The sequence below is a fragment of the Metopolophium dirhodum genome, chromosome 7, assembly GCF_019925205.1.
Source record: "Metopolophium dirhodum isolate CAU chromosome 7, ASM1992520v1, whole genome shotgun sequence".
Classification (NCBI taxonomy): Eukaryota; Metazoa; Arthropoda; class Insecta; order Hemiptera; family Aphididae; genus Metopolophium; species Metopolophium dirhodum.
Window position 1 is genome coordinate 10,208,020 of NC_083566.1, and position 50,676 is coordinate 10,258,695.

Below are 50,676 nucleotides of genomic sequence, written 5' to 3' on the forward strand. Positions count from 1 at the left end.
ATAGAATAATATTAATCGATATATAACACTAAATTTGAAATTCTACAACTATTAGCTAACTTTTGCTCCTTAAAAATAAATAGGTGCACTTATTAAGATTATACATGTACGTTGCATTGAAATTTCATAAAATTATTTATTGCTATCTAAGATAACTCAAACACACACATGTATATAAGTTATTACTTATGAGTTATGACAGTAAGTATTGCAAACAATTTTGTAATTTAACAATATTATTCGTGGGTACATTTAACGTATTTTATTATATTTTAATATTTTATACACACGATAACGTTTTTAAATGCAATGTTTTCGACAAAAATTAATTCAACTTACTGTACTACTACCTAATACTTTTTGAGATACTTTCACTAGCTGACTACTGAGACGTTGAGACGCTGATGGTCGCTGACTTAAATAATTACTATTTGGCATTCGCCCTATACACGGGTAGGTATGAAAAGATTGAATTGGCATTTATTTAGTAATAATATTTTGTTTATTTCCATCAACTTAATTGTTATGTAAGTTTTTGATAATTTAAATACACTGTTGGCATTTAGTAAGTACTCGAAACTATAATGATTCATTTATACAATTTACTTTACTTCAGACGACCGTCCAATTCGTAGGCCCATTTTCACAAAGTCTGATAATGACAATAATTGACAATAGTCGTTTACGCAGTACCAAAGACAAAAAAAAAACAACAAAGATTTACTCGTATGTAAATTGAAACATTAGTGTGATTAAATCATTTACCGGAAGGACTTTCAATCACTCTCCGCGTATGGCAAGCTAGATCTGCTAGACGGGCCGATGCTTCGGAGCTCCACTGAAATTGGGCATACGTAAACTGCGCCCAAATGACCTTTTTTTTTGTAAACTGCGCCCGAATTTTTATCTATGTTAAAAAGGTATAATGTAAACTGCGCCCAAATTTTTATCCATGTTAAAAGGTACTTACAACTTAAGCTGTGCGCCGCTTGTAAAATATATAAAACTTTTGAATTATTAAAGTCACTATGATTGTGTACTTTTGCAATTATATCACAGAAATTATATTGTTGTCTATAAATACCAACACGTTATCGAATAGTTATTGCAGTAATACGGCATCTACTGATGGCTTATCAATCACTACATCCGGCATGGGGCTACTTAGTACATGTCGTATTCAGTTTAATCAGTGAAGTCACGATGGCCGAACAATTTGTTTCGCAGCGCAAAAAAAGCTTGAAAATAATTGAAAAAATTAAATTTTGGAAAACTAATCGGCCTCTGAGTTACATATATTAAACTAAATAGTATAAATGTACCCTTTAAATACCAAAATTCTAAGACAAAAAATAAACGCAAAACGTTACAACATTTTGTACTTTTTAAGATTATATATTTTTTTTAATTTTTAATTTTATTCTATTAATTATTTATGCTATAATATTATGGATGTAACGAATTAAATATATTAAAGATTGTAATTTTAGATAAGTAATTCTGTAATTTTGTTTAATTTGGCAAAAATATAGCTATCTATTCAATTTTTAAAAGTTTAGCCGGGCGCAGTTTACATATTATGTAACATATGTCACCTTTTTACATTTGATAAAACTCGAGCGCAGTTTACATATCACCTTTTTACTCACGATAAGAACTCGGGCGCAGTTTACATGTATGATTTCGTGTTTACCTGTACGTTGGGCGCAGTTTACAATCGCCGCTGAAATTTATTGAAATAAAATTTAAAAAAAAAAATTACAAGATATAAGCATAATGTGTCAACACATTGTCGTTTACAAATCTTGTACCGGAAGTAATTCGGGCTTCCATTTTCCACGCATCAATAATGCATAGGTACATATTATATTCCACTTGCGACTTTACCAAGTGCATAATATATTGTGATTTGTGGACTGTGGTAGTGTGGTTACATGTAGAACCACGTATAGGTACGTGAGACCTATTAAACATATGTACAGGGCGTCCAGTAAAGAGCAAAGCAAACGTTAACCAAATATTTGAAAATTTACAATTTGAAAGAAAAGTTTAAATGAAAGTTATATATTTGTTTAAAGTTTGGCCATCTCTTTATTGAGCGTTCTGTACAAATATATATTATTATATAAACTTAAAAATGTAAGTCTTGGCTAAATCGTGCTCTGGACCACATAGGTACCAAGTGCAGGATACTGAATAAACTATACGACCTGACAAATAGTGGTGCGTTGACTTGAAGAACCACGTACACAATTTAACCTACAAAAGATATATGTCCATTAAAAAGCAAACACTAACAAAATATTTCAAATTAAAAACTTAAAGTCGTTATTTTTAAATTATAAGTATTTCTGTATATTTGTTTAGCGTTTGATAATTTTTTTATTGGGCGTCCTGTACATATATATATTTACATAAAAAAGAAAGTCACCAACTCCTAGAAAAACTGAGCACAGGACAGGGTACTAAAAAACTATACGACCTAACCAATAGTGCATATAGTGCGTTGACTTGAAGAACTGTGTACATAGGTAATAGTTGAACGATGAACCTGCAGAAAATATATACAGGGCATCCAGTAAAGAGTAAACATTAACCTAATATTTATATAGATTAGTTTATTTATTAATCTATTTACTATTAATATAAATAATTTAGTTTATGCATGAAGATATAAATTTCTTCAGATTTTTCATCTTTACCCATTTTGAGGACTTCCCGCGTCCTCGCTCGGATACCTTATTCGCGTTCCCCGCTAAATTTACAGGCCGCGCGCGGCCGTACTTTGTTCCCGGCGGGCCCGCCGCGGCGGAGATAACGTGCAAACCGAGTGCCACCGTCGCGCGTGTTTATCGATAATTTTTTAGAAAAGTCGAGTTTTACTATATATACAGGCATAAATACATGCGTCGAAAAGTTCAATTTTTTTATTGATAAATTTACATGTTTTTCTTTTGATTCAATAAACTGCGTTATTATTATATTATCGTATTTGACTGCCTTTTGTCCTTTTGCCTACTCGGTCTGTAAATGTATAAATATTAATTATATAATAAAATATCCTAGCTCGAGTCGAGTCGACTATACTATAGGTATGTTTAATCATGAGCATAAAATCAAATTAATAACTAACCTATACATGTATATTGTATACTATATGACTTAATGAGGATCTATTTATTTATTAATATATATTACATAGTAACTGTAGCAGTATTTGTATGTTACATTAAATTATGAATTACCAAAATAAGAAAGTGGCTATTTGATTACCTCAATCAGTTAACTCACCTGACAACTGTAATATTATATTGATAACTATGTATTTATTAGTTCATATATCATAGGTATATACAATATGTTTTTTTGGGTTGTGTTGTATATCGTTTGCATTGTGTGTAGTACTGTAGTTATATACTACGTCGAACGTCATTCGAGGTGACTGACCTGATAGACACCCAAAAAAATCCGTTGGCTATATGATTTGCACGGACGCCCGAAATTTTTTTAATTTTTTTTCACGTAATTTGTTACTTATTTTTGCTTTTTTGGTGACAGTAATGTACGCAGTCGGATTGCATACCTGATGACGTGACCCGGCCGTCGCAAATTGTCCGCTATCCGACGAAGTCGGATAGCCTACCCTTATTACTACGGCGAAAGTCATTCGAGGTGACTAACCTGCTAGACACCCAAAACAAATACTGCGGCTATATATGATTTGCATGGACGCCCAAATCTTTTTAAATTTTTTTCCACGTTATGTCGCGTTTTCGGCGGCAGTAAAGAACGTTGTCAGCGATCCGACGAAGTAAGATTGCCTAACCGGATAACTGAGATGACTGACATGCTAGACACCAAAAAAATCGCGGCGGCTATATTTTTTTTTTACGAATTTCCGGCGGCATAACCCGGGCTACCACGTCGAACCTAAGGTGGTGGTCCTAACCTTATCACAGTTCTTTATCACCAGACCTCCTTATCACACACCAACCGGATCGAGACCGACGACCAGACCAAAAGACCACTGCAGCTTCAGACATCGGTTAAAACTCTTCGCCAACTCAGTAGACAACCACTGGATTAAGTAGAATGTTACATACAATATTTTAATGATATAATTATTTAAGTACTTAAAAGTATATTAAAATACTATTTCATCATCGTTGACACTTGACTTTATATAGGTATGATTACAGACTTGCAATAGAAATATGAATAACAATAATTATGCGTGTTTAAAACCACATTGGCGCATATAATATAATAGGTAATACCTTTATAGTACACATGCGAGTTAAGAATTTTATACTAAACAGACATATTACACGATTTTATATACCTGCAGCTATTATAATATTATATTGGTAACGAATATAGTATATTATTACTTATATAGTGGGTTGGTAACAAAGTGAGCTCCCTAGCCCCTCCCCTGGCTACGCCACTGCAAAACACAATATTTTAAACAACTCGTTGAAACATGTTTAAAACATGAATTTAAAATATTTGTTTCAAACGTTTTGTTCATTGATTAATTTTATTGCCATTCATAGAAAAAAAAACTAAAAAAATTTGAAACTGAAAATACCCGTAAACAGTTCAAAACAAATCAATATTTTTTGAAAATTATATCGTCGTGTATATAAAACCCAAATATAAAAAATTTGAAAATGAAAAAAAATATTCGATTTTTATTTCTGTCCAATCTAGTTTTTCATAAATTATACCGAGAGAACCATTTATAATTATCCATGGACCACCATGAGGAGACGGTTTTCGTTGACACCCAAACGTTTTTTCACTTATTTTATCTAATCATATTTTTTTCGTGCATCTATGCATCCATATTTGTCTAGTCTTAATAATTTTAATTTTATAATTATAATATAAGCACAATAGTTTTTACATAGGCGGACAAGGTGATGTTTTAAATATTTCCATTTGGATATGGGTATAATAGTTTTAGTTGTACAGTATACTCTTTTTTATTTTAGCTGGCGTGTTAATTATTCTGTTTTTAATATTATTTTATTTTGTGTTTTGGGTGTTTTTTATATTTAATTTAAAACTGATTTTTTTATATATGTGAGAACATTGAATATAATTAAATTCTTGGAATTTAAAAATATATTAATATTATTATGCGATTTGTAGAACTTTTCGTTCAAATGTGTTCAGAATGATTCGCAATTATTTGTTATTCTGTCTAACCTATCGCTAAAAAAATAATATGGTCCAACCACACTGTGGGTGGAAACGTGTAATTTACGGAATTATATAGGTTATGTTCATATTTTCAAAATACCATTAAATATTAATGACATATTAACATAAAATTATAATTTATGGCTATAGTGGCATAAATTTTAAATATCAAATTATAATTTTGGCAGAAAATTGATCTGGCAAAAACAAAAACATAAGTTTTAAATAACTAACTAACAATAAGTTATATTGTTATAAGGTTACAAAAATGCTCAAATTATAATTAAATACCTTTTAACACAATATTATAGTTAAATTGTATAGTAGGAACTAGGAAGTGTCATCAAAATAATGTTATCTGTCATATTTGTTACTTTTAGCCAATATTCATATTGTATATTGATTGTAAAAAAAATTTTTAAAAAAGATGTATAGTAAATCAATTTGTTTAGGTAAAAAAAAATGTCAGGTAAACTTCATAAGCATTTTATTCTCGTAGTTCAATCTCCAGGTTATTTATCTATTCAATGACTGAGTGCCTGAGTAACTGCTGTAGCTTTATAGAAATCGTCCATAGTCGATACTCCATTGTATCTGCATGAACGGTGAACCTGTATAATAATATAATATTTACCTAGTTAATTGAATTATATGATATATATTTATATAAATATATTGTATATAGTTCATTGAATTACCTATATGATTTTAGATTTATATAATTATAATATGTTAGATATATGGTAGGTATAATAACATATTTAATCTATAAGTAGGTACCTAACTCAAATTTCAAGCGGCGCTTTAAATTTTTTTTCGCTCAACATCTCAAAAAAATAATTCGAAATAATGGCCACCTAAAAATGTCCACCGTAACACACCAATACACTTATACACTGTGTAATATTATGTAGGTAGACGTAGAACTGTAGATGTACTCGAAAAAGTAGTCAACACTAGACAGAAGTAGATTGATTATATTATGATAGGTATTTTATACCTACTTACAGACTAGTGACTACAATAATATATTAGTAGGTATACGATATAGGTATTTTAGTGCTGACTGCTGTTGTACTGCAATGTCGGAGTGACAACAATAAGTATATGGTGACGGTGGGGATTCTCTTTAAGGCTGCAGCCGTCCGTCGTAGTCGTAGCCGGTCGCACTGCCGCCGAGAATCGTGTCTGTTACCTCCACCCCGGCGTTGGGTCGTGCACGGTTTCTGAGTTACGTTCAGTTTTTCACTTTTTTAGTCGCTCCGCAGTTCGCAATTGCGCGCGCAACAGTTGTCACGACGACGTTTTCACCGATAGTTCGTTATCACTAGCCGTCCGCGTTTTTTATCAATCTCACGGTTAGTGGTTACAAAAACGAAAAAATTTCCATTGCCCAGCGATTCAAGAATTTAAATAATCAAAAACGGTTTTCAAACGGCTTGGCCGCAGTAAATTTACAGACGATTTTCCTGTTCGTCGCCGCGTTTGTTTACGCGATCGGTTTCTGCACAACCAATAAGCGGTTTTTTTTTTGTCAGGTGAAATTTTGTGCAATAAATGCGTTTTTTTCCCGAAGTAGGTCGCAGCTTTTTTTTTTGTTCTTGGCATACTAATATAGTGTTCAATATTCTGCGTAGGCCAATAAATAACATCAAACGGCCTATTACTGTTGACGCGTCACCCGCGTCTTCGTTGGGGAACATTGAACAGTGGACTTATCTATTTCGGTGAGTAGGTAGTCTACACATTATAATTTGTTGGTAATCACTAATCACTAATCATTATACATTCATGTATTTTATTATGATTGGCTGTGTACAATTGTCGAGTTAAATATTATGTTATTTAGGACCTGTTTTACAATCATAGTTAAAACCTCGGTTACGCCTAACTGATTTTACCGGTTGAATTCGGTGGTTTAACCTTAGTTGAACGATTGCAATACGGGCCCTTAGACATTTAGTAAGCACCTATACCTACCTACCAATATTTATTTATTGGCTACCTAACAAATATGGGTTTCTGAGTCTTGTGCTGAGCAAATGATTTGATCCACTTATTCTTCTAATTGTAACAACTTTTTATAATTTCATAACTTAGAACCTCGCTTAGAACCATGTACTGATGTATTGATTTGTAATGGAAAGACACTAAAAATTGATCTATACCTATCTTTTAAGTACCTACATTAATTTTATATGTTTAAACATAGCTTGTTTACAATATTTGTTCTACAATATTGTTTTAATCGGGGTTCCAATCCACTAATTATTGTCATACAGCGCCAGAGCTTAAATATAACTCAATATATATTTTTATGTGTGTATGTAGAACATTTACTTAGGTAATTATAATCAATTAACAGTGCATTTGTTAATAAAAATTATTACTATTCTTAGCTATTTCTGTTTGATCAAATGAATCATAAAATGATGAAGCTAAATATTAGCACTATAATATTCTGTATTCCTATCTATCAAAGTACCTACCTAACTGTACAAATACAATGTATACTTTATTGACAGCAGTTAATGATACTGTAATATGTACTCTATGGACACGTTTAAAATAAAACAAATTAGTAACTCACATTTATTTTTGAAACGGTAAATTAGTTTCTTATAATATTAATTAATTAAATCTTCTAATATTCATTTCATAATTTAAATTTTCAAATTCTAAATTGTACTCTTTAAATTATTCCAAAAATTATTTTCATTGTTGCATTGCAATTATTATGTTTGTATATACAACATGTCTTATATACCAACTGTACATTCAAGATAGGTAATATATTTTATGATTCATTATCTTTTTTTATCTTCATAATTTTTAAAACAAATCTAAATCATAAATACAAAATCATCATCAAAAAATATATTTACAGTTCAAAAGTTTACCTGATACTTATATATTATTATACAACTATAGGTACAATATTTTATTCCCTTCTGATGTGATAGTCGATAGAATATTGGAAAAATTTAGTTTTAACTATTATACAATTTACCAATGATTATGCCATATAATGCATTAAATCAAAATGTTTTGTGATACACCTTTGAATTGAAAAAAAACCTAAATAGGTAATAAAATGTAACTTAACTTTGATAATTTTTTTGTACTACAGAACTAATAATTTTATACATATTGTAGGCACCTATTTTCAAAATGCATATTTTTTTTATTATTGTTATATTTTATCTTGTTAATATATTTTATAATATTTATATATTCTTGGGATAGTAACATATTATTCTGTACCTAGCTATCTACTTGCATATATTTTTTTAAAACTTCTTATATTTATCTACATTTAGGTACTATTGATACTATTATTAGTAACTTATTACACCTCTGCGCTCTGTTTATAGAAAATCCTCGAGGAAATCTTATATTAAATTTTTTTTTATTTAAACAGATTATAACTAACGGTTTTTAATAAAATTAGGCATACTTATTTTTAAAATATAATATTATGTTTATTAATACCTATTAATCAAAGTTAAAGATTACCGAAAGATAATATATTACCTAATCAATTTTAATTGTACACAAAAATAATATAATTTGCTAAAAAGTGAAATAATCACTGAAAACTAATATATGTAAGTTCTACCTTAAATTATTATAAAAGTACAAATAATTTTTAATTATTTAAAATAATAACTTTATATTATATGAATGTAATAAAAGTTCTAGAAAAAATTAACATTCACTTATCTACGTAAACAATAAAAGTGATGTACGAAGAGCATTGACTATATTTTATAATTAATCTATACATAATAGGTAGGTATTGTTGAAATGTTATGCTTACGACTTATAAGTTATGACTATGACCCTGATGTTGATGCACTAAAAAACCTATAAAAATGACCAAAAAATTTTTTTATAATATTATGTTATTTTGTTAATGACCTAAATATCTACTTATGACGCTCTTAAAATTTTTAAAGTTAATAAAATAATTTATTGATTTTAAATTAAAAATTATAATTTATAAACATATGTGATTCTGATTTAAATTTGAATTTCATAACTAGTTTTAATCTATAAAACAATTAAAACATTTTTATATTAAGTATTTTTTGTACCTATTAGGTACCTACCTATGTAAAATTAATTTAAGTTTAATGGTAATTTTCAAACCTGTACATTTTAGAAAATATGAACAAATAATTGACTTGTATTTTTTCTCATAATTTACTGTTCAAAAATTTAAGTTAGTTATGTAGATTTGTATGTTATTGAAACAAATTTTAAGCTTGGAAACTGGAAAGCATCGTCTATGATTATTCAAAAAAATAATGAAAAAGTTATCAACATCCTTAGTTATGAGTCTACAATACTTGATAGTTAAAAAAAATAAAATTAGATATCTATAACTTCACTGATTTTGCTCTGTATAAAACATAAGAGATACCTACTTAATTAAAGTAGGTAATTAAGATTTTATCTGAGATGTATTCATGATTTTCTTTTGTATACCTTGGTAGTGTAGATAGTGTAGGTTTATTAAAAATTCAAATTGTGTCAATTTTTCAGTCTATAAAATCTTTAAGTATAGAATACCCTACAGAATAAAAATATGTTTTGTAAAATCATTATCTTACAATTAAAAATGAATGAATTATAATTAACGTCGTAATTAACCTTTCATATTATTGTTTTATAATAAGTTGAAATATTTGGATAATCTTATATGGGAATAATGTGTGCAATTTAATTGATATGCCTAGAGTTGTACACTTGTACCTATGTAATATAAATTATTCACTAGAATCTTGACCTCGAAGGTCCAGGGAATAAAAATAAATTAAAGTTATCGGATACAAAATAAAATATAATTAACAATTATTAACATATTAAATTATTAGGTAAATGTAAAAATATTTCAACGATGTCTATTTTTTCGACTTATCAAAATTCTATTATCAACTATATTTATATTTTATATATAAAAATGATAAAATCATCGGTTAATAATACCTAACCCCATAGGTATGTAGTACCTACCTATTGTCATTGTATATAATCAATGAAAATATAATAATATAGTTATAACATCATAATATTACCTATAATGAAATTAAATAAATATCTACACTACAGATAAGAAAAACCTATTTGTGTAAAACAAATTAGTTACTTACCAAATAATATTAAATTATTATTATGTCATATCAGTTATGAATTTTAAATTAGATTTATTATTTTTATAAATTTTGTTATTATATAATTTACTTCCGTGTATTCTTATAATGTTTTTTTTATTGCAGGCTCTAAATCATATATGTTTATTTAATTTAATTAAAGTAAAATGTATTGTAATACAAATTGATTTGGCAAATAGGAAAATTTTACGACCATAAGTTATTTAAATTTAATTAAATTTGCAATTTTAAATCCATTTTGTAGGTATGATTGAAAAAATCCATTAAGATGAACCATCGCTATGTTGGTATGACGTGGCGAGAAAGTGGCCAACATAGCTGTATGTTATTTACAAAATGTACAATAGTATTCCATATAATTATGAAATCCGTCATAATTAGTCACATTTTTAATTTTGATTTATTTCTTTTTAATACCTACTTAATATTATGTATATAGGTAGGTATATTAAATAATTTCCACTATTAACATTACATTTTTGTTAAATACTTTTGTTGTTGTGTACATATTTTATTCATCTTTTGTGTGTGTTCGTAGAAGATCTGTGTACTATGCGTGTCCTTTGGAGGTGAACACTGACTGAACAACTTTCACAGTAGCACACCCTTCTCTCGCGAACACGTGATGCAACTATATGCCATCAACATACACATTATATGTACATATAATTCTTTAATAATATATCGATAGTATACTAATTATTATCACTTTATCAACTTTAAAAGATCGATTGACTTATGTGGTTATGTCCATTGCATATGATAATACAATAATATGTTCAATATTTTACGAAAATTATGCTTCGACAAAAAAACACTTGCATCAATGAATAAGAAATGCGTAAATATTATCATTTTAAATACCTATTTATATTTTTATACCCTAGTATCCAAAACACGAATGTTGTAATATAATTTAGTATTATACATTTTTTTTTGCAAACAAAATTAAATGTTCAGATCCAAGGTCAACTTGTTTTTACTTGCTATTTTGTATTATTCGGTACTTACACAAACATTCACAAATAAAATATTAAATATACCTACTGAGTACTGTTGTTCTACCATTTCAAATTACGTGTAATTTGGAAGGACCTCGTGTATCTGGAACTAGGTCCTAAAATATAGTTGATATCTGTATATAATATAAGGCATAACATATAGGTTATATACAAAGATGGACATTAACATGTTAAAAAGTTAAAGTTAAGTTTAAAAGGTGGGTGGGTAAGTGGATGTCGCTCTGCTGTACAGTAGGTTACAAGCTGGTCACTATAAACTATTTACGTGGAACCTTATTTAAAATTTTCAATCCTTAGCTATAAAAAATGTTTAACTACAAAATAATTTTAAATTTGATACATTTTGTCAAAAATCGAACTTTAAATGCTTATAAAAAAAAACTTAATATTTTTCAACTCCTATTGTAATGATATTTCAGGATTAAATATTAAATATCTTGAATTAAATGTTCACGCTTTTTGGCCAAACAAATACAATTTTATTGATATTTATAGTAAAAAAAAAACTAAAAAAATTGAAATTTTAAATTGTCTGTAAACAGCTCAAAAGGAATCAAAATATTTTCAAAATTGTACGGTGTATAGAAAATAAAAATATTCAGTTAAATGTTCATGCATCTGTAGTTATTCGTTTTTGAATTACAACAAAATAGCAAAATCGCTACACGAGAAATCGAGTGAATATCCAATGTTGTAAAAATATGAATTTCAAATGCTCAATACAATTTAATTTGACTTTCTTGTAGACATTTTTTTCGTTAATAAAGTTAGACATACTTATGAGAAATCTTGTATTACATTTTAACATCTTAGATGGGCATCTCATAGGTTTTTATTGATATTTAAATGTAAAAAGACGTTTCACCCGCATTTGTTGTCTCCGTCTAACTGTTTTGCGCGGGAAAAAACCGATTTTAAACTTTAATAACTTTTTTTAAAGTTCCGATAGTGAAAAAATAAAAACGATATTGCACAGCCAAAGCTCTCCTTTTTATGTGGTGAAAATGTCGTTTCTTAGTTGTGACTGTAGCCTTCTCGGTTCTTTCCCACGTAAAACAGTTTTTGCTATGCCGTACGTGGTAAGACGGAGGCAACAAATGCGGGTGAAACGTCCCTTTAAAAGCCAGTTATGATAATTTAAAATTGTAATATTTTACATAGTTATAAACTATAGCTCATTTTAAAATTTATATATTAATAAGCCTTTATGGTTGATAATATTCTTACCTTAAGTTTGACAATAGGTCAATTCGCTCTAATATTATAACTTACAACACAAAATTGGTTCTGCCTATACACACTCATTCCACCGAAATACACCGAGTGGCGAGAGGCCGATTGTCGATTGATCATTTTTTCCCGGGTGAAGTCGGATAATAACTAATAAGTATACTTTATAGCTAGGTAAATGATACAAATACACCTATGTATATGTTTATATAATTATAAGTAATAACTAAATAAATAATATATGGGATTATTTTATTTCAAATTAATTCAAGATTTATTATACCTATACTAATATAATAATAAATTACATGATATAGTAAATACTTGATATAAATATTGTATAAAATATCCTTAAAAATAGCTGCTGACCGCGGTCATCATCATAACCGTTTTTCGTTTACAATGATTTATAATCGATTTCAAATTTAACACATCCATTCTCAATAAGACGAGGTACACTCAAAACCTACTATATATACAGTAGAGCGTGTTTTTTATCTAATTATTATTAATTTTGTCTCGGACGGAGGTGGATAATACCATTGGACATTTGGTTATAAATACTTATAGTACTTATAATCAATAATAATATATAGCTACATACATTATAAAATTGTCTTCTTCTTCGCCCTTCTCTCTAAATTGTATGGGTCGGCCACCCTTATCCTATGTCTCCAAAAAGCTCCGTCCCCTACCTCTCTTTTATTCACACCCAGAATTTCCATATAGTACTCTAGTACTGTCTACTCTCATTTGTTCTTCCTTTCAGCATTTATCTCTATAGCTACCCCTCACCACCTTTGATCGTGATTGTCACCTCTCCTCATAATAACATGACCTGATTTTGTTTACAAAAGGTGCCTCTCTTACAATACCCCAATGAATTAATTTATTATTCTATCCTCCCTAGTCCTCAACTCGTTCATCATAGCATTCTCATCTTCACTATAACCACTCTATGTCGGGTTTTATTGGCTACTGTAGTACTGTCCAACATTCTAATCCATAGAACATTTGCCTCATAATTGTTTTATAAAATCTAACATTTAACCTCAAAGGCATCAAAACATAAAAAACCTTTTATCACACAAAATACCTGACGTTTATTTCCACTTTATACATCTACAGATAATCCGATTTCTATCGTCATCCTCAAAACTACAATTATTTTATGCTACTGTGACCATTGACCTATCATATTATGTACTTGGACTTATTAACTTCACACACCACATCATCCTACATTCTAATCCACATGCATTGATCTATCAATTAAAAAAATATAGGTTGACAGACCATCTCCACTCAGAATCGTTTTTCGTACCTATACAATGATTTAGCATTGAATTCAAATTTAACACATCCATTATAGTGACCTACTCGCTCTGTACACTTGAAACATACTCAATAATAAGTTATAGTCGCACAAAACTTACTAGATATATGCTGTATATGCAGGTTGCTACCGAGTTCTCCGGTTTTGTTTTTATTTATTACCTTATGTCAATATTATATTATCGTATATAGTTTTTATTTTTGATTATAGTAATACCTAAAATAAGTATAGAGTTGTTTACTTATTAATAATATACAATATATGTACTGTAATTTATTACTAATTTTCAAAGGTAATTTATAATTATTATTTCCTAAGACCCAACTCATCATATAACAGACTTATCCATATAGCATTAAGGGGATTCCATACCGTGATTTTCTGTTTTTGACTAACACACGCGTGACATAGGATTTTTGACGGCTACTTTGCCAAATATATCAATTGATCTAATGAAGTGATGAGAATTCTGAAAACAGATTTGAATTCGTCGTCAAGTCTATTTGAAATTGACTTTCCCACAATTTGGATTTTTTGATTTTAGCTTCTCCAAAAATTTAAATACAAAAATGTTTAAATACTCTTTTTTAATATGACGTTTTCTGGAATTTGGGGGATAATATCAAAAATGTGGGAAAGTCGTTTTCAAGTAGACTTGACGACGAATTCAAATCTGTTTTCAGAATTCTTATCGCTTCAATAGATCATTTGGAATGTTTGGCAAAAAACACGTATAAAATACTATGTCGCGCGTGTGTTGGAAAAAAACAGAAAATCACGGTATCGAATTCCCTTAAATACTCTTTGAGCTATGTTAACTGTTAAGCTAATCTTATTAGATATTTCAATGTTATTTCAGTTAAAAGACATATACTAAAATGCATCAAATACTCAATTATAAATTTTAATGCAATAGTTATCCTCAAAGTCATGGTATACCACACAGTTAATAATATTCAATTTATTTAATCAGTTTTTACACTGACTAATATAAGTTAATATTCTTCACGCTAATCAAACAAATGTAGTAAAAATAATTAAGTATTGTTATTGATTGTATTATTAGTCATTAGATATAATTTAATACATTTCTATGAACATATAATATAATATATTTTTGATGCAGCTTAATTTATATTTTAAGTAAATCAATATATTTGTAAGATACTTTAATTTTACAATATTATGAGATAAAAATATTTGATATAATATTATAAACGTCTCATCAAAATATGTACGTGAAAAACCTGGGAACTATTGCTTTAACTGTATCTATATAATAGGTTTCAAATGTACCTTGTCATTGAGTAGGCACTGTGAAATGGATATGATAAAATTGTATTCAAGAATAAATCATTGTATACGAAAGACGATTCTAAGTGATAAAGAAAAAATCAGAATCAGTTTTTAAGGATAGGTACCTAGTTAATATTATATTATATTTATGTTATTATGTAAAGAACAACTAAATCAAATTTTCTCAAATCTTCATACATTTTGAAGATTGAAGCAAATTATTTGCTAATGTGGTTACAGCGACATGTAAACAAAACAACAAACTCACATTATTATAATTTATAATACCAATAATCAATATTGCTCAGCACATACTTCAAAATAAAATAATTTTTGGCTCAATATAGGTATTTTGTGTATTTCCTGCAGCTAAATTCCACTCACGGTATTATGATAGTATAATTTTAATGATTGGATGTGTTAATTATATAAGTGGTATTATTTGCAAATGTCGCGGTAATGACTTATTAGATATTACTTATTAGTCAAGTATGCCCAATGCCCATTGCTCACTGCAGGGTATAGTGAAGCAATGGTAATGCAGCAAGTGATTCTAACTTCAATAATGAATATTACATTGACTACAGATATTTTTAAATTAATATCTTCAAATAGGCAATGTTAAACCTCCGAATTTCATACACGATGTTAATTTATTGTATTCTGTTACTTCCGGTTTGGGAATAATTTACTACAAAAATATACAACCAAACATCAACCTTCTATATATTATCGAAATTATTAATATAATATATAAGTATCTTTCTGATTCCACTTCCACTATTAAACCCCACCAAAGCCTCGATACAGTCTTCATTAAATGTGCTTATCCTGTATAATTATCATAATATATTATTATTTCGGTCTACATTAAACGATTGCAGTATTAAAATAAACACAATTCGATAACTATTTAATCGTAGTATCGTACTTACAACATTGAAAATACTATAAAATTATAATACCACTGTGGCACCGTGCTACATTTAAAATGTTTATTTTGTAACTGAAAATTAGGAACAATTGAAGAATCAGAATGATTTTAAAAATAACAAAAACGGATAGGACGCATGTCGTGTTTTGCTTACTTTTACGCTGAATACTGGATGTTAAAATATTAATTTGAACGGTGATTATTCGTCGTTATAGAACAACTATAATTTTCAGATTATTAATTTAATTGGTCATTATATTTTTTCATACACTGGGATAAGTTTTAATGTTTATTCTAATCAAAAATTGTAAAAATATTTAGTGTTTTCTCTTATTTCTGATGAATATAAATTTACACTTAAATACAGCCTTCAAAAAACATAATTCATCATTATTTATCATATAAATAAAAACCAATAGTTACATTAAAACACATATTATATAATATATAGGTAGGTATCAGTACCGTGAATATTAATTACTCGTAAATGAATATTATAAGTAATTACTTGTACATTTTGAGTTGAATGTGATAAGCTATAATAATGATATATTGATTATTCTAAAATAATAAACTATTTCCTTAATACGATTTACATAATATCGATTAGCATATAATTTAAATTCGTTACGATTTTATTGTATTATTTCTATGACATAGTAATAACTAACAAATTATTACTTCTATAATATTAAATCGATCATTTTGTTAAAAATTTGTTTCTAATTTGTTAAAAGTATTATTGATTGAAACAAAAGTATTGCAAAAATACAGAATTTAATATTTTATTTTATGATTACACTGGTAATAATATATAGAGTTAAAAGCAGTTAATTTGTAATCCTGAAATATGTAATAATTATGGTACTTTAATTTGTTGACCTAATAACCTAAGAATTATACAATAAATTAGAACACGCATATCAGCATAGTATGTACTAGAACCATGGACTAATTTTATTACTTTATTTTTAATTTTTATTACTCTACGATAAGAATAGTCATAATAGAAATTACCACAGACTATAAATATGCACTAGTATAGTATAGAAATCTGTGCAAATTACACGGATGAGAGATAAAAGAAATCGCCCAATGATGACACTTTTTGAGTTATTAACAATTATTAATATTTGTTAACATAATTTATGAGTTTAATTTGAATTACATTAATTTTTTTAACTTTTATCTTAGGATTTTTATACTTGTCAAATTTATCATACTTATTGATTTATATATACTGGTTAATAATTACAATTAAATTAACTTGTAATCTTTAGATGTTATATAAATTATATATATATTGTATAATACCGATTACCGTGTGATCCATTTAACGCAAAACACTTATAAAAATTATTTTATAATCTTTTTTAATGATATTTTTAATTTCTTATTCCAAAGCAGAATATTTTTTTAAAATACATTGATACATATAAATCAAATTTTGGACAAATATTTTGTGAGGTATATTATTATATATTAGTTATAGACAGTTATTTGAGTGAGGTAGAGTGGTACAGTGTGAGGTAACACACAGTTGCTCCGCTTAACCGAACTTTAAATACTTATAACTAATAAACTACTTGTCCGAAATTTGATTTAATTTTTTTTTATAGATCTAAGTATTTTAAATATTATTCTGCTTCGGAATATGATATCCAAAAATGTTGTTTTGTAACGACTTAAAACTATGCATAAGAAATATTTTGAAATACGTTAGTGTTTTCTGTAATAATAAGTGTTGTAGGTTAAATGGATCACCGCGTTTATATATATCATCGCATATCTATCTGAAATAGCACTAAATATGTCGGAAATTATATCAAAAAACAATTTTCACACCTTGGTAGAAAGTAAACATAGTTCAAGGAAGATTAGTTACGGAATTAATAATTTCCCTTTTATTGTACGTGCTTGAAAAATTATAGAAGTGCATTTTTTATGTATTATTTACCCATATAGTAATTGTATATATATAATTGTAAAAAATAACATTTCTAATTTCGGTAATTCAAGTGTAAAAAAATGTAAATCAATTATGGTATGGATCTAATCATTCTATTATTATTATATTTTGTTAATAAATGCAAAATTAAAAAAATATAAATTTTAAAAATTGCTCTTAATTTTAACTTGTTTCTAGATGCGGCCATTTCAAAGGAGATAAATCTGATAAAACCTCACAATATGTATTATGACACTCCAAGCTAAAGTTCAACAACTAGAGGTAAACAATTATTATTAGTGCAACATTTATGTACATAATATGTAAACATAAACAAAATACTGTTTCATTAAAAATAATTCATCAGTAATTCAGATAATTATTATTAAATTAAAATAATTATTAATTATTTCCAGCTTTAAGAATACATTGCTTTGTTGTATGATTAAAATTTAGATAATTTATGATAAATTACATTGTTAGTTTTAATTAATTTATTTGTTTTTGCCGATTTTTTGAAACCAAAATAATATGATACATAATCATAATTATTATTTATTACTAAAAAGTGATTTTTTAAAACTAGTTATATTTAATAGTTTTTAGTTTTTGTAGTACTAAAATTTAATTCTGCCAATTAAATATTTAGTTATTTTATTTTCTCATACATAGTTTATTAATACAATAATTACTAACATATTATTATACTTGTTCAAATTTATCGTTAAATTCTAATTCTATTATATTTTGTAGTAGAATGTATATGTATTTACAACGTTTAATTATATAATACTATAGTTAATATTAATTATTGACCATTGAGGCCTTAGATAATACATGATACTGGATAGAGGTACCTATGATTTAAAATCTTGAAGCCGATTTACTGGCCTGGTCCCTATGTCACCACTGCGCATGCTCTCGACCACAGCAGAATGCACATAGCCAAAACATTACTGCAATTATGTTACCACATCCCTCGCTATCTTTTTAATGTCTGACGCATGCTTAATAAATTCATCGGAGCTTAACGGGCCGACCCTATCGGCTCCAAGCGCAGACTACGCGTGATATACCATACACATAGCTCTATCAAATATGTATATTATCTAAGATTTATACATTAAACTTATCATATGAACAGAGATTAATTTGATACATTTTGTTAACATTTGAACTAAAAGTGCTTATAAAGAAAAATCGTGCCTATGAATTTTTAATATTTTTAAACTGTTATTGTAAAAATATATGAGGAAACTTGTATTCAATTTTCAAATTTTTGACCGAGCAATATTTTTTTTCGACATAAATTTTTAAAAAACCAACATGAATCGAAAATGTCTTATGCCTATAAATAGTTTAAAATAAGGCAAATTATTTTGGAAGATTTATAGTGTATATAAAATACTAATATAAATATTCATTGAAAATTTCTTGTACCTATCTACGGTAATTTATAGAATTATACTAAAAACCAAAATCGATTAAATCAAAAACCGTTTTTCCTGTTTTACCGTTATTTTTTTTTGTGTTTTAAAACACCTTTAAAAATTACTAGGAATTTAAAATTTAAAATATTTTTGACTTCCCCTGAAGCACCAGTTCAGAATCTATAAACGAAGAAATTAAATTGTAAATATATTTCTATTGTTAAAAATTAAGATAACTAATTTTTAATTATACACACTTGCCATTTAAAGCTAATATAAAAATTAGGTAGGTATAGTGACACAGTGTTCCATAACAATACATGTTTAATAACTTGTGTAATTCGTTATTACTATAATTTATCGGAGTTGGGAATTTATCTTTTTTCGATTAATTCTGCGCGAGATAGCAAATTTTTGGCGTGTGATATTTAATTTGAAAGCAATGGTAAATATCGTCGAATATTTAAACAACATATTATATGAGCGGAGCTCAATTAAAACAGCACTTTTAAGTTCCTTATATTTTTATGTTTTTTGGTGGTTTTTCTTTATGTTTATAGAAAAAATAGTGATAAAATAGAAAAATTACATGTACAAATAACTAGGTACATATAAAATACATGAATTTCGATTTATAAAGGTGTTACATGAAACTTTTTGAACACTATTTTTTCCGAAAAATTTGATACATTGTTTCGCTTTAAGGTATTGTACCAATAATATTTTTAAATTTAAAGACGTTTTTATGACAAATAAATGGAAGTTTAAATTAAAGTCATAGAATTCATTATCTATAAAATGTATTGTTTACATTAAACCTATTTGTAATATCTTATAATATAAAAACATAAATAATTAGGTACGCAATTCATAAAAACGAATAATGGTTCATTGTCCAACAACTTAAACGTCATTGAATATTTCCGTAAAATAAATAATGATTAATGACTAATCGTAAAATATATAACTCTATTTTTTGTTTAAACACACTCATTTGTGGGTATCTCCGGTGACTCCGAAGACATGAGTCAAGGCCTTCCAAGATATCTTCAGTCTCAAAACCTAACCTAACTTGAACTTTAGTTGTTCTAATGTTATATAGATATAAATGTAAACACATTTTTTTCCTCTATTGAACATAAAAACATTTAATATAATGTATAATATTATTTTAACTTTTAACTAAGTATACATAACTAAAATAAAAAAAGCGGGTAAGTGGATGTCGCTCTGCTGTACATTAGGTTACAAGTTGGTCGCTGTATAATGGATTGTATTAAATTTGAATTCAATGATATCATATCATTGTATACTAAGAACGATTCTGAGCGGTGACGGTTTGTCAGTCTGGATATTTTATATTGTTATTATATATTTTTTTTTTATTATTATTAATTTACCCACGGCAACTTAGGCCATTAGGTGGTTTTTAATTGTGGGGAAGGGCACTTATAAGAGTTAAACGCGTGTGTTTGTTAGTTTGGCAGATTTTTTAGTGGGCACCTGTAGGTATCTGCCATGCCCGGGTGGGGGATGGCGGCACTTCTCTCCGGACACCGTGACTTGCCCGAAGAAAATTGCCGCCCACAGCCGAGGTTTTGAACCGGCGTCGTCCGCTCGGCCACTCCGTCCCCCTATTATATTTTATTGTAGCCTGTAATTTGAATTAATATTATAAATTACAACAAAATAACTAATTACGTTATTTTTATTTTTATTCGTTTTATATGGTGATAAACAAAGCGTTAGAAATTAAAATCCCATTTTTAGCGGTTTTTTGTAATTTGTCTGTGGTTTTTCCCGTGTTATTAAATAAATATTCAGAAAATCGAAAAATGACCTTTTTACCATCTTGATCCAATTTGCTAAAATATAAGATACTATATGTTGAAATCGAAGAACTCCTTCTGGTAGAAATTTTGTATACAGGATAAAAAAAAAAAAAATTATAAACACTGTTATTAAACCACTAGGTCTCTCGCTCCGCTCTGAATCTAAAATATATAAACCATAAGAATTTATAGATTATAGGGGCCATGTATGAATTCAGCTTTTTAAATCACATATAAGTCTAGTCACTTACGTAGGTAACTGCCGAATATATTATGTGCACTAGGGTAACAATCGAAAACATGGAAAAAAATAAAATAAAAATTTTCTCTTGTCCCCCCCGCCTAAAAGGTTCCGTATGATATAAAATATATTTTGTGAAAGTTATATCTCATTTAGTTGATATTTAGAGGTCGCGCTTCACACTTATTTTTCTAAAGTTATTAATAGCTTTAATATCACACTTGTACTTGTAAACACGCCGATTACACATCATTCATAGTACACCGGTTCACAAGTAAACTTTGCTATCGTAATGACTATCTTTGTCCGCCAGTTTCAGAGCGTCCACGCTTTTTAGACTGACAGTAGCTCTTTGAGTCCCCATGAAGGATTGTCGGATGCTTTTAACTTTGACGGACTGGTCTTCCGAGGGTAAGGCAAGCGCCTTTTGGATGCATATTTTCTGCCTCAGTGTCTGTTGTTACCTAGTGCAGTGTCTGTTGTTACCTAGTCCAGATCCTGCATTTCCATGTCCTGAACTTCACAAGCCCACGTAGAGCAAGGCCGAAGGTTAGATCTCAGCACCTCTTCTAGAGCTGCTTTGTGTCTTTGGAATTTAATTTAATTAGGATTTCTCCATTTCGGCTTTCGGCAATAGCGGACACCTGGGCTACAATCGTCTCTATGTATACGTCTTTTTTTAATGTCGTGAGTATGTTGGTAAAGGATTCGCCGTTCTACAGCTTCACTGCGATTGCATCTGAGAGTGGAGCTATTGCAGCCTGTTGGTACGTGTTATTGTCTTGTCTGTTGCGCGTAGTTGGGTTCGGTTTGGGTAGGTAAACTTTTGTCAGTTAGCTGCTGTAATACACGGATGCTACATATTGTGCTTTCGATATTTAAATTGTTATCTCAGTTTTTCTGACGTATTTTATATAAATGACCTTGGTTTGCATTCCTATCACAGCCTTATGCTAAAATTATAATTTATATATATGTATTTTTTTTTCTCATTAGGTTAAAAAAACAATTAAAAACCCGAATATTTACATTTTTCTAGTCATTTTGATCGTACAAATCAATAAAATTAACTACTTTGAATTGCTCATTGTGGAGACTACCCCAAATTTATTCTCCAGCTTAATCGAATATTATACTAAAAAATCGAATTAAGACAAACCAATTTTTTTTTTTTGTTAGTTTGATATTTGATATATCTTAAATAGTCTACTGTATAAAAAAAAATGAAATAACCACCATAATTCAGACTACAAAGCGATTTCGCCTGCAATAAATTGTCATCACACACATGTATATGAATACGAAATCGATTAATGGAGGTATGCTGTATGAAGTTTTTAAAGAAACTTGAAACATGTATGCCCAGCAGGCAGTAAATACGTACCTATTTTGGTTTACCTATTGGTACTATTGTACTAACTTAAATTGTGTACCTAGTATCCACTACATTCATATAAGTTGTAACAAAATAAAAATAATAATTTTTTTTTTTTAGGGCGTCGAATTACCACGATGCCGTCTATGCAAATGTTTGGACGTAGATGGCTTGCCGGTACAGACGACTTGGTGTTCCCGGGATTATTGGAACTTTTAATGCGGGGAATATGGTGAGTTATTATATCTATGTTTTTATCTGAATAGAAAATAACAGTTAATTATAATAAACTTTTTATCAATTTTTTAAGTTTAATATTTAAATACTATTAATCATTAAAAAAACTTTTTTGGAGTTTTCGTAATAAATACACAATGTAACATTATTGGAGTTGTTAACTAAAAAAAGGATTGATTTTTGAAATAATTGACACTTGATTCTGTCATATCTAATAAAGGTATGTAAGATTTAAAAATGAATATTTATCTGGTGAGAAAACCCCAATTAAAAATGGTATCATTATTTGAACTATTGCCACTCACCCAATCATTAATGACGTCGCTTCGCTTCGATAATTATTGTCGGTATCAGAAACTAAGCGAATAACCACGTATACAATTTGACAGATTCTAAACATACATTATTTGAACTTAAAAAAACCGTCGGTCACTCGTGTGGAAATGCGTTACCTCGGAACCTTCTATACTTTATATGGAATAAATACGAAATATATGATTTATGAGTTATTATAAAATATTTAAGTAGTACCTACCTATGTGGTGCTGAAGTAATTAAAAACTACCATAGTATATAATATGACATAATATATATGACAATCGAAATAAATATATACGAATCGGTCTATAATGATATGATGGGTATTTCAATACGGTCTACGATCATATAAAAAATGAATTTTTACGCAAGCATATAGCCACAAATGCCTACCAATGACTCTTATTTCAACATTATAATTTATAAGTAATAACTAATAAGTACTATTAAACAATTATCTACTCACGTAATCAGATAAAAAAGTAGGTAAGTGGATATCACTCTGCTGTACAGTAGGTTACAATGAGTCACTGTAATGAGGGTATTATATTTTTATTCAATGATATAATATTATTGTATACGAAAAACGATTCTGAGCGGAGATGGTTTGCAAGTCAAGGATATTATGTATTATATTTATATTGTTATTAATTATTATTAATACGGTAGCCGGCAAGTTGAATTAAAATTATATACCTAATTAGAACTTTAAAAGCTTTTTAAAAAAAATGTGTTGCTGTTGTAATATTGCCTGTATTATACATTTTCACGCTTTTTGACCCAACGAATAATATTTTATTTATATTTATAGAAAAAAAACTAAATAAATTTATAATGTATTATAATCTATAGTTAAGCGAGTAAAAATATTTTGAAAATGTTACCAAGTGTAAGATGATAATTTAAACATATTTTGTAAATTTCAAGTGTACGGTTATTTTTTTTTTAATTACAACAAAATAAGAAAATTACTACATGAGAAATCGAGTGGATCTCCAATAATGTACAAATTTGGACTTCAAACGCTCATAAAAATTTAATTTGACTTTCTTGTAGACATTTTTTTTTTTTGATAAAGCCATAAAGGTAGACAAATTTTTGAGGAATCTTGTATTACATTTTCAAATTTTAGGTCTTAGAAACATTTTTATGAATTCTCAACTCAAAATAATTTGCTAATATATGTGATTTTTAACTTCATGAGCGCGCTCATAAATACTATTGTGGATTTACGTTCAACTTTTTTAGATTCTGAGTGGAACGATGAATGTATAAATTTTACAATGATGTGTGTTTTTTTTTTTTTATTATTATTTTTGTGTCTGTCATCACCTTTTAGGACAGTAAAAGTGCTTGGATTTTCTTCAACAGTAACTTTTCTGATAGAAAAGTGAATGTAGTTGGTACTTTGGGGGGTCAAATTTCCCAGTAGTTTTCAAAAGCGACATGAAAAAGAAAGGAAAACCGGGAATTTTTACGCAAAATCTGTTTTCGAGAAAATCGATTTTGGTTTTTGGTGTAACTTTAAAACAAATGACCGTGTTGACTGAATGTTTATAATTGCATTTCCTATTCACCATAACATTTTCCAAATATTTTGACTTATTTTGAGCTGTTTACGGACATTGTCAATTTCCATTTTTTTTAGTTTTTTTTTCTATAAATATCAATTAAATTTTATCTGTTGAGTAAAAAAGCTTGAAAATTTAATAGAAGGCTCCTAGGTTATTGTTTCAAAGGCAGATGAAAAAAATTAAAAATCCTTAGTCACAGTTTTTATTTATAAGCATTTAAAGTTCAAATTTTGACAAAATACGAAAAAATCACGAAAATTAGCAAATTATTTTGAGTTGAGAATTCATAAAAATTTTTCTTTTTAAATCTAAGATTTGAAAATGTAATACAAGATTATCCATAAGTTTGTTTACCTTTATCAAAGAAAAAAAATGTCTACAAGAGAGTCAAATTAAATTTTTATGAGCGTTTGAAATTCATATTTTTACAACATTTTATATTCACTCGATTTCTCATGTTACGATTTTTTATTTTGTTGTAATTAAAAAACGTATGACTGTAGATACTTCAAAATTTAACTGAATGTTGATATTAGCATTTTCTATACACGATAAAATTTTAAAAATAATCTCACTCTTTTTGAGCTGTTTAAGGACATTGTTAGTTTTCAATTTTTTTAGTTTTTTTTTTCTATAAATATCAATAAAATTTTTTTTGTTGGGTAAAAAAGCGTGAAAATTTAATATAAGGCTCCTGATATATCGTTCTAATAGCAGTTGAAAAATATTAAAAATACATTGGCACAATTTTTTTTTTATAAACATTTAAAGTTCAAATTTTGTCAACATTTATCAAATTTATAATTTATTAATTATTTTGTAGGTAGTTAAAAATGTATAAAATGTTTAACTTTTATGGCTAAGAATTGAAAATTTAAAACAAGGCTCCACGTAAATAGGTTATATATAAATTACTTTATTCACAATAATATCATCAAATAAACTTTTATACTTGGTAATAGCATAGGCTGACTGACCGTTTTCGCTCAGAATCGTTTTTCTTATACAATGATATATATCATTGAATTCAAATTTAACACCATCCATACAGTGACCCACTTGTAACCTACTGTACAGCAGGGCGACATCCACTAACCCCTTTTTTTTTAATTTCCACTAACAACAAAACAAAATTTAATTGGAATCACCAGTAAACATTTTTTTTTGATAAAGGTAAACAAACTTATAAGTTGTGAGGAATCTTCAAATCTTGTATTCCGGGGTGAGCAAAATACGAGTACTCTTGAAATTGTATTTAAACACTAAATACTAAATATATCAGTTTTCCTCAAATAATTATTCACATTTATATCATCAAATATACAAGATACAAAATACTTTAGAATAACACCCAGTAAATACCAAATACTATAGATACAACTGTATTTGAAATACTGCCTAGTGCCTACCCTAAAAATTTTTTATGAATTTTTAATTCAAAATAATTTGCAAATGTTCGTGGTTTTTCGTATTTTGTCAAATTTGAACAAATTTGAACAAAAAAAAAAAATTGTGACTGTATTTTTAGTATTTTTCAACTGCCATTGTAACAATATATATTTTATGGACATTTATAAAAAACAAAACTAAAAAAATTGGAAACTGAAAATGTCTGTAAACAGCTTAAAACAAATCAACATTTTTATTCTGTATAAAAAATGCTAGGTAATATAAACAACCAGTAAAAATGTCATGTATCTGAGGTCATTTGTTTTAGAGTTACACCAAAAACCAAAATTGATGTTGGGTAAAAATTCCAGTTTTTCTTAATTTTTTTTGTTTTTTGTTTTCCTAGCGCTTTTGGAAACTACTGGACATTTTAAACTTTGATCTTCTGAATGCAAAAACTAGATTCACTTTTCCATCGAATAAGATATGGAAGTTAAAAATTGAAGCTATACTTCAACTACTTATCGTGTACTTACACAAAAAAAACACACATCATTGTAAAATTAATATATTCATTGCTCCGCTCAGAGTCTAAAACGGTCAAATGTCTGGTCAAAGGTGTCTAACGTTTAATGAATCAGAACCAAAAAATAAAATCTACATGACTGTATTATAGTGTTCTATATGACTGGCTCTTTATTAGGTATTACTATTATTATTTAAATTATTTCCCTAAGTCAATAGGTTTTATGCGCTTGTCACGTAACAAAATAAGTAGTTTATAAACTAGTTTCGTAACAATAGCACATAAAATCTATATGGACTTAGAGAAATATTTAAAATAATTTACGACTTGTGTTATTTCCATGGATGTATATTATATTATATACTCATGTTTTCGTGATATAATGTATAAAAGCGGCATTTATTACGTTATATATTAACGGAATACTATACAACATACTTATGTAAATACGCGATTGTTAGGTACAAATAAATTAATCAGCACATGTGATTTTTATTGCACTATTGTGAAAATTAATTAAAAAATGTTACCCTTATAACTATAATACTATATTTATAATATTGCCTATATATTTAACATCATTACTGACTACGTCTTATCCGCCGGAAACTATACAAATGTTTCAAGGTGGCCATCTAATTTGTACTTTTGATAATACGCCTCTAGGTTGATGTATATCACTATTTAATAATATATATGTAGGTATAAGAAATGTTAGTATGTTACCAGCGTAATTGTATCTAATTTTGATGTCAATCGTATATACTTATACATGTGTAATGTGTATACCTATTATATTATGTATCCATAATGCCCGTAATAACAAACTGTACTTATTATAATGTCCACAATAATGTTTTTTTTTTTACCAACATCATGCATGTAAGAGTATAACATGTACTATCCTTGTCCTTATGATGTCTGACCAAATATTTATTACGAAGTAGGTGCATAATAACAACAACGATCACTCTCGTGCCTTATAGAATTTCTATATTAACCTCAAAGAAATATTACTTATAGCCTATAGAGTATAGAGTATAGGTAGATATATTTATGGTATAGTACATAGTTCCCCATATTATATTCTGAACAATACCCTCATAACAGAAAGCCAATATTTCCAACATCCTGCCTGAATCCCTCAATCAGTGTAATGTCGAATTATACAAACTTAATTCATTAAAATATCGCACCTACTCAAAGTTAACTGTATTGGTACGTGTTGTAAATTAAAACTTAATAGTCATAGATTCCGCAAGTATTATCGAAGTGTAAAAAAAGTGTAATTTTTTAAACATTGTGCACTTTTTTTGAAAATAAATAATAGGTAATCGTTATACATTTAAGTGAAACAGTAATACCTAATAATATCTGGAGATTTTAATTCAATTTTTATTTTTCAATACCTACCGTATTAGTAAACCGTTATTATTACGTTATTATTACGTTATTAATTTGTTCAGAAAAATTAATATGTTTCATAGTTTATACCGGTAAATTATATATTTCCATAGTAATTTTTTTTAAAACTTTCAAGAATAAAATTTAATTAAGAACTACATGAGGAGAAGTAGAGCACTGGGTCGGTTGTCTTAAATTTGACAGTAACCAATAATAAATTATTCTATTTAACAAACTATTTTAATTTCTGAAAAAAAAATAAGTCTATATTTGTCTAAAAGCGCTCAACTATATATTTTCTTAGACATTTTTTAAAAATGTTCTTTAAAACTATTAGGAAATCCGAAATTTTAACAAGGTCACTTTTTAAAAAGTTCTATATAGATCTATAATAGGTACATCATGATTCAAGACTCATGAGTATATAATAATGCAGTTTTTCAAATTTTGTATGACTTCAAACTCTCTTTTCTATGAAAACTTTTCCTAAAATCATCCCAACCATATATTATTGTCACACAAAATTGTACATATTAATATATTAAACATAAATACAATTGCGGAACTCTTGCTTTTATAATACATAGGTAGGTATAATTGTCAATTTTGTTATTGGCCATAAAATGAAAACCATAGTATAGTATAGTAGTATACACATGCAGAGAAAAAATACATTTTTTATGTCTAAAGTATGTTCAGTCTAAATTCAAGGTCAGAAATTACTGACATTTTATTGTTTTTGCATTGGAAAATGTATGAAATATGCTTACGTAAATATTCACGTAAAATATTTCTGTTTAATAATTCCCCTCCCTAATTTGTACTTAACTATTTTTAAATGAACGTTAAGATTTCAGATATTACATAATTGAAACAATTTTAAAATAATTATATTATATGCAAAGTTATATAATATGCTTAATGCGTTATATTAGATTTTATTCAAATAGCTACAAGAAATAGGTATAGTACGAGAATAAATTAATTTTTCATTCGTTCATTAAATAAAATATAAATTGGTATAAATCAATGAATATGAACATAAATGAAAATCCAGTATCCTACTCTTTTCGTAATAATTTATTATTAATCAAGTTCACGAGCAGCAAAATTACATAAGTAATAAATTAATGCAATATTATTAAGCATTTAAAAATATTTAACTATTTTGTCAAACTAATTTAAAATTTAGTATATATTTTATACTAATAATTAGTCACTATAAGAAAATAAACAATATTGTATGTAATTGAAAATTTGAAACTATGAAATTAAAAATCTATAGGCAATACGCTTCAGCCACTAAACACAATAGCTTTTATATTATTTCCTTTACTTGTACGTGAATATATTTTTATTATTTTGGTTGATTAATTTGACGAACTTGTTTTCAAAAACAAAATGTTATAATTGAACTATAACTTGAAAAAATAATATAAATTATAATGTATTAATTATTCATGTTAAATTGTCCTTGGCCACATTTAATTTTTAATGATACAATAATGTATCATTTTGTCTTACTTATAAGTTATAATAATTTTATTATTCATTAGTCATTACATTATGAAGGTTAGGTTCACTGCAGTGGCATACGCAGAATTCGTTAAGGGGTGGGGGTTACCCTTTCAGTACGCCACTGGTTTACTATCATAACTAAATAACTACTATATACTTAGTGTGTTCATTTGTTTGGCCTTTTTTCATATAGTTCAACCCTATGTATATTTAATATTTATTATTTATATAATTTCTAGACTATTTGAACAAACAGTTATGACAGTGAAATTATGTAATTATATCTACTATTCAAATGTATAATATATAGAACGTACAAGTATCTAAATTTGTTGAAATTAATTAGTTAAATGTTTTATTAAGGAGATAGTATGAAACCATACTTAACATTAGTATGTATATAATATATTAGTGAAATGGCGTATCCTAACTGTGTATAATTTATTTAATATCATTTCTAAATTTCTAATGACTTTAGTTTAAATAAACAGTGCCTATGCTATATAGTTTATACTCTATAATATACTCCTATTGTATCTTCTATATAACACAAATGTAATTTTAAGCTATGAATTCCTGACAAGTTTGTCTATCTAGAAGGAAAATCATGGTTGCTCTTAGGGAGAGGAGGCTTTCAGAGCCCATGCCCAGGGCCTCGCCTTAGAAGTCAAACTTTTTTTGAATTATGAATTACAGAAAAAGTAATTTTATATAGTATAATATAGTATAATTTATATTGTTATTCAATTTAAGATTGAAATGCATATAAAAAAATCTTGACTATGTATTTTAAATATTTTTAAACTGATATTGTAACACTGTGTATTACTCTGTGAATTACATTTTCAAGGTATTTAACCCAACGAATAACATTTTATTGATATTTATAGAAAGAAAACTGAACAAATTGAAATTAAAAATGTCCGTAAACAAACTCAAAATGAGTTTTTGAAAATATTATGAAGTATAGAAAATGATAAAATAAACATAATATGATGGTGTATATTTCAAGTATATAATATACGGTTATTCATTTTTGAATTGCAACAAAATAAGAAAATCGAGTGAATATCCAATGTTGTGAAAATTTGAACTTCAAATGCTAATAAAAATTTAATTTGACTTTCCGGTTGGCCTTTTTTTTATTAAGTAGACAAACTTTCGAGTTATGAGGAATCGTATATTAAATTTTCAAATCTTAAATAAAAATATATTTTTTTTTTTTTATGAATTTACAACTCAAAATAATTTGCAAATATTTGTGATTTCTAACTCCAGACGCTCATAAATACTATTGTGGATTTAAGCTCAACTTTTTTTTTAATTTCCACTTACAACAACTTACATGGAACATTGTATTACATTTTCAAGTTGTTTGACTTTTTTTTAAAATTTTTTTATCGACATTAAAGTAATAATAATAATTGAAAATATCATATTCCTATGTACCTAGCTCAACATGAGTTAAAATATTTTGAAAATGTTATGGTCCATACTCTATATAAAATACTTATACAAACATTGAATGAAAATTGGATGTATCTATATACATTTTTTTATAGTTAAACCAAAATTTAGACCAGATTTAGTTGAAAACCAATTTTACGTAAAAATTCCAGTTTTTTTTTATTTATTTTTTTTCTTTTGGAAACTACTGGGAATTCAAACCTCCCCATTGCACATACTAAATTCACTTTTCCACCGGAAAAGATACGGAAGTTAAAAATCAAAGCATTATTTCGACTACTTATTTTTAGGGATTAGCTGATACCACATTTACCGATATTACGATATAAGCTACCGATAACCAATATATTTAAAAACCAACATTTTCGGCATAAGCCATGAATCGATATTAAAAGATAACCGATACTACCAACCGATATCAGCTAAAACCGATACCTGATACCCGATAATATAATATTTTTATAATTTTTCATTGATTTATACATTTATAAATTATAAATTTATAATTAATGCTATTATGCTGATTGATTTGGTTTTGGTATCAGTTCAAATATCGGTTTAAAAAAAACCCGATACTGATAAATCCGATACCACCGATATCGAGTATCGGTTCTATATAGTATCGGCCTATCCCTACTTATTGTGAATACAGACACAAACAATTTGAACCTAAAATTATAATTATAATAAAAAGTTTTATTTATATTTAAGTATTTAGGTATAGGGTGAAGATTAGGAGGGCCTCGCAATGATATTTTGCCACAGGCCTAGTCAATCCTAAGAGCAGCTCTGGGTCAAATAATCATTGGAATTTAATTTGAAAATCCACGCGTTCGTCCCTATAAATAAAATCAATTCAAATTGTTAAGGAGGATAATACGTTTTTACTTAAGATTCCGACTTGATAGAATGGTATTCATTATTGATGATTATCAAAATATAATCAAATCAATTTATATTACCAATATACAGGTAGAAGAAAGATGTATATCAGCGTGACTACAAAAAAAAAAATAGATGTGAATACTTATAAACATTTTTTTTTTTATTATTAAAATATATGTGACATTAAGGTTGACATACCTATTTAAATATTAAAATCTAAATTAAATCCACGAGACATGAGACACGCGAATATGCGATATTATCATAGTTATGTTTAATTAATGTTTAAGAGGTCACACCCGCATGTGCTGTGTCCATCTTACACACGTATACGACATAGACAAAATGCGTTTACAGTGTCTGAGTAGAACTCGCTGAATTTTGGTTCTTGAGTAAAAATATCTATTATAAAATTGAATTGTGACAATATTTCAGGGGCAAGTCGTAGATTTTTTTTTTAAATTTAAATTTTGAAAAGTTAAAGGTATTTTAAACATGTTGAAATTATGTCTATTTCTAAACGATATAATGGAAAAAACGCATTGACTTGCCCTCAGAAATATTGTCACAAATCAATTTAATAATAGGTATTTTTTACTCTAGAACCAAAATACAGCGAGTTTTACTTAGACTGCGTTAACTCGTTTTGTCAATGTCGTACGTGCGTAAAACGAAGACATCACATGCGGGTGTGACGTCCTCTTAATATAATAAGAAACCTCTAGTTTATTCGATACCATAATACACATTATTTTTATGCTAATAATAAAACTGTCCCATACCGACAATTTTTTCTGTATGCATAATACGCAATTACGCCACCTACACTCTAATCCAAACGATCACGGTTCGGATTTTTCAGACTTGATGCTGAGATAAAAAATGAATCACGGAAATTCTCAATAGTGAGTGACTATACTCTAGTAAATATACACGTTTCAATTTATATTTAAATTCATTGTTTTTTTGTTAAAATTACAATTTATATAATCTCAACCTCAAGGCTTGACTATAATGACGATTATATATTTTAAAATACAATATAATATTTGTTAATTATTTATTAACTCGAACATTTCTTAGTATTCATAGTCGTTGCTTAAGAATAAATATTGCTTAAGCTAATTTTGATAGTTAAAAAAATATTAAAATTGTGATAATAACTACAAGCAATGCTTAAGGTAGGTATCGACCAACCTTAATTTAAGTAATACTTTTTCTTTTCTTAAGCCAAAGTCTCGTTTATGAATCTCATTTGACTATTTGAGTCATAACTCTTAAATATACCTTAAGCAATACTTATTCTTAAGTATCGACTATGAATACGGCCCTAAGTTTCTTGTGATTTTGTTAAGACCAGATTTACCTTAAGTGACCACTAGGCTTACAAAAATCTAGCGCCCATAATTAATTTTGTTTGTTTTAACGCCGATAACTAAGGCTTATGTACCTACCTATATTTTTTAAAACATCTAGCCAAATGTTAGTTATTTAAATCCGTTTTTTTTTTATACAATTTAACTTTCAAATATATTACGTATATTTATTCATTTACAACTATTTTTTTTAAATGTATGCTAATAAAATTTTTAAGAAAATGTACATATACAAAATAAAATCATAATATTTATTATTTAATATACCTACAATTTTTTTAAATATATTAAAACGCATTTATCCAATTATTAAGAAATATAATTCTTTTTGAGATTTAAAATTTGGTTTTTGTAGCTGACACTTCACACGCCAAGTTAAACTCATAACCGATTCTTAATACAAAGAATATTGCACAAGACTTTTACTATGTGTCTGTCACTAAGATCTCCTCTTAAAATTAAAACAGACCCATACTCATATTATCACTGTATTATTCTTGTTATCAAATCATATTTAACTGATCTCACTTTCGCTGTATGTGTTGGATCATACGTATCTTACATAGCTTTCATTCAAGCTGTGTACATTCAACGAGTAATTTTGCTCTTCTTCTTTTTATCATATACCTACTCAGAACAACCAACTTTTAGTAACCCTCTTACTGTCGCAGAATATGTAAACGGTGAGTTATATTTACATCCTATCTTATACACCTATCCAATTATTCCTGCCGAAAACTTGAATTATATCCAAACAAACTATCCGACTCTGGTGCTCTAAATTGCGTTTTAAAGTTAGTGAAACGAAACTTTTGGTAAGCCAAAGTTAAAATAACTTTTAAAGGGGTAAAAATTACGAATTTTACCACAACCAATTATCTAGCCATTATTTTTGACAAGTGACTTACTTGAAGTTCTCATATACACATATAAGATTAATTGCTCAACAATAGATATCGCTTACATTTCACACCTACTGTTCAATTCTTAAAAACTTAGAATTAACACAAAAATAAGTTCAAGACACAAGTATGGCGTGATTTTGCCGTTAAATTTTGCCATGATATAAAATAAATTGCCTTATTTCACGTACGCTTATCGCTATTATTGTCTATTTTAATGTTGTATATAATATAATATGATATATATATTTAAATTAGATAAATAGTATCCTGTGATTCACGTTACATTGTTACAAACCTAAACCTATATTTTTTAATTATAGAAAGCATGTATCAGATATTAAAAAAAAAATACTGGAAAATATCATCAGGTAAGATGATTAAAGGAAAATCGAATAAGCGTCTACATGTTATTATAAATTATAATATAATATACAAGAAGGGAAATTTGGAAGTGTAAAAATAAAATCTTATAGTACTTCAATTGTATGTACCTATAGTGGGAAAGCAATGTGCGATAGCAGACATGGGCATTCAACCGGAAGAGACGGTAACGCAAGATTCGAGACTACGGCGCGCGGCGTCTGGTTCCGGTATAGTGATGGACTGATCACTGATAGCTAATATACATAGTGGGGGTACCTATATTATAATTTATAAACCTGAAATGTGTCGAGTGGTATTTGGGAAGTGGGAAGTCTGAGTGAGAGTAGAGAGCAGCTCAGTGCTCACTCAGTCACTCGAGTACTCGACGCTTGGGCAGACGCCAGACAACAGTCAACCGACGGCACTCGGCACTATTAAATATTAATATACTATTGTCTATTTCACTATCAACGGGTTCGCGGAACACCGAACACGTTTCTGAAAAGACGGCTGTAAGCTATAATTGTAGACAATTTCGGTTAGAAACGATCGATTAAATAAGCCACGGTATTACAGTTTTGCCACTGAATCGATTCGCCCGTGAATATTTGAATAGGTAGTTGAATTATTTATCGTGTTGACGAGTGACGACACAATGGTCGTTGCCGGACATCGGCTTTGTAATGCGGTTATAAAAACAGCAATTAGTCGAAATTATGATATGCACATCACGAAACGTCTTGTTCAAACCAAAACTACACACGTACCTACAAAACAATAGTAACGTCATTATGTAAAATATTTTACAGAATACCACATACCTAATGGCTAATCCGGCTAATGTTACCATGTTACTATTCAGTGGCGTATTTGAGGGAGGGGCAGTGGGGGCAAATGCCCTAATGACTTGAAGAATAATTGGTTCTTATATAGTTGTAATAAGTACATACTATGATGTTAAGAAGACAAAATAATTTTTTTTTATATTGTACATGTTTTTATATTATAATAATTGTAATATCACAGAATAAGACAATATATCGTCCGGGGTCAATGGATTGTTTCCGTGTATTTAATTTCGTAACTATAAGAGGGATACACGTTGCCAACGTTATTTCAGACTGCGAGTACGGTACAACTTTTAGAGTCCAATGCTTCATACCGTACTACCGTAGGGATACAGAGACCCGATCAGCTGATCGAGTGTCGCTTCTATATTGTTCTATGGTTATAGCTGACTGGAGTTTCTAATAAATTTGTTTGCACGTCCTAGGGATGGGCGTTTATTTCGTAGTAGTCAGAGCAGTAATCTTAACACATAAACAGTCGCATACTCGCATAACGATTTACATTATCACCAAGTCCGGGATAAAGGGGGACAGGGGGCCACGTCTCCGGGCCCCACGTATTATTATTTAGTCTACTCGGCTTGAAATTACATCGAGTGGTAATTTGTACATTTTATAGTATCTACAACTTACAAGAATATATTTATTTTTTCTTGTTTGAACTAACAGGCATTGGGACCCGTCCCCGCCTACCATGTTCACCACCACAGGCATGGTAAGTGAGGACACATGGCCATTTTTCCATTGGTTCATGGTTGGGGCCCACAACCATGTATTGACCCCTAGGCTCCTGAAGGTCTTAATCCGGGCTTGAATTTATTACCAAATTAAAGATATTATACTATATAAATATTATTTTAATTTATAGTAAGTTATCAACCAGAAATCTCCTTTGAAATTTAATATTTAGCATTATTTCTTCTAAAAAAAGGTCATCAGACACAAAAGTGGTAAACTTCGTGGTAAATTCAATAGGGTAGAATATAAGCTTGTGTATAATAATTATTAATTTTAGTGTCACCTCCCCCCCCCCCCCAAAAAAAAAAACTCAATACGCCTCTGGTTACTAATAAATACATAATCATTATTTTAAGATTGAGAATGTATTCATAGGCTATGTATACTTACTGTGCCTTAGTTGTTAATAATTTATTGATTAAGTTGATTTTGTGATTTATAGGCTGACACTGATGAGTTGTGTGTTGTGTCGCTACTATCAATGGACATTCAATTGTTTGACTGGCGGCCTATTGGTCAGAGTCTACTTGATTGGGATAGTAGTAATGCATTCCATAATCATTCTACTTGTGATGGTTTTGGTGAATCGGAGTGCCCAGGGTGCTATATACGACACAAAAGCTAGACGTGTCGTTCCACATCTACTAGTAGCTAAGTATGAGTTATTAAGAATGGCCGACCAAACTTGTATTTTTTTATATAATATATTTATTATTTTACAGGATCATTTTACTCTTACCAGAGATTGCATTAAATGTGCTTGGAACTATATGGACCTATACAAATTGTATACAATGCGATAATGAACATTTTACGAGTACCGTAGTGGAAAGTAAATATAATTCATTGTGTGTTACTAATTTTGATTGTTAAAATATACTAATGTATTAATGATTAAACAATTTATTGATTATTTTAGTTGGAGTTCTATTCAATTGGGTTATGTTGGGAGGTTTGATATTCGTATTAGCCATGGTGTTGGATCCAGTTGGATCGTTAAAACTTCAAGAAGGAGCCAATGGTAATGTAGACACAGATATGGTGTTACACCGAAAAGTCACTCGTATTTGGGTGAGACGCTTTAGATGGTTTTTTTGTTGGCTAATTAGAGATGAACATTCGCATGAAGCGTTTTCTCAAGCAGCCGGTCAGTATTGTAGACTTTAAATCACACATTTCAATAAATAAGACATAAATTACATTTTTGTTTATCTTCTTATTTTTAGGATTGATGAGTTCTATGTTTAGAAATACAGATATTGTACCATCAGACTTTATTGCTGGTTTTGTGTTATTGAGAGTAAAACAAAAGCGTGAGTCTAGAGAACAAAGACGACTTGCACTCTTAGCTGAACAAAGATACAATTGTACCTCTAGTAAGTCAAAATACAATCATATTATAAATAAAATAATTTAAACAATTTAATGTTTGTCTTTCAGTTGTAAATGAATGTTTTACTGGAAAACCAAATTGGATGTGTCTTAAAAAAGCTAGGCATTACCTCCAATTATCAGTTGCTATTTATGGTTGGCCGTTTTTGATTTATCGTTATTGTATAACAGGATTATTTAAAATGATGCCCAAGTTTTTTTGCTGCGCTTGCTTTAGGTAAATTGTTCAATTTTATTTCAACTGTAGTAAATCAATCATAATTAATTTTTTGCATAGAACTAAACCAACTGTGGTCAAAGAGGATAACTGCTGTCTGTGTAACTTTGCAGCAATTCGATATATGTCAAAATTACAATCTAAAGATATTTTGTTTGCTTCATTTGTCAACCATATATTTGAATTACCATTTTTTGTAACTGTTGATCACGAAACCAGTAGTATAGTAATTGCTATAAGAGGATCATTGTCAATGAGAGATATATTTACGGATTTGACTGCCATAGTAGAAAAATTAGACGCTTATGGTGTTCCACCTGACAGCTATGTAATACTAATAAATCTTAGAAATAACTAGAACCTGGTCATATAAATGTATGTATTGTTTCCATTCAGGCTCATAAAGGAATGTTATGCAGTGCAAAGTATATTAAAAAGGAATTAGAAGATCATAATGTTATAGAAAAGGCTTATACCAATTTTCCCGAATACAACCTTGTAATCACAGGTATGAACACTACAATTTTAACCATGAATAAATGTAGCATTATTAACTTATCATTGATGAATAATGTTTATTGTGTGATACTCAGGACATAGTTTAGGGGCGGGTACTGCAGTGCTCTTAGCATTTTATATGCGACCACTCTATCCCAATCTCAAAGTGTATGCCTTTGCTACACCAGGTAATTAACCCAGTTACTGTATACATTATGCTAAAATTATCAATTAAATCTTAAACATTGATTTTAGCGGGATTATTGAGTCGGGAAGCAGCACGAATAGCTGAAGAATTCACTTTGTCCGTAGGTGTTGGTGATGATATGGTTATGCACATGACAATTGATAATGTTGAAGATTTACGGACAAACATGTTACAAGTTCTACAATCATGTAGATTACCAAAAGTAAGGTATTTTTTAATAATTCATATTAAATTTAAATTATTCCATTGAGTAAATATATAATTTATTGATAAATATTGAAAATGTAGAATTATTATTCAATATATAATTTTGGGTAAATCTGATATCTATTAATGATTTTAATCTGTGTACATTTTTCTGATAAATTATTTCATTATATTTTGTTTTTAGTACCGGGTATTTCTAAATGGCTTTGGCTATGCATTATTTGGCGTACCATCGAGGGACCTTGAATCTACATGGCGCCATCGGACTACTTCAGAAATGCGTAACTCTCCACTACTATCTATGCATTCACCCGTTCTGTCTATGATTACACAGAATGATGGCTTCCCAACTGATACCATTAGTAATCATCATCTAGTCCCTACAACGTCATCATATCCTAATGACCAAATAATTTCTATTTCACCTACTTACAATGTAATTATGCCCTGTAACTCTATACAGTTTATAAGAAATATGTATTTTATTTGAAATTTCTAAGTTTTAATGTTAGTTAATAATGAAAACCTATTGATCGTATTCTTAGGAATTAGCTGTCAGAAGGTACTCAAAAATTCGTTTGTATACTCCTGGTCATATATTACACATAACTAAGAAAAAGAAAAGTAAAGAACAGAAAAAAGCTGATAAGTATGTGTCATATACAACTAGTGGAATTTCGTTTTCACTTTTCACAAATATTTCATAGTTATATTTAAAATATTATGTAACATACTATAAACATGTATATTTTGATTGTTTTTAGAAAATCTGGCACAAACAGTAATGAATATAATTATGAAATGCGATGGGCCACACCTGAAGATTTTAAAGAACTGAGAGTAATGCCCCGTATGCTATTGGATCATTTGCCGGAAAATGTTTTAAAAACTCTTGACAATGTGCTTGAAGAACAAAGAACAGAAATCGGATTTGATTTAGCTCAATTAACTATGATCTAAGTACTAAAAAACAATTATTTACTTTATAAAACTAGAGCTTTATTAAGTTCATGCTCAAATTCCTCTGTCCATTAATACACCAAGCTAAGTTATTATTATGTTTTTAAGTAAAGTAAACAACAAAATTGTAATTTATATTTAAGTATTAAATATTATTGAAAACATTTACTTAAAGGGGAGTGGGGCATAATATATTCCTACAAATATTGCAATTACAGTATTTTATGAATTGATGGTCTGATTACTGTGTGAAGTGTGGTTGTTTTTCTTAAATTATTATTAGCATCTCCTTAAATATAGCTTTAATTTATATGATTAAGAAATTCATATCAACAAGTCAATCTCTAAATGTCGAAAATAAAGTTTAACTTCTATAGATTCGTATAGAATCTAATAGTAAATTTTTCGATTTAGGTGTAAGTATTATTATTATTATTTTTTTTACTTTAATTTATATTATTGTTATTATTATTATTTCATATATATATATATTTATATATATATATGTTTTAAACACTGTTTTGACCTCAATCCCTAATATTTTTTTTTTCAAATTGTATGTACACCCTTAGAATTTTATGATTTTTATTCCAAAAAATCTTGATAGTATTATTATTTATATGTATGTAAACTGATGTACTTAAACTCGTTGAATCCATTCAATTGAAATTTTATTCTGTTTCTTGCCAATGTATGTATTGGCTAACAGAACTAATAATCTGTGATAACTTGTATGTCTTAAGAAAGAATTTTACTAATAAGCGTACATATTTTAAATAAATTATTATATTTTTTGTAATACATTCAGAGATTATATTTAATTCATAGAGTGCCCTGAATTATATAAAATATAATATATATTCTTTAAAAAAAAAAAATGATAATATTTTTATAAATATGAAATGTTAAATGTTATTGTATTCTTATTCTATTTACATTAAGGACAGATGTACATTTCTATATTTTTTACTTTCTCAATTTATATAATAAAATCAATATGCTCCTCACTTCTCATCCTTATTACCATAGTAACTATTGTAAACAAAGCAATAAACTGTATCTGACATCAGCTTGTTTCGCTTGAGCAATAAAAGAAAAAAATAACATAAAAATATACCATCTCATTTATTTAATCTTTTTTATGTTTGATCATCCACTAATCAACATGAACTGTAATAATTATTGCAATTTGTACGGCTATGACTATCATACGACTACAGATTGGCGATATAACAGTGAACAGGAAATCACAGCAGCCGAGGAACAACGAGAGTTGGCCCAAAGGTTGATACTGGAAGCTGATCGGTTATTCGGCCAGACTAAGGACTCTGTGATGAAAAACAAGTTGGATGTTGACCACCGGTCCAAGGTGAAAGTCAAAGATATAGAGTACAAATGTAGGGAAATTGAAAAACAGAAATACGATCTGGATGAAGAAATTTGTTTACTGTTGGGCTATCAGGTGCGCATCGAAAACGCCAACAAACTGCTTGTCGGTGACGCTCTTGAAGTAATTGCTGAGTGCCTTAGACTCAGGTGAGAATGACATTGAAAAAATCCAATTTAAAATTACATGATATAATATATTGATATGTAATATGCAATGTCTGTGCAAGATCAGTGTAATCCATTTAACTAGCTACATTATTTTATAATTTTTGTTTTTTTGATAAAGAAAAAATGTTTTATTTACCTGCCTACCCAGTCTGTTATTGAATTGTAATATTTAACACTAGTATTAAAAACTTTCTTCTCTTTTATTAGTGGTTTTCTAAAAAATTTTAATGGACATTCAATCTAGAGTTTTTATGGTGTATCCTTTCCATTTTTTACTCCACTCATCAAAACTTTTGGTAATTTCAAAGAAAAAACTCCACTCGGAATCTAAAACTATTTATTCAATATTTGATGTGTTATTTATACATCAATATTTTAGAAATATTTAGGTGGTCTGCTCCCAAATATAAAATAAATATACTATATAAAGTTAAAATCCTAAAAACCCACTGAATGGCACTGAAAACATACAGAAATGACTAAATTTTTTTGTAAAAATGTATAGTGTAATAAATACTATCAATCAATACTTCAAACTACAAAAAAAAAAACCATTTTCTATAATGTTATACGTCCCTACGTGCAGAAATTGTCGTCAGAGTATAGACTTGGTGTTTGACGATGTCGAGAAAGAACTATTGCGGGAACGCGAACTGATCTTGGGTATCAACGATCAGCTTGAAGATTTGCAAGATAAAGTCGTGCTGCAGATCAGAAAACTGAGAGCGTTCGTGTACAACTTGGTTGTGGATTTGCGTTGTAAGAAAAATGCGTTACAAATTGAAGAGCACAACAAAAATCTCAATGAAAACACTGTCGAACTATCAATATTGAACAACAAAAACATTTTCAAACCTGCGTGAGTATTTTTATCGTTGCTATGAAGTTTGTCCCATTCGTGGAGGTTTTCGTGGATCCCTTATTCCCACCTGGGTCACTCACTTGATGAGCACGGTACTACGGTGAACAGCGTATCTACGTGTCTATTTGTGATATACCTGTGATATTTCTGAAACCAATATATTTTGGTTTTGAAACTATCAATATAGGTAGTTCTTATTATGATGTACTTAATAATATAGTCTCATTTTAGCTAAATATTCCAAATTATAAAATAATAATAGGAACTTTCGATGCTTATATAGATAGTGTTATTCTCTAAAGAAATCGATAGTTATTAGCCGATGCTGATTTAAGTATTACCCTCCGAACAGTTGTTAGTCGTTACACATATATAATATATATAGTGTATTTAACAATAATTAATGTAACATGAAATATTCCAAATACGCATGACCTTAAATTTGATTTGGATTTTTTTACTGCGTAATAAGAAATATATTATATTACACTTATTTTTGAAAAATTCAAATTTGTTATCCTTTTAAAAGCGTGCGAAGTGAAGCAATAATATTTGAATTATTTCCAGTCTTTGAGTTAGAATATAAATTATTAGATACTTTATTTTTTTATAAAACGTAATACATTTTTTATATTTGAAAAATTTGACTAATTGACAGGAAGTTAAAGTTTTAAAAAATCATAATATTATAAAATCACGTGGAAATTATGAGTGTAATAAATTTTAAGTCCTTTATGCAGTTAAAAAAATTATGAATAAAATTCAAAGTTATGTGTTTCAAATATTTTGTGTTATCTTTATCATTGAACACACTTATTTATACAATAAACGAATATAATATAGTGCACACTTAATTATATTTATCCATATATATATATATTCTATATGCAGTACGATTTCGACCACAGAATGGGATCGATTCACTTTAGACATTATTTCGGCAGCCAATAAAGTACTAGTGGACGGACGACCTATTCGTGCATTTTTTGACAAGTGTCTGAATAAAATGTTCAACGATCTGGTAGGCCAATCGGATGCAGTCAACTTGGCGTTTAGATTGCGAGTGGAAGAATACCTTGAAGTGATTGAAAAATTGAACAAACAAAGAGACGAAGTATGTTTCTGAACACATTAAACTAGTACCTATATAGTATATATTATTATGTTTCTAATCGCGTATAGTGGATGCTGATAAATTATAATTACTTTGGTTTATAACTTGAGCACATATGTTTCTCACAGATAATTACTTTTCAGTTTACCACTTTACTACATGTGTATCATACAATGTGTCCCGTGAAGAAGTGACCGGCTGGCGTCATGTGATAGTTCACATTAAGTTTTGAAAAACCCCCTTCAAAGGGTGGGTGTAACTTTTTTATTTTTTTAGTTATGGGAAATTCAACTTTTTTTAAACAACATCGAATCTACCACACATTTGCTGATGTAGTGATGTATCTTAAAAACTTTTCAACTTTTTATAATAATTTTTTTAAGCTATTTTATTATGCTATCAACTAATATAAACAATCAAACCAGAAATGTACAAATTATTTTAATTAAATTAAGTTAGCAAAAATTTGCATTTTTGAAAGGATTTTGCGTATAGCTCTAAGTAACGCCTTACTGGACAATGAGCTTAGATGAGGCATGTACTCACGAAGATGTAAAATTTAGGAAAATAAAATGTTTAAGGTATTCTGTAGAATAATAAAATTAAAATTAAACTATAGTAAATACGGTGTTATTTGTAGTTATACGCAATTTTCCTTTCAAAATTGGTAATTTTTACAAAAAAAAGTTTACCTTTTTTAAATTTAATAAAAATAATTTATACATTTCTGTTTGATTTGTATGTCATCGATAGCACAATAAAATAGCTATTAATGCTTAAAATTACGATAAAAAGTTGAAAAGTGTTGAAGATACATCAGCAAATGTGCGGTAGGTTCCGGTTTTGTTTCGGTCGATCGAAGCATGCAGCGAAAGTAGTTCCATCCCCAATTCTCGGTTCGAACTAAAAAAAAGGTTCGGTTTTGTTTAGAAAAAAGTAGAAAAGCCCATAATTAAAATGTTAGACCGACCCTTTAAAGTTTAAATGAGTTTTTTTCATAACTAAAGCCTTAAGGTATACTATCATATGACGCCACCCCGTCAATTTTCTTCATGGAACATATTGTATATTTGTTTATGACGCATATAAAGTATCACGCATAAGAAGTATAGATATTATAGGTATCCCCGTAGCTCGTAAGTGAGTAATAATTAATGAATTTTGCCCGATGTTTATTTAATAATATACAAAGATCATACAAGGTTACAAATATATTCGTTTACCTACTTAGCCAATTGTTATGATTTTGAAAAGAAAAAAAATCTTGTTAATGATTATACATTGGTTGAGTGAAGTGAAATAGTGATGGGAATATCACGAAAGTCATGATTCGAAGTGCATGTATCGTATTGCCTTCACTGATATGTTCATATACCTATGTTGGCATGTGGCTATGTAGTATACAGCATACAGCAGTATTGTATATTATGTGTATCTATGCAATCCGGTTTACAGACGGTCAAAAACGTCGAAGAAGTAGAAGAAACAATCGAAAAACTGAAAAACACCATCGGTGACAGGGAGGCGTACTTGGCGCTGGCACACACGCGACTGTCGAACCGGACGCGCAGGGAGGGCGTCGAACTGTGCCGGGATGAGCTGGAATTGAGACTGTACGAAGAGGTGGTCCAACTGGAACACGACGTGCAAAGTCTACAAAATATGATGGCCGAATCTGTGGTGTGCCGGAGACGTCTCAAACAGTCCATCGCCCGTATCAGTGTGCAGCTGCAAGTCAAGCAGAATTCGTTGCACATCGATAACGAGCTGTGCGCCAAGCAACGGAAACGCATCAACTACCGAGCCTTTTGAAAAGCTCGTCGGATGCGGTTCCATGGATTGGTTTTTTTAGTGGTGGGAAAAAAAATCATACACAAAACTTTTTTCTCTCAAAACCTTTTTATACATACCTAGGTAACATAGCGTATAGGTAATATGTATAGTTTACATATTTCTTTACAAAATTCTCAAATTAGTCTTATAAGTATCAGAATATTTCAATACAATAAATTTACATTTAATGCATTAGGTATGCAACCGCCTTAAATGGTTACTGCCCCTGTACACAATACACATCGTCCTTAAGTACTGCATATATTGTTATATCAACACACCAACCTACATCATAAATAGGTAGTCATAACAACGGTGGTGGGTCGATGTTGCTGTAAATATTGAATTTCTCGTGGTTTTATTTATGTATACCTATAGTTGTAAAAAAAAAAACTATTACTAATTTACAATGATAATATTAATAAACTATGAACTGAATAAATAATATTTAGGTACCTTCACTCTGCAGAATGTTAAAAAACAACATTGTCTTAAACTCAATTGTATATTTTTTAATGCATAGGTATATAATAAATTCGCTAATTAATAAATACAAAAACTAATATCCGTAAATACTTTTAAACAGGGCTTGCAAACGTTATAATAACGTTATGATTATAACGTTATATTTGACAAATAACGATTGAAATTTGTAAACGTAATTATAACGGAAAACGATAATCAAAAATAATTAAATACCGCAAAACAAAACATAACGATTAACAATATATATAATATATCATTAAACAAAAAATATCGCAAAACGTAATTTATAGAATATCATTACGAAAAATAACGCAAAACAAAATTTTTTGAAAATTTAAAATCCATTTATTTAAAGGTATTTAAGGTATATTGGTTTCGTAGAAATATATTTTATTTCATGCTATTTATTTTTGTCTTAGAAAAAAATCTAAGAATTGATTATATTATATTCCGTATCTGGGACATTACCTACCCGCATTTTTTTGGAGTTATTGATAACTTTTAAACTGAATTGTCAATAGCTAATACCTAGTATAATAATAATAATAATTATTATTATTATTAATATTAATAATGATTAATAATGCCCCGATAATTGCGCTGTAGAAGTATAGAGTATAGGCTTATTTTGTATTCACTATTCACTCTGTACTTTGTCTACTCTGTAGTCTTATAGTTTTATTTATATTACCTAGCTAAATATTAAAACAAAAACGCTATCATGGGTAGTATCATATATATACTTGAATACATTACTATTTACTTACATATTGGTGTTAGTATTTATTCCATTATTTGTGTATATAGTAATAGGAATACTATAATATTATAGTCTATACTCAATATTTCTATAATTTATTAGGCAATTGTAGCAAGGTACAAATACATTTCAAGTAATGTATTTCATGTACATTTCAGGTATATGTCAAACTAATCAGTGCAAATGTGTAAAACATAAATTACTGTCTAATTTTAAATGATATTTACATAATATGAAATGTTGTAAAAATGACTATATAATTCTAACACTTATAAAACTATAAATAAATAATAATGATTGATGATCAATTAGGTATAAATGTATAATACATTTAAAACAATAATAATTAATGGTTTTATTTTTGCTATTATAGGTAATATAATGTGTAGTGATTTTATATAATTCCTAGGTACTTTATTAAATTAAAATATTAAATAATAATTGGTATAGTATAGGTACCAACGTAATTATATAAAATACCTAGGTGTTTGGTATATAGAATACCATTTATACCAATATTGAATATTAATAAAATAATAAATTATATTTTTCTGGTAACGATGTTGGAAAAAATTAAGTAGTAAATTATTTACTGGATTGTTGGAAAATGTTGGGTAAAATAACGTTTTTATTCTTAATAATGATAAATTCAAAACTTGGATAACGTTTTAATTCTGAATAACAATAAACGCAAAAATTGTGTAACGTTTTAATTCTGAATAACGATAAACGAAAAAATTGTGTAACGTTTTAATTCTGAATAACGATAACCGAAAAAATTGTGTAACGTTTTAATTGTAAATAACGTAAAACGGAATTTTTTTTTCAAATGCAAGCCCTGCTTTTAAAGCTTTCATACATTTTGTAATTAGGTCCAATACTATCCAACCACTTGCTCTGTGAAGTGAATTATGTTTAAAATTGTATAAAACATATAAACATAATAATTATACGGAAATAAATTTTACAAGTTATTATTCAAATCCTACCATAAAAGTGTGTTTGTGTTCCTTGATCTCGAAATAGACAAACAAATTAATACTTATGTAACTTCTGTCTCAAATAATTTTGTTAATTTTTGGCAACTTAGGTACCTGCACTGTCAATGCTAACATTATTACTTTTCCATTTTTTCTCCTATCGGATTTGGAACATAGTACAATGGCAGAGTGGCACAATTAGTCGAAATCCTTAGAGAGACTAGTCTCATGATTAAAGCTCGGATGTTAATGACAAAAATGTCATTAAAATATGCATTTCAACATTTAAAAACATGCTAAAATATGCATTTAAAAATTTAAAAATATGCTAATATATGCCTTTAAATATATCAAAAATATACCTATTTTTCAACAAATATATGCAAAATTGAAAAAATATACGCAAAAAAAGGTGTTAATATTAATTCAAAATAAATTATGAACACTATTAAATGTATACTAAATATTATATCTATTTTAAACAATTACAAAAAATGGGATAGTAGTGATTCAGAATATTTTTTGTTTTAAATGATTTTAAAATAACTTCATTGCAAAATACATAAAAGAAATAAAATACTATAAATATAAATATATAAACATATTAAGTAGTAAAAAGTGTTATGTTTATATTATATTTTAATATTTTAAATGCCACTAAATCTAGAAATAAGCAATATATGCATTTATATGCTCAAAAATGTCAAATATGCAAACATATGCAAAAAAAACTTGCCTATTTCCAATATAGACTTCAAGAATCAAATTTATATCTCACTCCGGTGTAATTCTGGCTGCGCGAAAAAAATATGCTAAGTCTTAAACATCCGAGCTCTACTCATAATCATTTTTATAATTTGGTTTATTTACTGCATACTACCTATTACCTATTACCTATAAGATTTAAAAACTTTAGTATAACTTTATACAACCATGCTGGAAAAGTCTGCAGGGGAAATTTAAAAATTATGTACCTATATAATATATTATAATGTATATAAAAATAATAAAGTAGGTATATCGCTCATGTATGGTTTGTGGGTGCTAAGTTTCCCCTTCACGAGCCCTCCTAAATACACCACTGCAGTGGCGAATCCCCAGCGCTTAATTTTTTATTTTTTATGGGGGGGGGGGGAGTACAAAAATTGGCTAAACACAGTGTAAAACAAAGGGAAAATACGACGAATAAGGGGAATGCCCTCTTTGTCCCCCCCCCCCCCTGGATCCGCCACTGCGTCAACACACACATAATTTATAGTTAATAATTAGGTCGTAGAATTATGATCAATGATCATAAAGGCGTTTTGTATAGGCTATTCAAATACATCACCGTCGCTTGTGCGTTTTTAGGTCGAGAAATTTTATATCATTCGTGTGGCACTGATACACAATTCATATAACACTGCTGGCGTGGATTCAGAGAGGGAGGGGGGGGGGGGGGGGTGCTATTGATTTTAATAATTATTATTATTATCAAAGTGATACGCCTGTTAGCGCAGTGGCTCTTCTATGTATATTTTAGCATAGAATCTGTGCAGCTTACATATTTTAACAGAGTTTAAAAAGAGGTAAATCCACGGGTATTTAATTTGTCACGGCCAACGCCGTGAAGGATCAGCTATTATTAATATATATGTACGTTTTGATATATAATATTATACTAATCCTATATCTAAGTAGTAAGTAGTACCTGTCCATCTATAATAGTTCTAGTATTTAACGCTTTTGCTACATTTATTCTAACGATTTACTTAAAATTTAGTTAATATTATTAATATTATTGTAATATTGTAATTAAAAAATTGCTATTGGGAAACTTATTATCGCAGCTGACATACATAATAATATAATATATTCATCAGAAAATGGATTTTTGAATTTTTCATTAGACACTAGACAGCGTGTCAGCGTTATTGACTGCTTTGCAAATATACCTATAATCTATATAGAGAATAGGCAATAGCAAAGAATAATCATGCATCGGGGTCCTCTATAGGTATATCCGCTACACTTGGCTATAATAGTATATAATATATAAACGTCTTACGAACGCGTACTGATATATGAATATATCATAGATAATATTATAAGGTTCTATAATATTCTTACATTATCTATGGAATATACATGATAGGGCAAAGATACGCAGGCCTCAACAATCGATCAATACCTAACGGTTGCTGCGCGGCGATTGCTGCTCCCTTCCACAGACGTGTATGGTGTATACTGTATATTATACAGAGTGTATCGCGAAGATCTGAAAATTGCACACTGCAGAATGCAGATGTATAAATTATGGTCATTATTTGCGTTTTGTACGCGCATATTATAGCCTAAAGTGGTTTAAATACCTCGGTGTTTTTGTCATATTTTAACGACAACCTTTTCCCTCTACCTTGTCGTGTTTTTTAGAGGGACTACGTAGTAATCAAATTGGTATGATATATACAATAGGGCTTACAACGGCCATGCATCTAATATTTTCAATTTTCATACGAGCAACACCCTTAAGAAATCAAAACGTTATTTTATAGTTTTAGATTCTGATTATTGATTTTATAATGATGTGTGTTTTTTTTTTGTGTCTGTTTACACGATAAGTAGTCGAACTAATGCTTCGATTTACATCTTCAGTATTTTGTTCGATGGGAAAGTGAATATTGTAGGTGCATCCGGGAGGTCAAATTTTAAAACTCCCAATAGTTTTCAAAAGCGCCGAGAAAAAAAAACATAAAAATTAAGGAAAAACGGGAATTTTTACACAAAATTGATTTTGGTTTTTGGTGTAACTCTAAAACTAATGAACGTATATACATGACATTTTCAATGGTCGTTTATATTTGCATTTTCTATACACAATAAAATTTTCCAAATATTTTGATTTGTTTTGAACTGTTTAGGAACATTTTCTGTTTCCAATTTTATTAGTATTTTATTCTATGGATGTCTATAAAACTTCATTTGTTGGGTAAAAAAGATTGAAAATATAATACAAGGCTCCTACTATATTGTTACAATGACATTT

At 28.5% G+C, this 50,676-nt stretch overlaps 2 protein-coding genes across 6 annotated transcripts; both read left to right on the forward strand.

Moving 5' to 3' along the window:
* Window positions 1-6,416: 6,416 nt before the first annotated feature.
* Window positions 6,417-40,429, forward strand: LOC132949015 (diacylglycerol lipase-beta). 5 transcript variants are annotated; one of them, XM_061019761.1, is made up of 17 exons: window positions 6,417-6,783; window positions 6,846-6,935; window positions 10,924-11,044; window positions 18,350-18,433; window positions 23,150-23,261; window positions 37,020-37,232; window positions 37,300-37,409; window positions 37,497-37,724; window positions 37,804-37,953; window positions 38,018-38,186; window positions 38,247-38,514; window positions 38,583-38,694; window positions 38,780-38,872; window positions 38,940-39,094; window positions 39,284-39,535; window positions 39,645-39,748; window positions 39,864-40,429. In XM_061019761.1, the coding sequence occupies exons 5-17, from the start codon at window positions 23,167-23,169 to the stop codon at window positions 40,057-40,059; spliced, it is 2,145 nt and encodes a 714-aa protein (XP_060875744.1). In that variant the 5' UTR covers window positions 6,417-6,783; window positions 6,846-6,935; window positions 10,924-11,044; window positions 18,350-18,433; window positions 23,150-23,166; the 3' UTR covers window positions 40,060-40,429. The 5 variants fall into 5 exon arrangements, with proteins under 5 accessions (XP_060875744.1, XP_060875742.1, XP_060875741.1 ...); XM_061019759.1 differs by having other exon boundaries at window positions 6,417-6,935; XM_061019758.1 differs by lacking the exon at window positions 10,924-11,044.
* A 740-nt stretch (window positions 40,430-41,169) lies between these two features.
* Window positions 41,170-45,508, forward strand: LOC132949016 (tektin-1-like). The gene is made up of 4 exons (XM_061019762.1): window positions 41,170-41,595; window positions 42,203-42,475; window positions 43,370-43,592; window positions 45,048-45,508. Exons 1-4 carry the CDS (start codon window positions 41,201-41,203, stop codon window positions 45,402-45,404), a joined length of 1,248 nt encoding a protein of 415 aa, XP_060875745.1. The 5' UTR covers window positions 41,170-41,200; the 3' UTR covers window positions 45,405-45,508.
* Window positions 45,509-50,676: the final 5,168 nt, after the last annotated feature.

Bases quoted from the DNA above. Each gene is read 5' to 3' on its own strand.
- LOC132949015 (XM_061019759.1), top strand. From the start codon at position 23,167: ATGCCGTCTATGCAAATGTTTGGACGTAGATGGCTTGCCGGTACAGAC. The intron at 37,233-37,299 runs GTATGAGTTATT...ATTATTTTACAG, and splicing joins CCACATCTACTAGTAGCTAA to GATCATTTTACTCTTACCAG. The intron at 38,695-38,779 runs GTATGAACACTA...TGTGATACTCAG, and splicing joins ATACAACCTTGTAATCACAG to GACATAGTTTAGGGGCGGGT.
- LOC132949016 (XM_061019762.1), top strand. From the start codon at position 41,201: ATGTTTGATCATCCACTAATCAACATGAACTGTAATAATTATTGCAAT. The intron at 42,476-43,369 runs GTGAGTATTTTT...TTCTATATGCAG, and splicing joins AAAAACATTTTCAAACCTGC to TACGATTTCGACCACAGAAT. The intron at 43,593-45,047 runs GTATGTTTCTGA...TCCGGTTTACAG, and splicing joins TGAACAAACAAAGAGACGAA to ACGGTCAAAAACGTCGAAGA.